Below are 72,089 nucleotides of genomic sequence, written 5' to 3'. Positions count from 1 at the left end.
GCTTCCCCCAGGCATGGGGTGAGCTAGATGGTAATTATGAGCTAGACTCTATGGTTAGAATGCCTGCATTTGAATGCCAACTTGGGCTGACTTTGGGGAAGTTACTTAACTTCTCCTCATATCATTTATATGTACAATAGGTACAACAATTGCACTTCTTGGAGTTCCCGTTGTGGCTCAGTGGTTAACGAATCTGACTAGGAACCATGAGGTTGCGGGTTCGATCCCTGGCCTTGCTCAGTGGGTGAAGGATCTGGTGTTGCCATGAGCTATGGTGTAGGTTGCAGACGCGGCTGGGATCCCACGCTGCTGTGGCTCTGGTGTAGGCTGGAGGCTACAGCTCCAATTAAACCCCTAGCCTAGGAACTTCCATATGCTGCAGTAGCAGCCCTAGAAAAGGCAAAAAGACAAAAAATAAAAACAAAACAAACAGCAACAACAACAACAAAAAATTGCACTTCTCTCTTCAGCTTGTTGTGAGGAACAAAAGAAGTTATGTATATAAAATTAAACATTTAAAACAGTGCCTGGCTATAATAGTCAATAAGTAATGGTAGTAGTAGTATTAGTAGGTATTATTTTATTACTATAATCATCACATTTAAACAAGCAATTTATGTTTCATTTCACTGATCAGACTGAATGGAAAGATTTCTTTCAGAGTTAAATGGATACAACCCAAGAATACCTTAACCCTTTTCATTAAGCATAGGTTGATTTATACATAAATACTGATGGTAATGTTATTGACCTTAGTTCATTTAAACATTGGTAATATTAAGTTAAAGAATAGAAAGAGTAGTTATCTCAGATCTATTGAAAATTCCCATGACACATTCACATCAGAAATGATTGCTCCTGTTCAATGCACATCATTTTGATGTGAGGTGTAATTGTGCTTCCCAGTACCTATATGTTAGCTATTTGGAGAACAGTGGAGTGAAGTTAAAAATAATGTCACATTTTAACTTCTCGAGACCTCTGCAACTTAGCTGACTAGTGAGGATGAAATCTGATGACAAATGGTGATAAATGATTTGAAATGATTAGAAAAGTTAAAAGGAGGAGAATAAAAGCATGCATGTGTGTGTACAGATGTACCCAACCATAGCACTTGACCATTGTGGATTCCAGAACAGGTCTGTGCTTTGAAACTCTCTGCTAACACTGGGGGCTTGAGCTGTGCTTTCAAAGACAGCTCTAGAGAGTGCAGAGAGAGAACATTTTATTAACACAGAATGCAATTGGACTGTGCTTTTAGAAGGTGAGATTGAAAGAGAGTTTGAGGACAGGAAACTTTGGTACAGGGAAAATGATAGGCTGAACAAACACTATGGTTGTTCTTTAAATGCTGGAGATGAAGGAATAATTAATAACATGTTAAGTATCATTTCTATTGTGAACAAAGACACTATATACACAAGATAATCAGTTGCTACGATAATGTGATTCTTCGCCTCCGTAATGAGTCTGCCTTAAAGGGCCCGGTGTAAATGAGGCAAAACCACCTGGCATGGTTATGATTAGAGAGAAGTGCATTTCAGCAGGAAGCTGGGCATCCAAAATGCCAAGATTAAAAAAAAAGAAGAAGAAGAAAGAAACATACACAAAAAGGCTCCCACAGTTTAGGCCAGCAGACCTCATCACAAATTCTTTTAGAATGTGCTTTTCTGAAAGAGATCTCTGTTAGCAGTAAGCTGCCATCACTCCCCCTACTCCCACCCGTCTGTCAAGCCACAGATGAATATTCATACAAGGTTATTTTAATCATGTTTTTCTTGATGTGACATAATTCTACATAATTTATTTTCCCTTCTCCGAGTTAAAAAAAAAAGGCTTTTTATTTTTTTCCCCCACTGTCAAGTCTAAAACTTTTTCTTTTTCTTTTCTGGCCCTCAGACAGTACGGGACACAGGATGACACAGAGAGGTGACCACACTGGCATGTTATCATTGGAAATCAATGCCTGTGTCCTTGGCCTGCTCTGGGGAATGTAATGGTTTGCAACACTGAGCTTGGCAACAAGACATGATCTACCTGAGGGAATCTAGAGGGCCAGAATGTCAGGTTACATTGGTCTATGTGGGTCTAATATGCCAGCAGGAGGGAGTCTTCAGAGCAGACAGACTCCAAGCCAGGCTCAAGGCAGTGTTCCCAGCAGTGAATCTGGAATGCAATGTAAATCTACCATTCTACCTTCGCTGTGGGGGAAGAAGGGGAAGGGGGTGTTTCTGAAGGAAAAAAAAAAAAAGGGACGGAGAGGAACAGAGAGAGGCAAAGAGAGATACACTCAATTACACAGACAGTCACACAGACAAATTGAGAGAGGCAGAGACAGAGAGAAAGAAAAATGATTCCTAATGTATTTCCTATTTATTTTTTTCCTGAACCTTCAGTAAATCCCATCCAATAGAGATTCTGAGTTCGACATTATGTTTACTCTAAGTAAGAACAAGGAAATTCTGTGTTGTGGATAAAATTCAAAACCAAGAAAAAAGGATGATATTACAAGAAAGGTGTCCTTTTAGCTTTAATTAAGAATGAATACAGTTGGAAAGATAGTAATAAACACCAGCAGAGAAATCACTAGTCTGTGTCTGAATGCTGCTTTTCTCTCTCTCCAGAAATACTAGCTCTCCATTTTCGTTATGCTCTGACAGGCTGTTTGTAACAAAGAAACGCTCCCTAGAACCTCAACCCAGAGCAATTTCAAGACCCAGCACTTGCCTTGCTAAACTGTCATTATGAAGTGAATAAAAATCAAATGAAGCAAAGCAACGTTTGTGGGTCTTTCTAAGCGTGAATTAATTATTCCCAGATGAAAGTGCTTACCTTCCTCTTTATCAGTTGTTAGTTTCCGCTTGTATTGGTTTTCTGTTTTTGTTTGTTTGTTTGTTTTTCCCTGAAGGTGCAAGTAGAGAACTCTAGAGCTTTATGGCAAAAGTCAGGCTCAGTCAGGGTTATGTTAATTTCTACTGTTTGCCTGGGGGCATTACAATACCTGGACAGCATAGGACCTAGAAGAAGCTATGGTGCTGGGTTAAGCATCAGCAATATTCCATTTTGGACCAAAGCACTCTTTGTTCCATACCTGTAGTGCCAGGCTCTATTTGGCGATTCTAGCATCCATGGAATTGGCTTTGATGGTCCAGCTCCTTCAACCTTTAGTGTCTCTTTCTTCTTAAACTTATCTGAAGATTATTGCCTGCCTACCATTAACTATACATTGTAATCTTTGGATTCCACTGGGAATAACACATAACATTTGCATCAAAACAAAGATTCAAATAAAATCTCTCTAAAATGTCCAACTTCACAGTGCTGCAATATTTGCATTTTATAGAAAACATTGTGAAATCATTTTAGTAAATGGAATCCATTTTCCTCCATGAACTGTTAATACTGAATTCTTAATAGCTTCCCCAGGGTTTTGGGTCTTGCTATGAAGCCTTCAGTGATTTCATCATTGTTAAGGCACAGTAAACAATCACAGTTTATGCTCATAAGCATAAAACTCTCAATCTATTACTTGCCCTAGTTTTTATATTCTCAGAGATGGAAAACTTATTTTCCATGCAATCTGAATACAAGACAATGCTAAATTGGTTTATAGGCCTGGAGAATATTGGTATAAACATTCCTAAATTGCTTTAATGTGTAATATCAGCATTTGAACTCTTATAGAGACAATTATGCTTTCAAATTTTTCAGGTTTTTAAATATGACACTGACTATTATTTTCCTTTGTTAAAGTTAGTTTTCATTTGTGTTTGTGGTTCTTATTCTTTGTTGATAAAGCGACCTTGTCAGTGTGTCCCTCTTACAAGTGACACCTCTAAACTCATATTCAAAACCTTAGTTTCCAGTGTTACTTCCAAACATCTCATATCACAGATCTCTTAGCCAGGTACACACAAAAAAGATCACATGACAAAGGTTTGAAATAAATGATACTAAGATATATGAATCCATTGTTTTCTCCCAGATATAAAATATATATTCACTGTCAAAAAAAGGAAACCAAGAATATATACAGAAAGCAACATTATTATTTAACTTTTTAGATATACATCTTTCATACATTAGTCAATCTTCCTCAGCTTATTTTTCTCACAATTATGTAAATGCTTAAAATCCAGTATCTTTTCAACACTTCTAAAATTAAAATGGAATATAAAGTTTGATACACTGCTTTTTATTTTAAATTGCTATTATATCTTAAGCACTTTCTCATTTTATTTTCTGTTCTTCATAAATGTGAGTCTGTGTTATATTTTGTGCTATTATTGTATCACAATTTATCTAACTATATTGCTATTGTTGGGAATTTGGTTGTTTGTAATTCATTAAAAATGAGTAAAAGATAACATTTCCCCTAAATCTTCTATTAAATTTCTGATTATTTTATTAGGATACATTTTTCAAAGAGAATTAGAAGTTTAAGGGTATCGCATTCAAATGTAACTACCTGTTTACTTGAAACTATATTAAACCTACAAAATAATATGGGAGGAAATACATATTCAGAAATTCCATTCATTTTTTCAGTCATGTCCTGTATCTTCCTTAATATAGATATTTCTTATTTTTCTTTTTCAATTAGATATTTTCTTTCTTATGATTTTTATAGGTTTATAGAAAACCTATTATTTTTTGTATATTCATTTTGTATCTAGTTACTTGACTTCTCTTTTTATCACTTTTGCATTACACAACAAAAGTACATACAGTCTTGTTATAACTTTACTGCAAATTATTGGTTTTTTATGGCCACATCTGCAGCATATGGAAGTTCCCAGGCCAGGGGTTGAATTGGAACTACAACTGTGATCTATGCCACAGCCATGGCAACACTGGATCCAAGCCACATCTGCAACCTATACCACAATTTTCATCAATGCCGGATCCTTAAGCCACTGAGCAAAGCCAGAGGTCATACCCACATCCTCATAAAGATGTCAGGTCCTTAACTTGTTGAGCCACACTGGGAACTCCTGTTGCAAACTTTTATTTTGACCTGATCTAGAATTATTTTATTTATAACTATACTTTTTATTAATTAATTAATTAGTTTAGTCTTTTTAGGGCTGCATCTGTGGCATATGGAAGTTCCCAGGCTAGGGGTTGAATTGGAGCTACAGCTACTGGCCTCCACCACAGCCACAGCAATGCTGGATCGGAGCTGCATTTTTGACCTACACCACAGCTCATCACAAGGCCAGATCCTTAACCCATTGAGCAAGGCCAGGGATTAAAACCACTTCTTCATGGATACTAGTCAGACTTGTTACTGCTGAGCCACCATGGGAACTTTCTAACCGTATTTTTAAATGTGTCTTGTTTCAGTTTTCCTTGTTTCCAAGTATATATAGACATCAACAGACAATTTATCTTCTTTTCAATAGATACAAATAAATAGCATTCTTGCCTTATTTTTGGTTTTGATTGTTATACTCCTAGTGTTTCTAGTATTATACTTCTTAAATATGAAATAGGCTGATGGTTTCAGATGCCTATTCTTTATCAGCTTAAGAGAACATCTTCCTTTTAGTAGTACTTAAAAAGTTATCATCAGTATGCATGTAAATTCTAATCAAATTACTCTTTTGGCATATATCAAGATGATTATTATTTTTTCATTTGATGTGCTGCTGTTTTCCTAAAATGGAAAATAATGAAAAGGAATAATGGAAAATAACTGACTAGATTCTTTTATATCAAACCATATCTTTATTCTTGAATTTAGAATACCTGCTATATTGTTATATATTTTTTATGCATCGTTGAATTTATTTTATAATATTTATGCCTGATATGTGTGTGCATACATATGCACACACATATACACATATGCATTTTGTACATCTATTGAATTTTCATAGCTGTTTTGCTCAGGCTTTGGTTTTTGAGTTCCATACTTTTGAATTTGAGAAATTTTACTTCTTGTGTTTGCTTTTTTTAACATACTATGAAAATGCTAAGAGTTTTTAGGCACTTAGAATTTGTTTGTTAGAATTCACCTGTAAAATTGTCTGGATCTAGACTTGCTTGAGGAGGTAATCTTTTTGACAAAATACTAACTTTTCCCAAGGTTACTGGTGAATTTAACTCAATCAATTAATCTATATGTAATCTTTTATACTGGGTGGAGAATCACAAAATAAGATAATTACGGTCCCTACTTTCTTAGAATATGAACTGCTGTGAGAAAGCCAGACTTCAAATAAGTAATCTCAAGAATAATCCCAGGTATTTTCCACTCTGTACATAATGTTTTAAAAAATATTCCATGGATTATTATTATTTTTTAAGTGTAGTCTCTTATTATAGGGTAAAATCTGGTGGGAGTCATGGATCTCTTCTAAGGATATGATGGGAGTATCATGTTGCCAGAAAAGTTCACAGTCATGTACACACGCAATTTACATAGAGCTCTAGGATTTCAAGAACTCGAGAAGCCTAGCCCTAAATTCCGTATTGAACAATATTTTATTCTGTCATTATTTTTTTGTCTTTTGATCCAGAAATAAAGATGTCGAATTCACACATAATTTTCCTCTGCATTTCTAATAATTTGATCAATTATTTAAATGTTATAGTACTCTTTTATAGAAAGACTAAAACTTATTAAATATTAATTATGGAATATCCCTTTTTTTGGCCACACTTGTGGGATGCAAAAGTTCCTGGCCTAGGGATTAAACTCGCACCACAGCAGCGGCAACACCAAGTCCTTATCCACAAGACCACCAGGGAACTCCAGAACCTCACTTTTTATAATGTAAAATTAATCTATATAGGAGTTAGTGATTTTTGTCTTTAATTATATTTTGTCTAATGTTAATATTTAATGATCTTCATTTTATTTTTCTTTTGGTTGGTAAAACATTGAGTATTTCTAACTTCTTTGTCATTTTAAAAAATGTATCTTTTGGTTTAATTATATTTTCAACTTAAGTGAGGATTTCAGATAATAATACTTGATTCACAAAGCTGTTGTAAGGATTAAGTGATATAAAACATTTAAAAGATCTAGGGTAACATAGTATAGTGACAGGCAGATATTGAGAAGTAATAAATACTGAGAATTATTATCATTATTACTAGTTATTTGATAAACAGTTTGAAATAATTTATAGAAATTCTCATAATGGTTTTAATTTCGTCATTTCTATTGACTGTTTTTCTGATTCTTTCCACATTGTCTATGTTTTCCTCTACTATACTTTCTTGCATAGTACATAGCTTGCTTTATCACTTTCAGTTGATATATGGGTAGAAGTTTTGCTTTTAATTTTACTTAGCAGTTATCTTTAAGTTTCCAAAAGTCAGAGTTCCCTTTGTGGCCCAACAGTTAACGAACCCAACCAGGATTCATGAGGATGTGGGTTCAATCCCTGGCCTTGCTCAGCGGGTTAAGGATCCAGTGTTGTGGTGAGCCGCGACGCGATATAGGTCACAGATGTGGCCTGAGCTGCTGTGGCATGGTGTAGGCTGGCAGCTGTAGCTCAGATTCAACCCGTAGCCTGGGAACTTCCATATGCCATGGGTGTAGCCCTAAAAATTTTTCCAAAAATTCATCTTTTAAACTGTAAAGTATTACAAACCTATGGAAAACACAGAAAATAATACAACCCACAAGAGACATCAATGTTGCAGTCAGATTTAACAAATGTTAACAGTTTGCTCAACTTGTTTCAGATCTTTCTCTTAAACAAACAAACCATTATGGATGTAGCCAAAGTCCTGTTCCACATTCCCTGGAAAGAACCACTATCCTGAAGTAGGTGAGTATTAGCTCCATGCATGTTTTATATTTTCATTATAGGAACCTATATTACTCTAATTGTAATATTCAATAATTAAATAATGTTCTTGAATTACCCTGCTGTCACATTAGGAATTGGGCATTGTTTGTATTATTCTACTCTATTTCTTGTTCTTGCTATAACTCTAAGTCTTAAATTATGCTGTATTAAATTATAATTTTTATTAACCTACCTTTTCATTCAACAATTATTTTTAGATATTTGACTTTAGTTTTGTGAAAATGCAATATGACTTTTAGCTGTTTTAAAATGTTTTGAATGTTCCCTACCAATATTTTACATGTGATTTCCTTGGGATGGACTTTTCAATTCTGTTTTATCTCCTGATCAGTTGCTATATATTTTAAATTCAATTAAAAATGATGTATAGATGTTACATTTTATGTCAGTCAAAGTTATTACTTTAAAAACTGCTTCACGGGAGTTCCCGTTGTGGCGCAGTGGTTAACGAATCCGACTAGGAACCATGAGGTTGCGGGTTTGGTCCCTGCCCTTGCTCAGTGGGTTAACGATCCTGCGTTGCCCTGAGCTGTGGTGTAGGTTGCAGACGAGGCTTGGATCCCGGGTTGCTGTGGCTCTGGCATAGGCCGGTGGCTACAGCTCCGATTGGACCCCTAGCCTGGCTACCTCCATATGCCTTAGGAGCGGCCCAAAAAATAGCAAAAAGACCAAAAAAAAAAAAAAAAAACCCCAAAACCAAACCAAAACAAAAAAACTGCTTCTCAAGAAGACGAAAAAAAAAAAAAAAAAAAAAAAAAAACACCTTTGAAAGGATAAACATATCCCAGAATGTTATTCCCCACTTAGATACCTTGTGGACACTGTTCCATTGTCCATTGGCCTGTGGTTGCCATGGAGCAGCCAATCAGTCATCACCTCCTCTACTATGGCAGAACAAAGACCTTTCTAAAGTTAACACTATTACCTATCATTAATGGTTATTATAGGTCTGCTCTCCTCCCCAAGTTTCTATTTTTTCCAAGTTTTTTCCCCCCTCTAATCTATATATTTCTTAGTCAACCTCAGAGAGAGGACAAATTGATTCAGATTTAGTATTTATTAACAGATAGAGTGTGTAGATTCCCTCTGTCTTTACTCTCTGTTCACTTGAATGCTGGTGAAATATTTTGAGATTCACTGACAGAAAGTTAATATGCACAACTCAGTCTAAATCCTGATGTCTTCAATCTTTTGTACTATGTAGCTCTCCTGGATTGAAACAGGATCATGTTTTGTCTCAAGTGCCTGATCATTTGACACAAAGAACAGATGAAGTACATGGCAAAACAAGAGTCCCTTGAGTCTGCTGACATGAATTTCTTTCTTGTTTCTGCACCATCCCCCCCATCAAAATCCATCTCTTCTCCTGTTGAAACTACATATCCCCAAATACAATACAATAGCTTGTTTTCCAGCATATTTCAACTATTTATTTTCTGGAAGATTTAGTCTCAAGCTGAATGCAGAAAGATGTAAAGTGGTAGGAGGAAAGGAGAGGAGTTGGTTGCCTGAAAGAGCACCTGTTTTAGGATCCATTTCTTAGTTGTCTGATACAGATTTTGTTTGTTTGTTTATTTTCTTGATCCAGGTGACAGTTAATGAGAATGGGATGACAATTCCCTATCCAGATTCAGGAAGGCAAGAGTCTTCTGTTTCTAGCTCATCAATGATTCAGTCTTTCGACCCACCTCTTTCCATCTTATAGTTTAGAAGAAATTTTTGAAGAAAAGATTGATAGCTTGGATTTTTGACAGTAGCCCGATGTTTCAGCAAGCATTCATCTTAGCTTTGAGTCAAAAGCTGTACACAGAATAGCAGCTTGTTCCCCTGTCATGTACGAGTCTGGAGGTACGTTAGGCTTGTAGGGCAGTTTTGATCCCCAAGTTCCCCCATCCAGGCTCCTTCTACCTGATTGCTGTTGTGTGTGGCCTAGATATTATCAAGGTCATATCACAGTTCAATATAGCCCCTCTCATTCTAGCCGGAAGGAAGGAGGAGGGCACTAAGAAGAAAGGACAGAGGGCAAATGACATGCATGAGCTGCATTTTAGGGGAGATTCCAAGAAGTTGACTCTCCTGCTTTCCTTTTACTGACCAGAACTTAGTAATAGGGTCACAGCAACCTAGAGGGGAGGGGATTGCTAGGAAATAGAGCCTCATTGAGAACAATCATGCCCCCACCTGAAAGTAAAGGGTTCTAATACTAAAGGAAGGGAGAACAGAGATGAAAGGTGGCTAACGACTTGCCACAGTTGTGGGTTTTCACCTTTTAGGGCATACTCTCAGACCAGACCTCATTTTAAACCAAAATAGAAACAAAATGATTTTAATCATTTAACATGTCATACAATTTTGCTTTAACTTTTAATTACCTAATGTTGGAATATGTTCATACAACCCCACAGTTAAATGTTTTAATTAGGAGAGTTTCTAATATCACATCTGTTTGGCGGCACTGAGATCTGATTTGGCCATGAGAAAAACACTTGTGTATCCTTAAGAGAACTATCCCCCACTCCTGCCTTCTGAGAGTGTTATTATGTCTGAAACAATTCTTCAAACCATAATATATGCATGTCCCATGCTTGTTGATATTTCAAGTGGTCTAGTCAGACACTGCTGTAAGAAACTCTAGGTGGAAAAAGAGATTACAGGTGAGATGTGATCCCAGGATGTTGAAAAAGCCCCCTTGCTCCTAATCTTTTCTCATCTCTGTACCCATAATTCCACATGATAGTCTCCATCCAGCAAGTTTGTCATGCAACTTTATATATCAAACTGTCTTCCTGCAAAAGAACACTTTTAATCACTATAAACTTTCTTTTGTTCATGTGGCCATTTATCTTTAATTAATCCCTTTATAATCTCCCTAGCAGATACCATCAACTCCACCTAGGAAAAAATTTCCATTGTCAGTACCTCAAGAATGATTTTTCTAACAGCTGGTCTCCACTGTTTAATCATTAAATGTGTCCCACCTAATATTATAATCATCTATTTTACACCCAAGCCACACACAATTGCTGGAATAAGCCTAGATCACTAGCAATTGATTTTTTTTTAAATGTCAGTTCTATCTTTTTGGTTACTTGACAGTGCTATTTATTCATCTTACTGATTCCACAGCTCACACCATACAGTGCCCATGTAAAAGTTCTTCAATTTATTATTTATCCTTATTATTATCCTTTATAATTTATCCTCAGTTATTGGTTATACATCCTCCATCAATTATGGAATTAGCTCCATACTTATTCTCTTAATAAATTTTCCCCACCCACCTTCCCAGTGACCTCATATTTCTACCAAATCCATCTTCATAAAACAAAGTAGGAGAACAGTATGTGAGAGGGATATTATTTTGGATTGAATATAGATAGATACATACATACATATATAGATAGATACATAGATACATAGATAAATAGAAGATAGAGATAGAGATACAGATAGAGATATAGATACAGATACAGATATAGATACATATACATCTCCTATTTGTTCTGTTTCTCTGGAGAACCTTAACTAACACACCAACTAAGAGACACTGGGGTGTTCTCTTTCTTTCTCTCTGTGCCTTTGCACCAAGAAAAGACTGTATGAGGACATAACAAGAAGGTATCTATCCACAAGCCAGGAAGAGAGCTCTCACCAGGAACCAAACTGGCTGTCACTTTAATCTGGACTTCTGTACTCCAGAAATGTGAGAAAATAGATTGCTCTTGTTTAAGCCACCCAGTCTATAATATTTTTTCTGCAACTTGAGCAGACTAATTCAGGACCATAGAGGTGCTATGGAGGGAGTTTAAACCAGACAATAATGAGAGGAAGATGGATGACTTGAAGACAGACATCAGCTTGATGGAGAGTGGGCCAACAGGGAATAAATACTAAGAAGGCTCAGGTGTTTTTCATTTATTCTTTGCCACCATCTAGGTGAGGCTGGGCAGCAGGTGATCCTTAGCCATACCTGTTTGGACTCAAGAGACTAATGTGATACACTGAGTACGGGTTTTAGATGGTTGTTTTCATTCCCCAGAAAGTGTTTTCCCCCTTGCCTTAATAGAGTTAAGTTTATGTTATTATTTATAAGTCACATTTTAAATTTTGATTTAGAGATGAAGATGAGGAAGGAGATAAGAGAATCATAGGACCTGGTGTCAGACTCCAGCTAAACAAGACTAAAGCCACAACTATCTTTCTTTCTTTCTAAGTATAATTGATTGGTACAATGCTGTTAAAATTTCCACTGTAGAACAAAGTGACCCAGCAATATATATATGTATGTATATATACATATGTATACATATACACACATTCCTTTTATTACCTTTCATCATGTTCTGTTCCAAGAGACTAGATAGAGTTCCCTGTGCTCCACAATAGGACCTCATTGCTTATCCATTCCAATGTAATAGTTTGTATCTACTAACCCCAAACTCCCAGTCCATCCCACTCCTACACCCCTCCTCTTTGGCAACCACAAGTCTGTTCTCTATGTCTATGGGTTTGTTTCTGTTTTGTAGATAGGTTCACTTGTGCATATTTTAGATTCTGAATATGTGATACCATATGATATCTGTCTTTCTCTGACTCACTTCACTTACTATGAAAATATCTAGTTGTATCCATGTTGCTATAAATGGCATTATTTGGTTCTTTTTTATGGCTGAGTAGTATTCCATTATATATATGTACCACACTGAAAGCTATAACAGTAATAAGAAGGTGGGGATAATGTGAGTCATGTCATTATAGAACAAGTGCTCAGTGAATGTCTAAAGTATTTAATGTGCTTATGAATGTAAAAATGCATAGAAAAAAGACTGAAAGAAATCTGGCTCCTTAAAAAGGGTAACCTATGGATGAAGAGTTGTTTTCTAGCTGCCTTATTCTAGAGTGTTTTTGAACTGTTTCATAACTAGATCAAAAGCAAAATGAAAACATGACGTTATATATACTTCAAATTTTAATATTAAAGATTAAGATCTGTAAATCCTAACTTCTCCCATTATATGAGTTTAGTTTCTAGCTGCATCTTTGCAGTTTTGTGAGACTGTAAAGCTTGTACATGTGGTAATCCTACAATATATACTTGTGTGATTACCAGTGAAGCAAAGTTTGCATAAGTTTTTACATTCTTTTCATTTAATAATACACTTTACCTCACACTCTCTCCTGCTTCTGCCACATTTCTGAGGAAATCTGTTAGAATGAAAGCACTGATTTCCTAAGAACACACATTGTCTTGAATCAAGGGTGATTGGCATTCTTAACACGGCAGGAGTTTGGGAGGAATTTCTGTGTATCAACATCTTAAAAAGATCTCCATTTCCATATGCAGAGGTAGAATGTTGAATATTTAGCATTTATCATTAAAGAGAGGATGCTACTTATATTTGAGATATAAGTAGTTGACTGCTTGCCAGAGTGCACTCAGTCATTGAACTGACTTAGTTATTTTCATTGTTGAACTCTCTTGGTAGTAACCTGGTTATCTTTTTAAAGATGAAATCCATGCATATCCAACTGGCTTGCAGATGTCACAGAGAGGCCCAGCAATGTATTCCTGCTCTAGCGTGAATAGCAGCATGAGCTCCTGGCCCCAGGAAGCAGAATGCAGAACAAACTTATGTGCTTTAGGCTCCTTCAAATGGTAAGCAGTTTAGCCTTTTCCAAATGGTGAGCTGGATGGACAGTCTGGGGGCCATCCTAATTGCCCCCACTCCCTTCAAAAACAAAACAAGACTGGCAACTACTGATAATGCAAGCTCTGCTGTCAAAAACACAAGTAAGCCACAGATTGAAGGCACAACCATGCAAAGAAGTATCTCAAGAGGGATCATTAAAACACACATGCACACCCACAGGAAAAAAAAAAGATGACTTCCTTGCCATCCTTCCCAACCCCCATCCTAATCCTTTTGCATTTTCAACAAGTAATAAGACAGGAGAAAGGGACTGTATGCTAGAGTGCCCCTAAAATTGGCAATTAATAAGGATGCTGTTTTGACTGTCTAGGATTTCCTTCCTGCTAAGTGTTTAAATATATCATTCCGTTTGCCTCCACCCACATTCTGTCTTTTCAGGGAAGAGTTCTTGGTCCTTTTGACTTCTCTGACTCCAGACATGCACAGGGGACGTTTTCCTAAATGAAAAGATTTGTCTCTGTATGTTCTCGTCTCCATAGGTATAGGAAGAAAGAGCTGTAACTATGTGAGTCAGAGTGAGCTTTCTCTGCAGATACGCCCTAGGCATCCACTGGGTTTCTTTTTAATCCTTCATTTTTGAGCTGTGTGTGTATGTGTGTGTGTGTGTGTGTGAAAGAGAGGGAAATTAAAAATCATAATCTACCCCCAATATCTTGCTCTGGTTACAATTTATTAGTATGTGGCTCTAAATAAAGGGTCTCACCATTTTGTCTACAAAAAGAAGCTTGTAGCTAGATCAGGAAAAATAAACCCAAAAAGGCAGTTTTTTTTTTCCTTCCCAGTTATGTTAAATCCAGCATCTGGGATTCTCATTGCTCACACTAGGGACACAGTCACCCAGGTGTCTATATTCTCTTCTGTGAGTAAAGGCTGAATGGGGATGCTGATAAAGTGACAATGGTGAGAGGGCAGAAGACTGGAGGAGAAATATGCACTTCCAAGTGGAGGGGGGCAAATTTTAAAGATTGCTGCCATGTGATGCTGTCCATTATCTGGATCACTCCAGAGAAGTCTGATACTGCATCAGTTTAAATATAAGCTTTTTTATAAATTGATTTATTCATTCAATACATATTTATTGGATACAATGTGCAAAGCATTCTGGAGGATGCAAAATGAATAACAGTCTTTTCTCTCAAATAGTTTATGACTGCCTAGAGGAGGATAATATATATATGCAAATAACTGTATTATTTTATTCAGGACTCTTTCAGTTGCAAATGACAGAATCCAAACACAGAGTCACTTAAAGAGAAAAGAAATTTAACTAAAAAGTAACTAAAAGGTTTTTGAACAATGAAATATTAGAAAAGGAACACTGAAATATATTACCTTTTAAAATCACACCCCCCAAAATTAAATACTTGGTAATGAACCTGACCAAATAGGTGAAAGACATACACTGAGAACTACAAAACATTAATCAAGGAAACTGAAGAGGATTCAAAGAAATGGAAAGATATTCCATGCTCCTGGGTTGGAAAAAATTAATATCATAAAAGTGGCCATACTACCCAAAGAAATCTACAGATTCAATGCAATCCCTATCAAATTACCCATGACATTTTTCACAGAACTAGAATAAACAACCCCAAAATTTATATGAAACCATGAAAGAACCAGAATTGCCAAAGCAATCCTGAGGAACAAAAGCCAAGCAAGAGGCATAGCTCTCCCAGACTTCAGGCAATATTACAAAGCCACAATAATCAAGGAAGCATGGTACTAGTACCAAAACAGACATACAGACCAATGGAACAGAACAGAGAACCAGAAATAAACCCAGACACCTATGGTCAATTATTTTTGACAAAGGAGGCAAAAACATAAAATGTGAAAAAAACAGTTTTTTCGGCAAGTGGTGCTGGGAAAACTGGACAGCCACATGTATGTAAATCAATGAAACTGGAACACATCCTCATGCCATGCACGTGCACACACACACACACACACACACCCAACCAAAAATAAACCTCAAAATGGTTAAAGACTTAAATGTAAGACAAGACACCATAAAACTCCTAGAAGAGAACATAGGCAAAACATTTTCTGACATCAACCACACAAATGTCTTCTTAGGTCAGTCTCCCAAAGCAACAGAAATGAAAGCAAAAATAAACCAATGGGACTTAATCAAACTGACAAGCTTTTTCACAACAAAGGAAATCATAAAAATAAAACACCCAAAAAGACAACTTACAGAATGGGAGAAAATAGTTTCAAACAATGCAGCTGACAAGGGCTTAATTTCTAAAATACACAAAGAACTTACATAACTCAACATTTAAAAAAATATAACCCAATGGAAAATAGGCAAAAGACCTGAATAGACATTCTTCAAAGAAGATATACAGATGGTCAACAAACACATGAAAAAAATGCTCAACATGACTGCTTATTAGAGAAATCTAAATCAAAACTACTATGAGGTACCACCTCACACCAGTCAGAATGGACATCATTAATAAGTCCACAAATAACAAATGCTGGAGAGGGTGTGGAGAAAAGGGAACCCTCCTATACTGTTGATGGGAGTATAAACTGGTACAACCACTATGGAAAACAGTACAGAGGTACATCAGAAAGCTAAATATAGAATGACCATATGACCCAACCCATTCTTGGGCATATATCCAGACAAAACTTTCCTTGAAAAAGACACATGCACCTGTATGTTCACTGCAGCACTATTCACAATAGCCAAGACATGGAAATAACCTAAATGTCCATCGACAGATGAATGGATTAAGGAGGTGTGGTAAATATACACAATGGAATACTACTCAGCCATAAAAAGAACAAAATAATGCCATTTATAGCAACATGGATGGAACTAGAGACTCATACTAAGTGAAGCAAGTCAGAAAGAGAAAGACAAATACCATATGATATCACTTATATATCTGGAATCTAATATATTGCAAAAATAAATCTTTCTACAGAAAAGAAACTCATGGACTTGGAAAACAGACTTGTGGTTGCCAAGGGGGAAAGGGTGGGGGTGGGATGGACTGGGAATCTGGGGTTAATAGATGCAAACTATTGCCTTTGGAATGGATAAACAATGAGATTCTGTTGTATAGCACTGGGAACTATATCGTCACTTATAATGGAACATGATGGAGGACAATGTGAGAAAAAGAATGTATATATGTATGTGTGACTGGGTCACTTTGCTGTACAGTAGAAAATTGACAGAATACTGTAAACCAACTATAATGGAAAAAATAAAAATCATTTATAAAAAATTAAATAAAACAAGATAAGTTTTTGAGTAGCTCTTCAGGCACAGCTGAATTCAGCACCTCACTTGGTATAAGTTTCTCTAATTCTTTTTAAAAGTTGTTTTATTTTAAAAATTTTTTATAATGATTCTTATTTTTTTTCCACTATAGCTGATTTACAGTGTCACCAGAAAAGAAAAATATAGACCAATATCTCTGAGGAATATAGATGCAAAAATTCTCAACAAAATTTTAGCCAACTGAGTAAGTCTCTAATTCTTACTCTCCTTCCCTCCCCAGTGCTTCAGTTTCTTGGGGGTTTGGTCTCTTTGGACAAATCATTGTGGACAGAGGTATCATGATTCCTCAGTACTGATTACATAAATTTTGCACCTACAGCTGTGCCTAGAGCTTGGCAAGATCTTATTAAACATTTGCTAAATAAATAGAATATTTTCAGTAGCTTGAGGAGATTCAATGGGATGAACCACAGATAGTAAAAGATTGATGAATGATAAGATGGAGAGGAAAGAAGATAGTGAGTCTAACAAATATTTTGAGGATGTCTTCCAGGAGAAAAAGACAGAGAAGAGTATTCTTTGGATAGAATCTGTTCATGTTTGTGCATAAAGGGAACACATATCATACTTCTAGGCTTATAAGAATAACGAAAACTAAGAGAGTTCTGTTCTTGAGGAAGTGAACTTATGTGTGTATTGGAAGTGGGGAGAGAAGGAGAACAAGAGCATAGGTGGAATTTCACTTTGGAAATGATTTTTCCTCCAAAGCAGGAGAAAAAGAGAGGGTAGAAGAGGAAAAAAAAGAGTTTTAAAGTGGAGTGGAAAGCAGTGGAATGGTTCAGAATCCAATGGCTTTTGTGTTCTCAGTCCAACAACATAGGAGAATGAAATATGAAGCAGAAAAGACTGCCCAGCCACTGTGATCAAAAGGATAGGGATGCTATAAGAATGGATTACAGTGATTTTTAGAGTTAGGTAACAGGAATTGCTGTCACACACAGACACACACAGTGTATAAAATAGAATCTGTGATCAGATTCTAAAAAAAGGTTTGTTTTTAGCTTTTTCTATTCAAATATATACATATGGTTCTTTCTTAAAATGATTCTCAGTTTTTTTTAATTGGGAAAATATAAATTACCTGAAGTTAAGATGAAGGCATATACCTGAATTTGGCCAGGGATAAGAAAAAAGTCAGGACACTCACATTGTTTTCTGACCTCCCAAATCAGCTTATTGGGGGATTACACATTTGCAAAAGCATCTGCATTCCTCAGCATTCCAAGTTAAACAAAGGAAGTGAGTTTTCTCCAATATCCATTCTCCAATATTCTTGGAGAAATGATAAGAATTTATGTCTTTAAAATTTTGCATAGAGTGGAATTATTTCATCTCCCACTAGAATCCCAACTTTAAAATTATGAGGATGCTAAACACACACAACAATCTGAAAAGATATGATCATATTTTCATTTTAAATAAAATAAAGCAATTTTACAATTTTTGAAATAAAATTAATACACTTAAAATAAAATTTTATTGTATATAAACCACCTAGTTTTTGTTATGTCGTTATAGCAGTCTGAACCAAGATGAAACTTTTGGCAGTCCTCAATCAGAGAAGAGAAGGATAAAGTATAGGATCTCAGAGGTATACAAATTGGAAAACATGGGAATACAAGTTTATGAAGAACTGAAATGCCTGACAATTGGGTCTGTGCTGGGGAAAGAAACAAATGAAGACAGAAGCCAGCTTATGAACCATGAGAGCGGGAAAACAGTTAAGGGACTAGGGGTTATAGGGAAACTCAGAGCAGACAGATTAGGAATGAGAAAGTAGGAGATATGAAAATAATTGTGAGTCTTCAGGGGAAATGAGTCTGAGGCTGTGTTGCTAGGTGACTGAAGTGGAGAAGGATTGAAGGCTGGGAGTTGAGGGGACTGAGGCACTAAGAGGTCAAGGTCATGGATGAGTCTTGAACTTGCATCTGTAAAGTATAAAGACATACAGATGGACTCAACCCTAGGGGTGAAAGATGGAGGGACGTGGAGTGAGGAGGAAAAGGGCAGAATCATTCCTGGAGGTGAGAGATCTCTGGGACTATGTCTACCACCACCTGTAAACTGTGCTAATGGGACCATCTGACCCAGCCCTGGCCAGAGACAGGTCACCAGGCTCTTAGCCAGACAGGAGGTTTGGAAAGGGGATCAAACCTTGCTTGGTGCACTAGGAAGCTGTGGATGAGTGGGTGGCTATATAGGTGTATTATTTTGTATTTTGAGCCTTAAATCCCTTTAAAATAACTGATAGCAGAGATAACTAGAGTTATCTAGAGTCAGTCCTTGCTGGATACCTTAAACTGGGGAAATTTCTCTAATTATGATAGCCTAAGAGTCAGTCCTTGCTGGATACCTTAAACTGGGGAAATTTCTCTAATTATGATAGCCTAAGAAAAGTTAACCCCTAAGAAAAGTTTACTCTAAGAAAATTTCTCTAATTATGATATCCTAAGAAAAGTAGGTAACATCATGACCTACATGATGATGTCTTGTCTTAGCTCCGCCACTTTCTAAACATATTAATTAAACCTTAATTATGTCATAGTTTTATTGATTCATTTATTCACTCGCTCACATAGCTGTTTTATGTCTCACCTCTCCCTTTAGAATATGAGCTTCCCCAGGGCATGAACCTTTGTTCTATTTTGTGATCCCAATTCCCTTCCTGGATCTGTGCCTTTCTAATACAAGCTGAATACTCATATCATATATATATGGGTTTCTTTCCAATTATCTGAGCAAAGTTTTCAGATCATATTTCATTGCAAAAGTATAAAAATGGGAGTTCCCACTGTAGCTCAGTGGGTTAGGAATCTGACTGCAATGCCTTAGGTTGCTGCAGAGGCACAGGTTCAATCCTGGGGCTGGCACAGTCGTTTACAGGATATGGTGTTGCTGCAGCTGCAGCAGAGCTCACAGCTACAGCTCAGATTCAATCCCTGGCTGGGGAACTTCCCTATGCCATGGGTGTGGCATTTTTAATTATTATTTTTTATTTTTTTTTGTCTTTTTGCCCTTTCTAGGGCCGCTTCCCGCAGCATATGGAGGTTCCCAGGCTAGGGGTCTAATCGGAGCTGTAGCCACTGGCCTATGCCAGAGCCACAGCAACACGGGATCCGAGCTGCGTCTGCAACCTACACCACAGCTCATGGCAACGCCGGGTCCTTAACCCACTGAGCAAGGCCAGGGACCAAACCCGCAACCTCATGGTTCCTAGTCAGATTCGTTAACCACTGCTCCACGACGGGAACTCTCTGGGTGTGGCATTTTTTTAAAAAAAGGTCAAAAATAAAATTAGCACAATAATGAATAGATTAAATATTTCTTTTTCTCTTGTCAAGGTGTTTAGTGGTATTTAAAGGATAGAAAATAATTTGCCTTAGTGGTATTTAAAGGGTAGAAAAATGTAAAAGAGTAAGGAAGTGAATTATGTGGTTTATCTCTTTGTCTTTTCACACCTATAATTATCTGTTTTAATACATCTTACTTTTTGCCTAAAGAAAGCATAGTTTGTTCTCTCTATTTCTCCTTTTCTCCCCCCTCGCCATACCACACACACACACTCATTTACTACATATTCATCCTTAAACCTGTGATTGTCAGATCTGAGATTTCCATGTAAGTACTCCAATTCACCCCCTCTTATGCATGCTTCCCCTGATTTGCATCACTAATGGAAATAATGAAATTTCTAGATTCGGTACTGCTCTTGCTGTATCTTGACAATCATGGTTGCATTATTAAAATAATGAAAGCGAAATGTTCCGCTGCTTGGAGTGCAGTGCTAATGAGGTCAAGGTAGTCAGTTCAGTCTCTGGGCAGGGTAGTTAGTATTTCACACAGGAGAAAAAAAAAGTTTTCATAGCTATGGATTGCACCCTTAACCTTAACTAGCCATCTTACCAAGATGTATCATTTGTTACAGGCAGACTGTGGTGAGAGAAAGGGAAAAAATTGAGGTAAGTCCCCAATTTAGGTAAGACTAGGGCCACTCTCATAATCAGTCCAGTTATCTTGGACCCACAATTAAGGAGTCAAGCTCAGCAAGCAAGTAGAATTAACCTTAACAAATGGCGAGTGAATACATTTCAAGAATATAAGAACAAATCAGATAGAAATAGTCAAAGATGAGGATAAATTTTAAATAATACCTACCATTTTAGGATGGCAATGCCAGGAACTGTGCTAAACTCTTTAAAATATTAATTTATTACAAGTTCCCTTTATTTGGCTGCACAGGTTGTGTACTGCACAATTTTAGAGGGAGCCTTTCGCTTTTACAATGATGTGAACACAGGGCATTGAATCTTTAATCTTTACATCAGCTCGGTAACATAAGCACTGTCACCTGACATATGAAGAAATGGAAATTATTAGATGGCAAATAATTGGCCAAGTCACACAGATAATGAATGTTGGGGATAGGATACAAAGGTATTTTGCTCAAGTTAAAGATATCTTTACAATGGGGAAATTATCTAATTTGGGCAGGATAATATATTGAAACTTAGGAGACACCCTCTAGGACCAGAGAAAGAAGGGCCTTAATTACCTTCAGGAAAGCCTACCTAAATGAGGAATAGTCCAGAATCACAGGGTGGGGAGGGAACCTAAATGTTCTAGGACTAGATAGAGGCTGAAAATACTAATTCATATCTTTACCATAACATGTCCTTGTGTAGGGCACACTTGAGCAAGTAAAAGGTCTAATGACTCACCTGTGGTTTATTTCCTAGACCTGTAAAATACAGAAAACTACCCTTTACTCAGGAAAGAGATGATAGACTGGATATTCTTGTGTTTTCCATAATGTTTCTCTATTGAGGCAAGTAGGATGCTTGTAAAAATGCAGATTGTTGGGTCCTACCTTAGGTTATTCAGTCTTCGGTTTCCCAGAGATACTTACACACAGTAACATTTGGTAAACATTGCCTTAGAAGATAGGTGAAGTAATAAAATAAACTCAACTCCTACCTAAAGCCCAGAGATGGGCAGAGGTTTTGAAAACAAATGAAAATAGAAACCTCAAAAGAGCAACAGGAACATCAGATTCATTGACACCAGATCTTCTTCTTGGACATTCTCCTTTAAGATGGATATGCAGTTGGATCCCATTAGGTGTTTTAGGATCCAACCCATGTTAGGAGAAAAGCTCCAGCATAGGACATGGTAGAAGACTTGGTGCTGGGAGTCAGAATAACCCAAATTTCAAAACCCATATAACTCTGAGCAAACAGCCTACTTTCTCTAGGCTCAGTTTCCTTACTTGTAGTATTAGGACAAAAACACTTTCATGCAGTATTAAGAGAATGAAATGAGAAGATATATGAGAAGCACCTGGTGTAAAAGTTTACATTGATGATAAGCATTGTTGCAGGTATTACTACTATTGGATGATAAGCACTGCTGTAGGTATTGCTATTGTTGGAAAAGCACTAGATCTAGAAAAAGCCACAGTTGTTTTCAGACTGGGTGAAGGAATCAGTCAAAATGGGCTGTTCCTTGTTAAACACAGTGCTAAATAACGAAACTTCAGGTCTGAAAACAAACTCGGCTTTGAATGTATCTTCATAGTACTATTTAAAGTAGAGTTATTGTCGTGGTCAGACTGGCCGTCATTAACAAGTCAACAAATAACAAATGCTGGAGAGGGTATAGAGAAAAAGGAACATTCCTTCACTGTTGGTGGGAAAGTAAATTGGTGCAATCACTATGGAAAACAGTATGGAGTTTCTTCAGAAAACTAAATATAGAACTACCATATGATTCAGTAATCCTACTCCTAGGCATATATCTGGACAAAACTTTCATTCAGAAAGATACATGCACCTGTATGTTCACTGCAGCACTATTCACAATAGCCAGGGCATGGAATCAACCTAAATGTCCATTGACAGATGACTGGATTAGCAGATGTGGTACATATATACAATGGAATACTATTTAGCCATAAAAAAGAATGAAATAATGCCATCTGCAGCAACATGGATGCAACTAGAGATTCTCATATTGAGTGAAATAAATCAGAAAGAGAAAGAAAATTCCATATGATATCACTTATAGGTGGAATCTAAAATATGGCACAAATGATCCTATCTACAAAACAGAAAAATCACAGATAGGGAGAGAAGACTTGTGGTTGCCAAGGGGGAGGGGGAGGAAGTGGGATGGGTGGGGAGTTTGGAGTTGGTAGATGAAAACTATAACAATTTGAATGGATAAGGAATGAGGTCCTAATTCATAGCACACAGAACTATGTCCAGTCTCTTAGTAGACCATGATGGAAGGTAGTATGAGAAAAAGAATGTATGCATATGTGTGGCTGGGTTACTATGCAGTACAGTAGAAATTGACACAAAACTGTAAATCAACTATACTCCAATAAAAAAATTAAGTACAGTTATTGTCAACAAAAAGAAATATTTACATGATGCAATGACAGGAAGGGAAAGACCAAAGAAGACTTTGACACCTATGCACTACTTGGGTCTTTCCCGTGTGTGGTGGGGGCGGGGGTAGAGAACAGAGAGAAGAAGCCTTTAAAGACAAGGGAGGGGCATCTCCAAGGAGAGGACAAGGCAGTAGACCATCTTGAGTTTGCTTCATTTTCAGGCCAACCGTTAAAGGAGAAAGAATCAGCAAATGCTTGCATAAGGATATTATTGTGGAAACACTGCTGATAGAGTCAATGACTCTGATTCCAAGAGACATTTTCTTCCTGATTTTTATGACAGGGAGGAAAGCATCCAGCAGAAGCTTCAGGAAAGGTATAATCTTTTAGTTAGCTTAGAGGAAAAAATAAACAGCAACAAGTCAAAAGGACTGCTGGTTAGGCTAGGCAAAAATTGCCACTTAGAGGAGTGTGATTGAGAGCAGCGTCTCACATGCAGGACTATACACTGCCACTAATTCAGGATGTCTGGGAAACGATGGTGCACTGGTTAATTGGACATTATGCTTTCCCAAGTGTTTCCATCACTATGCGGCACATATGGATTACCAATTTTCAGATAAACCAAATGCATGTGGAATCTTAAAATAGTCAGAGATTGTCTGCTCTACTGCTTCCATTTTATAGATGAGGAAATTTAGGCTCAGTTAGGAATAATGTGTGTGAAGTCACAGCTAATTAACAAGGTAGCCATGATCAGAACCCAGATCTCTTCATTTTTAGGTCAATATTTATTTTCACTCCCCCAGGTGGATATAGAGCTCTTAACATCCTTGACTATTTTTGGTGATTGAGAATTTTAAGTGCCTGGGAGGTCGTCATCTCTGATACTTGTTTTCTCTGGGCCAGGCTAAAAGACAGGTGTTAGAGACATAGGACATTGGGTTGGATCTCTTCCCACCCAGTCCAGTCCCTCCAAACTTCCTATTTTAAACAAACTAACAATAGTCACTTGTTCATTTATCATTGCTTTTCTCTCACAAACTCTTTTATAAGATATGCAAAGTAAAGTGATTAGGCTTTGTGGGTATTTCAGAAACAGTAGTTTTTGAAGGAAATCTAGAAATGAAACAGGCGTGTAGAAAAACAGTTTAAAATAGGATGATTAAAAAAAACCTCATTAAGTACATTAGAAGCAACTGCCCACTGGCTTAAATTTTGGTTTTGCAAGTCTATCAATGTGCCGGCTGACCTGACACTTGGTTGAGATACTGGAAGGCACAAGGGGAAAACATGTTAGAGGTAACTGTAGGGAAAATCCTCTTGTGTTGAGGCCCCCATCTTTACAGCCCACAAAACCTGTAATCAGTCCACCCTGAGATCCTGACTGCTGTGGAAATATCATTTGGGGGCATTACTTACATTTGAAGATATGAAATGGAAAGTTTTTAAAAAAATGTTTATTCCCAGGCCTATATTTAATCTCACTAATAAATTTATATTAGTCTTTAAGACAGAGAGATAGAATTAGGGGTTGGGAGTCTAAGCTGGGTTTCTAGAATAGGCTTCTCAGACTCATGTGTGCAAAAGCATTGACTCAGGAATGTGCATATACAGATTCACATTCAGGAGTTCTGGACCACACTTTGACTAGGGAGTGAGAAGAAGGGGGAGAGGTAAGAGAGCTTGCCTCCTCAGAGAAATCAAGTCTCTGTGGCTGATCTGTTCCTCACTAAAAACACAGAGAATCCTGACTACAGATTAAAGTGAAGAGAATTTTGTTAAGGACTTGTAACTCAACGCCAATAAAAGAATGTGTGTGTGTGTGTGACCCTCTGTATGTGCCTGCAGTCCTCACTGCCTATCCTCCCACATTGGAGTCAGAGTAATCTTCATAAAACTCTAAAGCACTATGGCACTGTCTTTTTTTAAAAAAAATTATTATGATTGATTTACAAGCACTGTCTTTTTACAAAATCTTCTAGTAGTCCCTTCTGTTGTACAGACCATTTGCAAACTCTTGAAATAGTTTATACCATTGCCTTGGATTCAGATACTGCCTCAGGTTTTCTCATTCTAAACATACCAACCATCTATCTATTCGTCCTCGAAATAACATGTTTTCCTCATAGGTCTCCAAAGTACTGTTCTTTCTTCCTGAAGCACTCTTTCTCTTCCCCTACCACATTTCTTTCCTTCACTTGCTATCCCTTTTTGTCCCTCAGGAGAAGTCTTCCTCCATGCCCAGTGTCAAGTTTAAGAACTTCTGCTCTGACTTTACGGCACCTTTGTTTTATCCTATCATAACCCATCATATTGCCAAAGTCAGTTTACTTCAAAGTCTTTCCCATGTACTTAACATATCCTTGGGGAAAGAGATCGTGTCTCCTTTTGCCCATTATTTTATCCTCTTTTCTTGGCTTGACCTTCTTTAGGCAAATATATAATAACTACTGAATAAATACATGAACAAGAAACAACTTCAATCCTGGGTGGGAGTGTGGGAGAGGGATGTTGTAGGGTACCGTCCAAAGAGAGCAGACAGTAGTGGCTGGGTAACCTAATGGGCACCCAGAAAGTATTTTTCTAGAAGAGGAAGCCCAAGATAGTGAGCAAAGGGGACTGGGAATGGAAGGCAGAGATGAGGACGTTTTAAAAGGGTGGTGAAGAAGAGGAGAGAGATGCAACCCATAGATTTAATTGTGGTTTTCCTAGGGCTATTTAGAAGACATATAGCCTACTGCAATGGGGATAGAGAGAAGGTAGAGGTAAGCAGGAGCTGGAATAAAATATCTTCCCCAGATCCTGGTTAAAGCAAAGGTGAGTATCCTGGGAAGCCTGAGACGCTGACAGTGTGGATTTCGGAGGCAGTTAATTGCTTAAATACTTTAAGATGTGAGAATAGGCTTGTAATAGTTCAAAGAATGAAAATAACATCTTGTGCATCATGTGACAATAAAGGGCATATTTGTGAAATAGTCTATGTCCAGAATAGAATAGACAGGAAGAGAAGAGAGGAGAGGAAAAGGGCTCCTAAAATAAAACTTGCCTTGGGCCTCGTGCACACAGGATGATTATTCACATACACAAGTCAGGGAGATGCTTGTTAGTTTTCAGTGGTGACACTTCTGACACTTGGATTCGATTTCTCAGGATATCCCCTAAAACTGTCGGTTTCAAACTTCTCATATGCAATGATCCTTTTGTCAAATAAAATATCATTCCTTGGACAGGAAGGAATAATCGGGTTGAAAGGAAGCCTGTGGAGATGAACAAGTCCAGCCTCCCACACATCCCAACATCCCATCTTGGGTCCCTGGCAGAACCTCAAGGCTTTGGATACATTCTCATAGTTCAATTTCTTCTCTTTTAGCATAGGTATTGGTCCGCCTCCCCAAACATTTAGTGACTTACATTTGCACAGACCTCATGGACTGCTTATCTCAGTGATATTTTGGAAGTTTAAATTCAGTTTTGACTCCAAGTGATACCACAAATATATATATAAAATGCACATATGTATATGTATATATACATATGCATATGTTGGTATATATTATATATATTATAAATTTCATATATATATGCCAACATATGCATATGTATGTATCTATCTCTCTCCAATGGTAAATAGTTCAACCATGTATATATTTATCAACTATTTACCACTATATATAAACAAACACAAAGATTTATCACATATCAACATTTAAAGGAAACAAAAGGCAAATAGTAGTAGCACTTTTTTTTCAATTTTAATTTTTCTTGTTATCAATCATGTTCTAACAGAATTCTGTATTTCTAGTTTACTCTGGATCTTTTCAACTCAATGACCTTGCCAGTGAGTGATCAATACTGATCGATAATGCATCTGGCCTTCATGAAGAGATCCTCTGGAAGGACTTTTAATAAGCTGCTCAACCTTAACAGAGTACATAACAGTCACTCCCTAAATATTTGTGGAAAGATCAACTGAATGAATGAGTGTTGGCTTTTGTTTTTTCTTTTTTAAAATTGTTATTTCATCACACAAGCCATGATAAAATCTGAGTGACAGAGGATATTGCTGTGGACCTAGAATTAGGAAGTCTGGGTTGAGCGCCAATTCTAGATAATTTCTTGTTTGATGCTCAGCCCCTTTTTCACTTTTTTTTTTTTTTTGAAAAGTTTAGGTAGCAAGTAACTCCTTGGGACTAGAAACTGCTTTGGGTATGTCAGATCTGCACTGCTTTTGAGCCCTAAGGCGCATTTTCCCAGGAACCCCAAGAGGAAGAGTAGCCTTTTTCTGGATTTTTTTCTTTCTATTTAGTATTTCCGTTGTTCATAACTATTCTGTCTGAAGAAAATAGGTGTGATTTTATCCCCTGATATGCTCTCCAGCCAAGAATGTTTGTCTCCATTTAAGGCAGCCCTCTAACCCTACTTTCTAATGAGTATTTCATTAACATTGAAAGGATTTACTAATTCACTATCTCTGCTTTCTAACAAAAATTACACTTCCATCTGCCTTTGTAACTCCCAGTAAATTTTGACACAAGACTAACTTTTAAAAGGCCTGTCTGTGCTGTAGAATAAATGTTTGTGTCCACTTCAAATACATATATTAAATCCTAGCCTCCAGTGGGATGGTACTAGGAGATGGGACCCTTGGGAGGTGACCGGTCCTGAGGGTGGGGCCCTCATGAATGGGATTAGTGCCCTTACCAAAGAGACCCTAAAGAGTTCCCTTGCCTCTAGAACACGGTGACAAGCAGGCTGTCTATGAACCAGGAAATGGACTCATCAGACACCAAATCTGCCAGGGCCTAAATTTTAGATTTTGCACCCCCCTAGAAATATAGGAAATAGATTTTTGTTGCTTATAAGCCACCCAGTCTATAGTATTCTGTTACGGCAGCTGGAATAAACTGACAGTCTCTAATTGACTGTTTGATTTAGGATTATTAGTGGGCCTCCTTTATGATAGGTTGTATGCCTGCCTTTTTGCACTCAGAACAATAAGAGCTAATTTCTCTCAAAGCACTGTAAAGATGAACAGCATCATATAGTGCATATACTATATTATCGAGAGACACTTCATAAATTGCAGCTGCAACACAGGATTTAGGAACTAACTAGAGAATATAGCATAGCAGGATTTAAATTAAATGTTAATTGAAATGAACATCTTTTGCTCTTCTAAAAGTAAAATTTATTTAAAGTAAAATAAAAATTATTCTTTACTATGTACCTATGCCCAGAAGGCTGATAACCTAAGATTTTCTGATTCATTTAGAGAGAAGCATCATGTATTGAGTTGGCGTATGGTAGTATATGCCATATGAGTTTAAATCTTTAAACTTTATTACAGCCTCTAGAAGCAGGTATTATTCTTTCCATTTGATAGACCTAGATTCTAAAGCTGTCCACAGTTATGCAACACAAAAGCAGCATAGTGGGATATGAATCCAGGTGTGAAAGCCTTAAATCACAACTTCTCTCTTTAACACCATTTCATTTCCCAAGAGACAAGAAGATCATTTTAAAAAGATAGGGAATTTTACATTTTGATACAGAACATATTTATGTATAGATTAGATATAATATGGAACACTAGAGGTTTTTTGGTTTTTTTTTTTTTTTGTCTTTTTGCCATTTCTTGGGCTGCTCCCATGGCATATGGAGGTTCCCAGGCTAGGGGTCTAATCGGAGCTGTAGCCACCGGCCTACGCCAGAGCCACAGCAATGCGGGATCCGAGCCACATTTGCGACCACAGCTCATGGCCATGCCGGATCCTTAACCCACTGAGCAAGTCCAGGGACGGAACCCGCAACCTCATGGTTCCTAGTCGGATTCATTAACCACTGAGCCACGACAGGAACTCCTGGAATACTAGATTTAGTATAAACTTCAGGTGTAATAGAATACAACATTTAAACCAAATCAGAAAATTATTATTATTATTATTTTGGCTGTGCCCATGGCATGTGGAAGTTCCCAGGCCAGGGATCAAACTTGAGCAGAAAATTATTAAATCATTAAATGCATATTTTGTAAGTGCCCTTTGCATGGCTGGTAAATGCTAGTTATTTGATTTACAACCACAGCTAAGACACAGTCTACCTATAATATCCCTAGCAGTGGTCACCCATTCTTAAATATTCCCAGCACCCACCTCCAAGCATCTGCCAGCAAAGCTAAGTAGATGAAAGTTGGACATTTTAATCTCTAAAATCTTGTTTAACTCTAAAGACCAATAAAAAATAATAAGTAAAGCTGAGGCATTGATTCTTTCTTATAGTTTACATCCTAAAAAATAGAACAGTATGCTCCTTAGTTCATTATAGTTTCAGAATCTGATGACCCAGGCTCCCTTTTTAGAAAATGGAAGCAGACATCAGAACAAGAGGTAAACCTCATGAGTATGTGACTCAGTCTCCTTCCCCATTTCATATTCCCATTCAAATTAGGCAACCTGGAGCTAACATTTGAGACAGAAAACAAGCAGAATAGCTAGTCACTCAGTGAATCACTGAATCACTCTAGGCTTTGATTTCTCCAGCTAAAAATGTGAATCATATATGCCATATCCCTCATTAAAACACTAATTCACCAATAGCATTAGAAGCATGCTTGAATTCCCCAGCCCGTGCCACACTCAGGGGAAAATGATGGATTTCTAAATTTTTTTTTGGCTGCACCCACGCCATATGGAAGTTCCTGGGCCAGGGATCAAACATATGCCTTGGCAGCAACCCAAGCCACTGCAGTGATGGTGCTGGATCCTTAACCTACGGAGCACATGGGAACTCCATTGATGGACTGATATTGGTACATACATCTTCTCACCCCAAACCAATGAATATAAAAAGCTGTGAAATGTAAGACAGATTGCTATTTCAGAATTGTTCCTATAAAGGTAGGCATAATTATACCTATGTTGAGACTAAAACAAAGATAGTGTCTAAACACTATTTTGGAGAAAACTTGGACTAGTTATATAGATGATAGATCTGTTGATGATAGCTTGATAGATAATCTGAAATTTTTAACAGAGCATATAACTATAATAACTATATTTTAATTACCTTGAGAGATTCCATGAATTTTGATTCATAACAATGATACACATGAGCATTTAGCCCAGAAAAGGATCTAGTGCCCTCTCCTGGAAAGTTGTTGTTGCCCATGGAAAGGATTCTCAGGATGGTAGGGATGCTGTAGGAATGCTGCCAGTAATAACCTAATGAAACATCAGATGCCTTTCAACAGTAATGAAGTAAGAAGGCATGTGGTGAGAATGTGATGCTTCTGATACAGCCGCATTAGCAAAACATAGTAATAATAATAATAACCACCAATATATTTTAGTGAGTACTTATCATGTGCCAGGAACTTTGCATGTATGTTTTTGTTCATAGAAAAATATTTGAAAGGTGGACTTATTTTCTCTCTTCCTCACATTAGGGGACTGAGGCTGCTAGAGGTTAGGAAATAGTATGTATGAATGAAAAGACTATTGGTGGAAGAATAAATGGCTGTTTTCTGGCTGCAGTCTGATGCACCTGCCCTGACTCAAAGAACACAGGATGCATATTTCCTCCAAGACAGGGCTGGCTGGTAGGACAGCAGCTTGTGTACTTGTGTTTAATTAGGATAGAGCTGGGAATCTGACTGGGCTGAACTTGAATTCAACTCACAAACTTTATGAGTTAGTTACTCCTTTGCTTTTATCTGTTTTATGCATTTATCTGTTCTTTACATATTATAGGCTGTCAATTTTATCCCTCATTTGCACTCTGATATTTCTCCACATTTGCTACTTTATCTTGTGGACCCTGTCATGGAGGAAATGTGCAATTTTTTTTTAAGTCAGGGCATATATATTAAACTTAAGCCAGAAAACAAACATATACATATCCACCAACATTCTTTTATCTGCATTTATGTACGTACTATCCCTTAATTTGCTACACACGGCATGAAAAACTTTATTTTATTGACAATAGATGGCACTGATTATGACACACTGTTATTTCATGAGTCACCAAGAAATATATATAGTCAATTAAATTAGAATATAATGCTTTCTTATCATCAACTCTAAGATGTAATTCAATTTCAGAAACATTAATTTGTGAATAAAACATATGTACCTTAGAATTGATGAAATATGGTATAGATCACACAGACCTAGTAGCATGCTCTATTGACTAATTATTCTTTGCATGGATGTAATTTACATACACAACTCACTCATCTACACACTTTTATACAATCCCAGCTCTAGTGGGCATGCCTCAGTAGGGTGGTCCTATATTTGATCATATGGACTCTGGAACTACCCTGTTTGGGTTCAAGATGTTTCTCCTCTTTTTAGTAGGTGTGTGACCTTGGGAAAGCTTCTTAACCTTCCAGTGGATCATATTCCTCATGTCTGTTACACAAGGAATAAAATCTGACTCATAGGGCTATTGTGAGGATTAAATGAGTAAAACTGCCTTGCACATATTAACTGCTTAAAATGTATTTAATGTTAATATGGCTGTTATTATGATTACAGAGTACATGAAGATGTGAGCTATACTGAACTTGCAATGCAAATCTTCACAATGCCCAGGGCACTTCATCTCAACTTCCAGATGTAAACCTTTCCAAGCATGCAGCTGTTCCAGACATCAAATGAATGCACAGGCCATTGTCACACCAGTTATGCAAACTGCCATGCAAGCCACATCCTTCTGAGTCATATATCCCCAGAGGACATACACAGATATGCACAGGGAACCTGCTGTTTCCTAAGTAGATCCACTTTCCATAAATTTACAATTAATATTAATCCCGATCTTGAAAATAAGCTGTGAACCAAAGCAAATCGCCTTAAAACCAGATTTTCATTAATGAGGAGATTTACTGTAAGTTTCTCCCCGCCTACCTTCCTTACTTGGCTTTTGTGAGAAACCCGAAAGCACCCATCCCTGGTGAGATCCACACCATGACTGTGAATACATGGTTGAGAGTGCTTTTGTACTTAATTAGTGGGGAAACACAAGTAAAGGCAGAACCTCATTCACCTCTCTCGTCCACTTCCCCTCTGAACATTTACTGTGACATCACACATCACACAGCACCTACACACCGCCCACCCATGGCTAACACATATATTGGCTCAAGGCCTTGGCAATCTTGAACCTTCCATTGCTCCTGGAACATATCCTGAACATCCACATGCATGTATGCTCACCTTGAGCATCCACATAAGGTCAAGAGCATTTAGAAGGCCTCCAACCTGCCCATTCCTCTATCTTATACCTCTCCTCCCCTCCTCATCTCCTTGGTCATTCCTTCTTGAGCTGTGTTTCTCAGAGAGCTGGATGTATTTACCCATGGCTCTAGCAAGAATCTCATTTTTCTTTCTCTATAGAGGCTGCAGTTCTTTTAGATGTCGGGCAATAATAAAGTATCTAGCACCCTGTTTCCCAGTACATCTGGGATGGGCCAATGGACTATGATCATGGAGGAAAAACCAAAGTTACCTATCAGGAACACATAAAGGCACACTCTCATTTGTTTGTCCTGTTCATCTCTTCTCTATTTATTATTCTCAAGTAAAAAAAGATGAGGGAAAGACATCATGGCATAGCTGAGTCAAGGTAATATATCCATCTTATGCAATCTGACCCCCTATTTTTTCATATAGAGATAGGTAATGAGTGTAAATCATGAATCATGGGACTGTCTAACTATGAGTTTTCTTTAACTTTGATCCTTAGTCATAAGAGCCCTAATCATCCTAGAAAACAAGGAAATAATCTCATTTATTTAGCAATTGCCATGTGCTTAAGAGAGGGTCAGTTAGTATTAGAATTAGTACTGGAGGTAGTGATGATACTTGTGGTCACAGACATTGGTATGTAAGATATTCCCAGGAGAGTCATCATAATAGTTTATTAGCCACAGTAAAATAGGGAATTAAAGCCTCTGCCATTGACTGATAACCACCAAGGGAGGCCGAGGTTTGTCAGTAGTGTTTTGAGCTGAATCCACTTTTAATTTTACTTCTGAAATTTAATTCACCTTTTCCTTTGTATTTAGGATTTTTCACATGAGTTTTCCTACCTATCAATCCAGACAAGTTCTGGATTCTACTAAATTATTTATGGTATCAGTTTTCAAATATCTTGTCACTTAACCAAGCAGCCATTAAACAAACACTAGGAGCAAAGTTATGATTTCTGTTCCCAACTAATACAAGACATGTTGAATGTTTTCTATTGGTCTTTGTTTTTCTCACTTATCTCTCATTTTGTTGCCCTTGAAAATTTTCTTACTCATGTCATGTTGAAAATATCAAATCCTAGCCCTTTAAACATGACCTTAGCAAGGAGCTTTGAGGACTGTGTCTATGGTTCTGGTTTATCCCACATAAGCCTCAGTCCTTGTATTTGGTGTAGGCCACTGAGGCAAGGCTCTCCTGGTCCTGAGTTCCCAGCATTATTCAATGTCTTGAATGTGGTCTTAGTGGGCTACCATGTTAGTGAAGCTCTGGAGCATGGGGCTCAAGAAGGTCTACCTAAAGAAGTGAGGGAAACACTGAGAACTTCCTGCCACTTTTATGGAATTTGCAGAGAATAAAACCATTCATTTAGTTGTGTGCAGCAATCCAACAACTATTTAACAAGCAGTTGCTATGTGCCACCTCTGAGCTAGATGCATGGGATACACGTCTTTGTCGTCCTTATCATACTTTTGAGTATTTACTACATGCAGACACTGTTTTAAGTTCTATACTTTTAATAAATACATAAATATATTATACTTCCCATACCCAAGGAATCATTATTTTCCTCTCTCTCATGCTCAATAAGTTCCCTCTCAGGGACTTTGAGACTGAGAACAAAAATAACTAGATTTTACCACTCATTTTCTCGGGTTGGAATGAGAGCAGAGTTCATTTGGGATTTCTCACCTCATAGCCAATCTCACTGGCAGCTCATTTTGGGTATTTAATCCCTTTCCTTTGAGTTTCCAAGTTTTCAAGGTGAGCTCTGTAGAGGCAGCAAGCCAAGGAGGACACCATGGCAGAATCCTGATACACCTACCAGCTGGCCTTCTGTTAGAGCTCACATGCCCCCTGCATTGGGCCAGGTGACTATAACCAAACAGAATGATACATCACACACAAGCCTGGGGGCAGAAATTTCCAGGAAGACTTTGACTGCTTTCTTTAAAAACAAGCAAACCAAACCAAAGCAAAACCAAAACCTGAATGGAGAGGATTATCCTGTCTTGGTTATTTTCAGAAAAAAAAAGGGGGGGTTAACTAAGGGACGTCATACATAACTCAATATCAGCCAAATGTAAAGTAGTTCAGAAGGGGACTGCCCTGGTCTTTACTACCCTTTCTCATAGCAAATCATTTCTTTCTGAAAATTAATGTCTGGAAAAAAACTAACAAACAAAACCCACAAGAGATGCAGTTCCACGGGCAGAGTGTGAAGATGGTGAGATGTAAACAAGGAATGCAAAACAGTTCAGTAGGGCCATTGTCTATTTGTTTATTAAGTTTTCCAGTACAGTAGATTGATCTGCAAATAACAGAACATTTATGAAGCATGAAGCGTTTCCTAAGCTTTCAATTAAAATGAAATAAAACAAAATGCTGGATATGTGTTCATTCTAGGAAATCTCATTAGGGCATTGGTCATCACAGCCAGGCTCAGCCTTGATACTCCAGCTTGCTCACTGTCTCCATGCAGGCACCAGGGTAAGGGATGCAGCCCTATGCTAACATAGGCTTTATTCTCCAGGATGCAACATCTCACAGTGATCTTTTAAGAGAAAGATCTTAAAAGATCTTATCCATTCTATAGATGAGAAAAATGAAGTACATTAACTGACTTTCCATAGGATCCACTGTAAAAATTAGAAATAGAATCTAAAGGTCAGGAAACAGTGTTAACTCCCTGAATTGCTAAGCCATGCCATGCTTGTCCTTTGGCCAGGGGCTTGAACTCAGAGAGGGTAGTGGAGGAAAGAAGAGAGCATTAAATGAAGAGGAGGGAGAGCAAATCAGAGGATGGAACAGACCAGTGACACATGTTGATAGCTGGATGTCAGGGAGCCTTGGGCAGAATGCGGTGGAGCGTGGGCAGTGGGAAATGGTAGGGGAGCTGTGATACTGTGATTTATAATAAGAACTATGTATCTGGCTTTCTTTTTTTACTTTTTTAATATAATGATTTTTATTTTTTTCCACTATAGCTGGTTTACAGTGTTCTGTCAATTTTCTACTGTATAGCATGGTGACCCAGTCACACATACATATATACATTTTTTTTCTCACATTATCATGTTCCATCATAAGTGACTAGATATAGTTCCTAGTGCTATACAGCAGGAACATTTGGCCTTTATCCCTGTTGCTGGAATAGAGCTCCTAAAGTCTTGGAATTTTGTAAGTGATAAGCACAATAAAGGTGTCTTGATAGTCACAGTAAGCCCTTTCAACCATTCTGAGTTTATGTTAAAGAGGGGAATCCCCTAAATGTAGAAGCTGGTTGCCAGAGCAACCAACCAGGTAAGCAGAGGTTTGGAACTGTCAGCCCCAGTCCTGATTTCCCAGGAAGGGAGATGACTGGAGATTGAGTTCACTCATCAATGACCAATGATTTAATCAGAAAGCCTATGTGATAAAGCCTCCATAAAAACACCAAAAGATGGGGTTCAGAGAACTCCCAGGCTGGTGAAGATGTGGAGATTTGGGGAGAGGGCACAGAAGCTCCACATCCTTTCTCACCTACCTTGCCCTATTCTCTTCCATCTGGCTGTTGCTGTGTTATATCTTTTTTAATAATGGATAACCTATTCAGAAATATCTTTTCCTGAGTTATGTGAACTGCTCTAACAAATTAATTGAACTTGAGGGGTCAAGATCTAGAGTTGGTGAGGTCAGAAACCCAGATAACAGGATCCCTGTGGTGTAGCGGGTTAAGAATCCAATGTTACCACTGCTGTGGCTTGGGTAGCACCTGTGGTGCAGGTTTTGATCCCCAGCCCAGGAGATCCTGCATGCCAAACTCGTGACCAAAGAAAGAAAGGAACACAGGTAACAACTGGACTTGTGATTGGCACCTAAAGTTGGGGGGAGGGGTAGTCTTTCAGGATTGAGCCCTTAACCTGTGGGATCTGATGCTGTCTCTGAGAACACAGAGTCTGGATGGAGATGAACTGTAGGACACCCAGCTCATGGGGCAGAGTTGCTTGATGTGTGGAAAACCTACAGGCCTGGTGCCAGAGGTGAAGCTGTGTTGTAGAAAAGTGTGAGAGGAAAACACAGCAGGATGATGTTTCCCTTTATAGGAGCTTGGACTCTCCTCTGAAGAGCCAGGCAAAGGGAAGATCTGCAGGGTCAGTTTAATGTTCAAGGTCCAGGAGGAGTTAAAAGAGAAATGAATAAATGAATGCATGACTGGGTCTAAGTGAGCATAGTCCACCCGCAGGCAGAACCAAAAACAGAAACCAAAGCCAGGATTATGATGATTTTCTGGTGTCAGTATTGATGGTGTTTGTATGATTGTCAGTTTATTTTTGAACTAGTAAAATCTCACTAAGCTATGTATCAGGGCTCCTCAACTTTGGGGTCTCTTCACTACTGTTTATCTTAAGAGCACTCCTCCTTTTCCCTGTCCTCTGGAAACATGAACTGCTTGGAAATCCTTTGTAGGCTGAATACTCATTACACTTGGAGAAATTCCAATCATAGACAGTTTTTACTACACCTTCAAAGGCCTTTGGACATCCACTTCCAGGGGAAAAATTACATATGAATAGTGTATATTTATAACCTGAAATTGCTCAAGAAGAAGCAGAGCCAGGTACAGAATAAAGCCTCATATTTCCATTTTCTATTTTTCCTAGTGTTAGGGCAAGATTTCTCCTATCTTCTAAAGAAAGCAATGGCTCAACAGTGAAGTTTTAAAAATAATGAACTATTTATCCAGGAAGCCAAATAGAACTGCTTCTCCTTCTCCTGAACTTCAGTCTTATCATCTTCTTCATGAACCACAGTGGAGTTTAGTTGGAATAGCACTGGGTCAGTTAGGAGCCAATCAGAAGAGAAGCATGTGTTTCAGACCCGGCTTAGCCAGTGAGGAGCTGTGTGATCTTGGGCAAGTCGGTCAGCTTGGGGTAGAACTCTCTGCTGTATAAATAATTTCCCATCTCCATAAGAGCATGCTATGCATGAGCAGGCAGCCCTGGTACGTGGTTTAGGCGTTCCTTCTTCCTAATGATTGCACTTGGGCACTTAATCATCTCTGCTTCTGTTTCTTTGAGGGTAAAAGTTCACAGACTTCACAGGTGTTGGTGAGGACTCAATGAGACAAGGCTTTTAAAGAGCTCACAGTGGCACTGGCATATAGTAAACACTCATAGACTTTTGGCTATTATTGCTATGATGATGCTTAATCATCTCCAATAATAGTAATTTCCTGTGTGCCTGGTGTGTGTCTTTAGCCAGACACTTTACTAACAGGCGGATTGGGTAAGTAATGATTTGGAACAATCAGCACTGGAGGCAGGTTTGGGAAGGAGAGTCTGGCTGATTGCTGTTGTGCTATTTTTCTTCCTTTTATGAACCCATAACCAGTACTTACTGGAGCAATACATACTCACAAATTGCTGTCCCAGAGTGTTGGAAGGGAAGTTGCTATTTAAAGGCTGCTCAGAGTGTCTAGATTGGCATTTTGTGGTTGCTACACAGAAACAAACTGTTGGAGAAGTGTTGGTTTAACTAGTGTGGTCTGCTTTGGTTTGCCAGACCCATTCCAGGTATGGGGTAGGGGGCCAGAATCAATCAATCAATCAATCAATCAAAAGCTGAGAAAGATATTTTTATCCTAGAAGTACTTTTGCTTTAGTCAGGCATATTAAAGGCACCCGCAATGGAAATAACGAGGTCTACTAAAACAGTATATATTTATACGTGTGATATTATTGAGCTAAGTATAAAATGTGCTTGTGAAGGGATATTCCAGGAAAGGGAGTTTCAGTAAAATATGAATTTTCAGGGAATACTCTTGCTTAATATAGCTTGTGCACAGGTACTTGGAGGAAGCTTGGAATTTGTAGAGAATATAGAGAGATGGGGGATTGTAAGAAAAAAGAAAGGGATTTTTACTTTTTTTTTCTTTTCTTTTTAGGGAGACACTCACAGCATATGGCAGTTCCTAGGCTGGGGGTTGAATTGGAGCTGCAGCTGCTGGCCTATACCACAGCCACAGCAATGCTGGATCCAAGCCACGTCTGCGACCTACACCACAGCTCATGGCAATTCTGGATCCTTAACCAAATGAGTGGGGCCAGGGATTGAACCTGTGTCCTCATGGATACTAGTCGGGTTCGTTATCACTGAGCCGCAAATCAGGACTTTTTAAAATGAACATTCCAGAGGCAGAATTTGTGACATCTTTATATGAGGAGGTACTGTGGAGAAGGCCTTTACTGGCTAAAGGACAGGGAAGCACAATACCTGACAGGTAAGAGGTACACATGAGTTCTACATTTCAGATTTTTGGTTTTAGTCCATAAAGTATTAGTGAGACATTATGGAATTTTGTACGAGGAAGAAATCTACTGAAATAAGTGAAGGATCCAATTGAATCATATGAAATTGCTGATAATTAACCATTTTTGCCCTACTGAAACGGTAACATACTAAAAATCAATCTGTCAGTTGAATAAGGGGCAGGGAGATTAACTTGGAGGCTAAATATATTAAGTAGAGGAAAAATCCCATGGGTTTTGATAAAAGTGGATATTTTGGATAAGGAGAGAAGAATAAATTTTACTAACATGTTTTTCTGCTTGAGTTTTCTTAACCTCTATTTTCTATTTCTTTTTTTTTTCTTTTCTTTTTGCTTTACTCTTGGGAAAGCAAAGCATTGGCTTTATTCCATCCTTTTGGGTCCAATTATGATGATTCTGATCTCTTAGAAGCTTAACCTGTAGACCCTCTACGGAACAGTGTGAGGCCCCTTCCTAGCAGAGCAGCAGAGATGAGCTTAGTTTCCTAGGCCAGGACTGTTATGCTGGATTTGATAGGTGAACTGCAAAATGCCTGGATAAGCACAGCTATTGAGAACAAACTTCCAGTCTCATTATTGAAACTCTTTGTTGGATTTGGAAAAAATGCTATAGGTCTAAAGAAACCAAAACTTCTAGGGATATTCTTAGCTTTAAACATTTTAAAAAGAAAAAAAAAAAAAAACCCACAGGTTCTTATCTAGGCAAGCATGTGAGGCCTCACTCTCAGAATAGTCAAATTGAGGAATCATGTCAGGATGGATGCATAATTAATAAAATGGGGGATATATAGCCACTCAAACATTTTCAACTTCCAAAAAATAATTTGGGGTTCTATTTGGGGATTAGGGCAAGCTCAACTTCTTTGAACCATTTCAACCCACTTCTAATTCTGTGGTATAGATATACAATACACAGCATGACAAAATTAGGTCAGCAACTGAGATATATACAATCAAGCAAAATGCTTACAAAGTTATACCAAAAATTGTACCATCCAAGTTCGTACAGTTGGGATGGCAGAATATTTATGATTTGTGTTGTTTTTTTTCTTTGTAGTTATCTCCTTTGCACTTAATGCCGAAGATTTGTACCTGTGATAATCTGCTTGATATCTTTTCTCCTCTGGCCCAAGTGTAGAACTACTTCCCTGCCTCCTATGGAAAATATGGATTTCCTATCTTGGCTCTGGTCTGTAAGTCAGAAGACAAAACAACAAAACACATACCCTTGCTAACCTCCTTCTAAACATGGAGGTGGGGAAAAAAGGGGCATCCATGTCTATGTGTGTGTATTCATGCTTTATCTTTATCTACTCATTATAACATATCTCCTCCTTTGCTTTCTCTGTCTTGCTTCTTAATTTATAGAAAAGAGAGTTCCCCAGCTCTGTCTGGCCCTGATGATGTGTTTAGGAGGGTGTGTGTGAACCTCCCTCTTTTTTGCTGATACATTAAGCTCTGAATGGTCCTTCACAGGTTGAATGAGATGGACTCAAAAATTGGTCCAGAGCCGTTTAGCAGTTTGGAACCATGGACAGTGGCATTCATAGCCAGAAGCACAACTAACAATACAATGGTACATTTTTGTTTGCTGTTTCCCTCACCCATCTAAGCATCAGACTATTGTTTGCTGAATGGTTCATATTTGTTCGTTTTATGTCACCCACTTGACTCTGAGCACCTAGGAGTCAGGACCCCTCCAGCCACTTTGTGTCTTTCACAGTTTGTATCTTTCACAGATATTAAATAAATGTTGAAGTTCCTTCTCCAGGAATGGAATGATAGCGAAAGGAAGAAAACATAAGGGGGAGATACAAGAACCTGGAGGCAAAGCTGTGACATGAGATGGAGAAGGCAGTTTGGGGAATGCACTCAGAAAGAAGACACAATAATGCCACTGTGGTTGGTGGTCAGTGTGGAACAATATTTAGTTAGAGGCGTTTTCCTTGAGTACTTCCTCCTTTTGGTTACTTTTCACCTCCTTGTCGTCCTGCCTTTCTCTCTCTCTATATAGCCCCTAAAAGAGAGCTATGCAACAAGAGTGGACAAGAGCTTAACAGGGCAGCCACACTGAAGGTTACAGGTGTGGAAAAGCCTGGGTAGCACTAGCCTCTTTTAACAACCAGCAGGGATGGTGTCTGCAAACTTGATGGAGACTAGAGGGCAGCAGCGCTGCACAGCATTCAGACCCAACAAAGGCCAAGGCCACTGATCTCCACCTGTAGCTTGCTTAATACACATCTAGTATTACACATCTCAGTATTTTGCGCTTCTCTGTGGGACCCTTGAGGATGGGGGAAAGAGTTAAGAAGCATCCTGAGTGATTAAAGAGTCGTTTTGTAAGTTCATTTCCTCAACACCAGGAAAGGATGATATTTTTGTTTCCATCAATGCAACAATCATTATTCATTGAAAGAAAACAACTTTTCTCCCCTCAATCTTTTCCAAAGGAAAACATTGGGCCCAGGTCTATGCAGCATCCCCGTGTGACAGTCAGCTTTGTTGAGACCCAGATGACGCTGTGGTCTGTTTACAACACAAAGAGGAAATAAGAGAACAAGATGCTCAGTCAGTAAATGGTGAGTCTAACTCAGGCTCACTCAGCAGAAACATTTCAGATCAATTTGACTCTCCTTCCATTTCCTTAAATTCCCCTTTCTCTTCTTATTCCTCTCTTACCTGGCTATTGCCTTTTAGGTTTTCTTTCTTTTTATACATCCTCTCCTTTATTTTCTCAAATTAACCATTGCCCATTCTCTCTATTTTGTTGCAATTCCATCCGATCTCTCCATCTCTGCCTCTGCTGCATCTGCTTTCCTGGAGTTTTTCGTGGCCTGACTTCAAGAACTTGCTATTTCATCAAGGGAAACAGTACTGGGGGCCAGGGCAGGTGGGAGGGAGGGCTCTGTCTTACTTTGTAACCAGGTTAAGGGATTGCCCATTGTTGCGGGGATGATGTGTTCTGGTCTTTTCTTAGACTTGAATGGCGCCCTAACAGCTCCATTACCTCTGCAAGCAGGGAGATGCTGTTTACTTTCAAAGCAGCAGGGCCTGGCTAAAAGCCTACCAATCCAATAAAAGTCTCCATTGTGCTGGCCTCTCCACAGCCCCTCCCACCCCATGCTTGTGAGGCCTCTGACACTGAAGTTAATGCTATTCATCAGAATAATACTCCTTCCCATCAGCTTTGATTGTGGTGTCCTGCTGACAGAGGGGTTGAAGTGATCTCAGGGTTGGCTTTCTCCCATGGGATGCATTCTCCTGAGAGAAACCTGGGCTGGGGAAAGGGGTAAAGGATGGACAGAAAATGCAGTCTTGCCTTTGTAAGAGTCAGATTTACCTTTTCATGTTATTTTGAATGCTACTGCAACTCAGAAACAAAGAAGCACATTGCTGTTCCGATAACTCCAAACCAGTTAACTCTTTTTCCCTTTATCCTGATCTCCCGGGTCTGTCACTGCCATTCTGCCTTCCCCTTTGGTATCTTTCCAACTTTGCTTTTCTTTTCTCTCTCTCCTAATACCATCATGAATTCAAGCCTCTGAAGTGGTTTTTCTCATCAATTGTGAAAGAGCTTAGATACATGCACTCAAGTTGACCCAATCCTTAACCTTTTCATGACAAGCCTGTTGTATAGTCTTTATTAGCAGAGAGAGAGTCATTTCTTACAGATTTGACTGGGAATACCATCCTCCTGATGCTCTAGGGTCTTTTTCAGTGGCCTGAGGACAGTCCTATAAAATATGCCTGATTGTCTTAGCTCTGCTGCTATAACAAAATACCACAGACTTGGTGGTTTATAAGCCATAGAAATTTATTTCTCACAGTTTTGGATGGTGGAAGTCCAAGATCAGGATGCCATCATGGTCAGATGAGGGCACTTTTCTTTTTTCTTCTTTTGCTTTTTAGGGCTGCACCTGCAGCACATGGACGTTCCCAGGCTAGGGGTTGAATCAGAGCTGCAACTGCCGTCCTACACCACACCACAGCCATGGCAATGTGGGATCTGAGTAGCATCTGAGACCTAGACCACAGCTCATGGCAATGCTGGATCCTTAACCCACTGAGTGAGGTCAGGGATCAAACCTGCATCCTCATAGATACTAGTCGGGTTTGTTACCGCTGAGCCACGGTGGGAACTTTGAGGGCCCTTTTCTGTGGTGCAGACTTTTTACTGGGTCCTTACACAATGGAAGGGGCTAGGGAACTCTGTAGGATTTATTTTATAAGAATATCAATCCCATTCATGAGGGCTTCACCCTCAATACCTAAGTTCTCCCACAAGATACCATCACACTGGGCATAAGGATTTCAACAAAGGAAAAAAAAAATTTTGGGGAGGGGGCACAAAAACATTCAGACCATAGCACTGATGATGCCAATTAGTGATGGAAAAGCCTTTATTCTCCAGAAAGGTGAGGCTGGCTTGAAATTAAGATTGGCCAGTAGATGGCTGGCAGCACAATGGAAAGTAATGAAGAGGTATGTGGAAGAAGACTGTTGCTGACATAAATGATTCTAGAGAGAGGAAAAAGAGAAGTAAATGAGCAGGTGAGGAGGGGAAGAACAGCTAAATCCTAAACAAGGGCAGGCTCCTAGTCATTCCAGAGGGGTCCTCAGATCTGGTATGCAAACCCTGCCCCCTCCTGCAGCCTATCCTTGGCGGTCTATTCTGGTCTCACGCAACTTCCTATAAACCAGTGTCCCGTTGCTGTGAGCGTTGTCACCATTGCACTCCGGTGCTGTGTTATTCCGAAGTCCTTCCTCATTGCTTTCTCTGCTTAGATCTAGAGGGTGACCCATTCTTATCAGGGAGCACGCATCTGTCCCTGGTTGTTCATCCTCATCAGCAAGCCCTCGGCTTAATCCCTGATCCAGGCTTTTTCGTGTCCTACCGGTAATGCTGAGATGCTCACTGACATCAGCTTCCCTTGCCAAGGACACATTCAGCATGCTGTGAAAAACGCACACAGAAAGCTGCTTAACAAATGCGATGGCAATGAAGTTTCATCCTCTTCGCACAGATCCCTGGGTCCTCATTGCCTGATAAACTTAAGGCTCCGACGGCCTCCATTTCTTCCCCATTCTCTCTCTTCCCAGGGCACAGGTTTCCCCATGAAGGATTTTCTCAGATCCTTCATTATCTCTCATCATTACCTCCTCCCTCACTCTCAGCGTCTTCCCTGTCCTCTCTATGCATGGTCAGCAGCCAAGGCGGAGAGCAGAGACCGCCTCAAGCCTCCTGGGGGGCAGATGGCCATGACACGCTAGAGATAGGACAGGAGGGGGAGCCTCTGCGCAGCCAATTAGGATTCACGGGAGGGGAGCCAGAGTATTAGTTCTGGAATTGCAGGTTCCTCCATCAGCGTGGGGAGGTGCAGACCACAGAGGAGGAGGGAATGAGGAAGAAACGAAATTTTTGTGGGTAGTTATTTTTCACTCAGATCTGGCCAACAGTCTTGATCCTGAACACTTCTCTTTCTTCTTTTCTTTCCTCCTTATTTTAAAATTTATTTGTTTTTAGAGCCACACTTGAGCCACATCTGCGACCTCTCCTACAGCTTGCAGCGTCACTGGAACCTTAACCCACTGAGTGAGGCCAGGGATCAAACCTGCATCTGCATGGATACTTGTCAGTTTCTTAACCTGTTGAGCCACAACGGAAACTCCTTTCCTCCTTATTTTTAAAAATTTCTTCCCTCACTTTCTCTCAGTGTCCATTTTACCAAGCTGATGGATGACTCTAAACTATCAAACCTAAGAACCCAAAGGGTGCTTCTCATGATCTCTTTTATCACTTTCCATTTTTTCCCTCCCCTCTCTAAATAAAACACTCAATGGTTTCATACTTGGTAGGAACTGATTGACTTGTTCTAAGTAAACACATGAAAACAATCATCAAAACTTTAGAATTGATTTGTATTTGGGAGTAAGTGAAGAGGTCCACACTTGTTGAGTACCAAAGCAGTCAGATACTGAAAACTGCAATAGTAACAATAGAAGGATAATTACATACTAAGACTGTGAGGAAACTAGAAATCATGAGCTAGTGCAAAAGATTCTTCACTCTTCTTGATCTTATCTCTAAATCTGTCTAGACAATGTGATTTTAAGGAGAGAGCAAAGAGTTTAGTCAGATTTTAGTACAAATCCTGACTCTATTACTTTGAGGTAGATCATGTTTAGATGCACAAAGAAATAGTTCTTAGAACTTGTTTTGTTTTAAAAATAAGGCTGGTCACAGTATCCTTATAAGGATGTTTACAGAAGCTAGTAAATTAAGGATTATATCTTTTTTTTTTTTTTTTTTTTTAGGGTCACACTTGCAGCATACAGAGTTTCCCAGGATAGGGATCAAATTAGAGATGTAGCTTCTGGCCTATGCCACAGCCACGCCAGATCTGAGCCATGTCTGAGACCTACACCACAGTTCATGGCAACCCAGATCTTTAACCCACAGAGCGAGGCCAGGGATTGAACCTATGTTCTCATGGATACTAGTCAGATTCGTTTCTACTGAGCCACGATAGGAACTCCAGGATTATTTCTTATGATTGCCTGCATTTCCCACTAAAATATTTCTAATGGGATATCAAAGTGAAATGGTGACATGTACATCCAAATGTGTTTTATACAAATCCATTCTTGAAGGAGAGTCTTTTTCTCCATATATTCTTTGGCCCACTTGAATTTACTCTTACTACTGGTAATAGGTGAGACCCCTTGTATCCAAGGAAATTTGTTTCAGGGCTTTGCACGGAAAATTTAAAAAAGTATTCTTATGACAAGAGCTTATCCTGAGATTCCTCCTTCTGGAAATTTCCTTAATAATTTTGTCATCATTTTCATTTAATTAAAATGGACTCAGCCAATCAGGAATTTCATTTGCTCTAAATATCTACCTTCATTCATTTCTGTTGGATGTTCCTAACCTGTGTCATCCAGCACAGCACTTGGAATCAGCAAATTCTGACACAGTTTGGACCTCGATCATGATAAAAACTGAGCCACATAAAGGAAATTCAGATTTTTTCTCTTTGGGGATGAGGGTTTGCAAGTGGCCAGATCCTAGTACACAGCTTTTGCAGAAAACTGGAGAAAACTCTGGGGCAGTTTCTCAGGACTGAGAGCAGCATAATTTGTGATGTTTGACACAGTATTGTAGGGACTGGGATATTTGGGAACATCAATATGAATTTGTTAAGTTAGTTGTTTATTGTTTTATTGACATTAAATAACTTCCCTGTTTTCTTCTGAAAGAAAAACGGCTTGGGTCATTACTTTCACTTTGGGTGTCCAACAAAGATAGCCCACATGATCCACCTAGGATTTGACTATATGGCAACTTGAAACTGCAGAAGAAACTAGTGAGAAATTTTTATTGATAAACATCAAATCCTGGATCAGTTTATGATCTTACCAATAAAGATGAAACCAGACTAACACTCCATAAATGTATATGTATAATTCTCATTAACCAAGAGGTAATTCTTCTATTAACATATGTTAAAAACATTGAATCTGTAAGGATAAAATAAAATTCCAAAATTTTAGGGAACATGTCTCACTTGAAAGATCTTCAGTGATCACTACTATTTGGGGACAGAAAAACAACTGAAGAAAACGATCGAACCTGAAATAGGTTATGGAAATTGTTTCTAGGAGGTAATTTCAAAGTTTCAGCACAACAAATGTAATCACAAAGAAGTCCAGCGTGTTTAGAGGCAGGAGCTGGAAAAGTGAAACATTTTCTGTATCAATAATGGTATTAATTTTTTTTCTAGCTGAAAGGGAGTTGGCAGAGTAAAATAGAAAGGTAGGGAAAAGAAGAGAAAAAATAGAAAGTATGAGACATAAATTGGGAGTCAATCTCATATTTGCATAAGTGGTAAATCAAATGTTTATGAACAAAGGTGCCTAATATCCTATTTAAATTTTTTTTATACATTAAGATGTAAAGACCACTGTTCTCAACAAGTTAGAAACACAAATATCTTGTGTGAGCTGTTTTTTACTTGCATGTGTATTTTTTAATTTGGGGGAGATTAAGAGTCAGTTCTAGTTCTGAACTCCACATGTGGGTTTACACCATGTGGAACAAAAGCAACTGATGCTCAAGGGTGAGCTGGACTATGAACTAAATTAATTCAATAGAGCCAGAAAGCTGGAAGTGATGTGATGGTAAAAATCACAGCTTCTCAGGAATTTACCGTTATTTCGGGAGGGCATTGGACAGTCCAATGAAATGAGGTTTCTAGACAATTATCTATATTTCAACAAACAGAACAACACTAGTTCATATCTGGGGGAACAAATTATCAAATGTACAAAAGAGAACTCTTGGTCAATAGGAAACATTCCATATGAAGATCCGTAGCTAAGAAGAAAATAATTATCCAAGTTGCTTGTTAACCTGTGCCATCTCCTTGGGATTTAAGTTTAGGCATTTTGTAGTATCCAGGATAATGTTTAAAATAGGACAAGATCTATGAGTATTGTTCTGTACTTTACAAACAGAATGACATTGATGTCTTGGTATTTCCTGCTCCTGTGTTTCTTTTGTGTTTAGTGAAATCTATTGGAAAATGACAAACTCTCTTGTGTCAAATGTAATCAAGGAAAAGGAATGACAACCACACTTGGGCTGGAGCTGTCAAGGTGAAAGTGCAAACCCAGATGAACCTTAAAGCAGAGGGAATGAGGAGGAATGAGAAAGAAGAAAGAGTGTGTGAGAGAGTAGAGAGGGGAGGGGGAAGAGAGATGAAGAAGTAGGAGGAGGAAGAGAGGGAACGTGAGGCTGATGATGGGGAGGAGAAGGAGGAAGAGGGAATGGGGGCTGGGAGAGGAGAAGGGGGAGGGGAAGGGAAGGAGAGGAAAGAAAGGGGACAGCAGTAAGAAAAGCATCAGCCATGTGGCTAAACAAACCAGCCTTCTCCCATTCTTGTTTAGTCTCTTTAAATTTTAGAGCACACCCTCGTTCTAACATTTGCACTGTAACTCTTAGAAATAGAGAAGTAACAAAGGGTCACATTCTAGATAGCGGATTGCTTAAATATCTTTTTTCTGCTTTTATTATTTATCCCTGGAATGAAGTAGAATTGTTTAGATCATCCCGAACTCCTATTCCAGATACAGAATTTATAATGACTTCATGTTCAAAAAATTGCAGTGCACTGTTTGGGGAAAATTCTTGTGGCATTTAATTTTTCAATTGTTATTTATTCCTGGCCAAATAATTAAGTTTTCACAAATTGTTGTGACTTATTGATCAACATTATACTTAAAATTTCGACTGCTTATAAAATAACTAGCTATTATTAATGTGGATCTAATAAGCAGTTAAAGATCAAGGTGGACTAAAACTTGAAATCAGTATAAATAACCCTTATGGTTAGAAATGTGTTGAAAGATAATATTTAAAAGTTTAAATTTAAAGTAATAATGTGGGTGGGAATAAAAGAAGCCAATTAGGGAAGACTGGTTAAGCCAGCTGTGAGGCTGGATTTCTCCCACACTTGCAGAGATTTTCTTTTTTAATTGATAGGAAAAGATGCAAAATAAAATGTATAATGTAATAGGCAAATCTTCTGTTGGATTAACTCAAAAGTATAATAAGCAACTGTTTAGAGTATCGGCAAAGCACAGGGACAGCAAATAATGAAGATGCTGATAATAATAATCGTTAATAATGGTTTAAGAATCTCTGAGATTTCAGTATAAATGTGCCAATGTAGACATCATAGGAAAAGAAGCTTTTTGTACTTCCCAGTATATTTATGGCATTTTGACATCTGTTAATATTTTGAGTTGAGGTGGGATGTGGGTACAATAATTTTTCAATATTTACAGTCCGCAAAGGTCTTAATCTGGCCTTGACCAAGCATCTATATACATTTAGTAATGACAAATAACACCCTTTTAGAGCCTATGAGAAGACTGTACAATTTCATAAAGTATATTAGAGGTCCCCATTACAGGTTTCGTTTAATCAGAATAAGGATGGCAACCACATTATAATGACAAAGACACACCATGCATTAAGATACATGTGTGGAATATGATTTGATCTGCCTGCAAATGAAATCTTTGATACATCAAAGTAGTTCATGAATTTCAAGCAGATTCACTATTCAGAGTTTAAAATATTCTTTCATATTCCGTGCTAGTAGAAAATTGTTAGTTTGTTTCTTTTCTCAGGACTTAGATAATGGCACTCTGGTACCCTGCTATCATTTTGGACTTAGTACATCTCCAAATACTTTTTCTCACCCCCAGGGACCGTGACTCTGAAGTTGGAATAACCAGCCACCAAGGAGCCTCAAATGAGCAAGCTGCTCACTCTGCAGCTTCACATATTTAGGATGCAAAGGCATCTATCTACCTTCCACACATCAAATCATTAGCATGTTCTTAAAATATATGCCATCTCAATAATCAAGATACACAACTCTCAACATCAAGAATAAAATTAATTGTCTTTTGGAGCAGTCATAGAAAAGGAAACAATTCTTATATGCAGAAGATGTTTGTACTTTCCTACAGACTGCTCTCTAGTCCTGAAGACTGGGGTTCCATCCATTAACTTAGAGTTCTCACTGAATCTTCTATCAAAATTGATGAGCTGAGGCTGTTACACTTATCTTTACTTTGAATTTCATACACTGCCTGCTGGACTTGGGAGAGGCAAGAGCATCTATATTGATGGCACTTAGGGAGTTTCTGCTAATTAAGACCTGTTCACCTGAACCAAGCATGTGGCTACACTCTATGTAAGAATAAATGTTCTTCCTGACCTCACCTGTCTTTCTATGCATTAATTAAGGTGAGTAGAAGATGATATCTGACTGGCAACTTCTTCTGGCATGATTTTATGCTCTCCCAAAAAAGAATCCATAAATAGAGAAGATATAATATTTAAGTGCTTTTTCTTTGCTACAGTCTGTTTAGCTTTTTTTCACATAAGAATGTGTAATAATTTAAAGATGCATTTAAGTTTTAAAATGATGACCTCCTTTTTCATAAAGATACCATAAACCACATCACATTTTTAATAGATCACTGATTTAGTGACTGCTTAAATCATTATATCCCCCACATTTTGAAAAGAATAGGCCTATGCTTAATGTTATAACATCATTTAAATATTTTTTCACTAAAAACTTTAATTCTTATTAAATTCAGGAGACACCTGCATGATACACATATACATAAGTGCTTTGACATCTACCACTGAGTTATTGAAATATCCATTTCAAAACCCGTCTCACCACAATCAATCAAGTCTTTCAACAGTGTACAGAGAAAATAAATATCTCAAACTGTCTATTCAAGTGCTCTTAAAGCTTAAAGAGCCTTAGATAGGATTATCATCAAAGAATGAAATGATATATTAAAATTTTAAGAATTGCATTACAGAAGAGTAATCCTTCCACTTAGAAAACAAATTATATGAATACAAATTCGCCACAGTTGTGTCAAGACACACGCTCACACATCCTCACAGTGCATCCAGGGAACATACTATAACAGTAGGAGAGTACTCTACAGGGATGGTTTGGGGAATGTTTTACATGGTCACTCATTCCCTATATGCAGCAGAACTCCAGGCTTGGGGTAAGTAGGTAAGTGATAGAGGGTGTGGCAGGACAAGAAAGGTAAAGGATAAAAGAGGCCAATGGCAGCTTCCAGTACTCCTGTAGCTCTCACACTCATGCAATCCTGCTGGTGGGCAGAAAACAGTGATCAATAGCTTGGACAAAAATGACATCTTCAATGGAGCCACTACCTGTAACACCTGGTCTTACTTTCAATGTATACTTCTATGACACAAGAGTCACTGAATGGATTCATGGGATGCTTTCATACCAATGTACTTCAAGGCAGAAATTCAGAAGACCAATGTCAGTCTTGAAGGTAATCACTTTTGACAATTCTGAGGAACTGAGAAGATGCTATGAACACATAGTGGTGACAATGGGGCCTTGAATAAGGAACAATTACCTTAATTTTTAGATCTCCATCTTGTTCTGACTGTGGTTTTTAAAAAACTCTATCAGTGGTTTAGCTCTATACTGCTTGTCCTAAAAGAAAGAGATCTCTTATCTGAGGTGTATCCCATTTAAGAGAATGCTTCATCTACATATACAAAGCTGAATTTATGATTTTGATTTTCCAAAGTTGTGTTTTCCCAAATATTCTCTATCTCAGGGAAAGGAAGCACTATACATCCAATTCAAGCTATAAATCTGGGAATCAGTTTCATCACTTCCCTTTTCCTAAGTCCCAATAACCAGTTTATCACAAAACCCAGCCAATTTTACTTCTAAGTCAACCTCCTAATTCCCATTTATACATACATCCATATTACCATTGTTTCAACTGCTTCAGCCTCCTGCCTAATTATTGTAGTTGTCTTGTGTTCCTTGCTCATCTTGCCGTCTCCAATCTGCTTTCAAATTCATCCAGTGTAATTATTTTAAAACACAACATTAAGCCTATTGTTGCTGAGAGGTAAGGGTTAATTTATCTCAGAGAGATCCCCTGAGCCTTTGGTAAAGGGCCATGTCAACTAAGGAAGGATCTAAGCTTAAGGCAATCAAGCCTGGTCACACACAAGCCTAGAACTCTAAGCCCTTCTCATGTCAAGGGAGGGCCAGTGCTTTCTCAAACAGAGATACTGCTGTGGGGAATTTTTCTACTTGCTACATCATATACCTGTGAACTTTAGATGATCAAGTCACAGGAGAAGCTGGCTCTACCCACAACCATAAATTCTTAATAGGGCTGGGGCCAAGTGTCTGTCTTCTAATATTGCTATTGTTTTTCTGTTCTTGGTCACATCTTGCTTCCCTAATTGTGCAGCTTCAAAGCCCCACAGGCCAAGGGTGGGGGTTCCTCCTTACGTTTGGTCTCTGGACTTGTTAGACCTCCGTGGCATTTTCTAGAATACAAATATATCCACTATTGAGTCTGTCTCCATGAGATAACTTGGGGGTTAAACTTTAACTCTCCCCCAGTGCTATTCTAGCAAGTTTGGTGTCCTTGTTTGCATGACAACTGCCAAGCTTAAAATCCTTCTGGGACACCAACATCATTCTTATGATAAATACCAAAGTACTGACTACTGGATGGAGAGCCCAGCATGACCTCACTCCTGCTTCCTCTCCCAGACTGGGCTTGTACCACTTGTTCACTTTGTTTCAACTAGCTTGCCTTTTTTATTTTCCATACATGTAGCATGCTTTTTTTCAGCCTTGGGGCCTTCTACCTGGTCTTCCCTATGCTGGAACATTCCTTCCCACTCAACCTTCTGATCTAAGATCACAAGTCACTTCTCCAGGGACATTTTCCCTGATCTTCCAGGCTAGCAGGGATGCCCTTTCATATATCTTACAGTGTTTAGCAAAAGGACAAAAACAAAAATAGGTGTCTTCAAAATTTTTTTGTAGTTGTTGTTTCTAATTTGAGGCTGACATATAAAAAGAAAGGTTCATGCTATTAATAGTTGCACAAAAATATGTTTCTGGTAATAGAAGTGTTTTCAACATGAACCTACATTCACTCCAAAAAGAGACCATTTTGTTTTCTTTGAGTTCTTGCTGCTTTCAATAGAATGCTCTACACTCTTCCCATTGCATTTGATACATGTCCCTCACAACACTTACCATAGGTGCAATTATATGACTAAATATGAGACTGATTTATCCCTAGCTTCTTCTCTAGACTACGTTTTCCACACGTGGGATGGAACTTTGCATGGCTTCTCATTGCACTGTGTTCTCACTGCACAGTACAGGACCTGGAACATCAAAGGCATTTCATAGCTATTTGTTGACTGACTTTTTTTTTCAGGGCCATGCCTGCAGCATTTGGAAATTCCTGGGATAGGTCTAATTAGAGCTGCTGCTGTAGGACTATGCCAAAGCCACAGCAATGCAGGATCCCAGCCACATCTGCAAACTATGCTGCAGCTCATGGCAACATCGGATCTTTAACCCACTGAGCAAAGGAATCAAACCAGCATCCTCATGGATATTAGTTACGTTCTTAAACTGCTGGGCCAAAGTGGGAACTCTGTGAATAATTTTTTTTAATCTGAATATCATTTCTAATAAGAAATAAAGACTATGAAATAAAAGGCATTAACATTTTAAAAATGCATGGTAACTAGAAAATTAGTAAAAAGAATAAAAAGGAGTATTTATAATGCCATCAGTCAAACATGCAGTTAGCCTTTTAGTTTACATTTAATAAAACTCAATTTCTTCATCAAAAAAATATATGTTACTTCTTCACTCAAAAGGACTGAGAGGGTCAGACTGGGAACCCAGCTGACAAACATGGGATAGAAGATGCTAGAGTGTGAAAAGAATGGACAGAACATACATTCCCTCCTTGGTCTTTATGAGGGAAGATCTTGGCTGAGACATTAAATGAATGATTCGCTTTCCTTTTTAAAAGGAATATGTTAGAGGGAGTCTCATTTGCCAAATGTCTTTGGAAACAGGCAAGAGAAACAGATGAAAATTATTAGATCAAATAATGGTTAACGTACAAGATGTTCTACACTTAATAGATAAACAAGATGTAGAAAAATCACCAGGACCAGATGGCAGTTCTTATGTCCTTTCATATGTAGGGTTTTCCTCTTCAAAACAGGGATGAAGTACAAAAATGTGTCTGGGTTTAGACTAACTGCAAGGATCTGGGGGAAGAAGATATGTCCATCAATTTCTAAGGCTGCCATCTTTCCCGAATACTGAATTTAGAAATAAAGAGCCAATAGAAGTGTCACCCCTATCCACACCTTCTATAACTTTCATGACCACACAATTCGGTCTGAAAACAGAGCAAAACATTTCCACATAGAACCTCTGTTTAATCATACAATAATCTAAATAAAGTTAATGTTTTGTGGTACATCTTCAAGGAGACGCAACAACACTCTACCTTATAAACACATACAGTGGACTCATATTCTTTTTCCTTTATCTTTTAACATGAGATTATTCAGTTCTGGTTCTGATATTTCCAGCCAGAAGGAATCGAGACAGCTGGTTGAGTGAGTCATTGCACATATTCTGAGAGACAGGCATGAGATTCATTTGCTTTTTGCTTATGGGGATATCTTAATGAATCTTCCATCTTGCTCACACCATCCCCTATGGCCATGATGCACTTGTAGAGAGAGCAGGTTTACACAGCAGAAAGGCTCCTGTCAATACTATTAAACCTGTTATTATTTATCTTCCTAGTCTTGGAATATAGAAAGGAGGGACAGGAAGGAAAAAAAAAAAACTAAAGAATGTTACATTTGTTTAACAATAAAATATGGGATTCTCTTTCAGTTTAGTTTTTTTTTTTCCCTTGTGGTTGTTATTCACAATTGTGAAGCTGAATCCTAATGGGGAAGCCTGTAATATTAGCCAACTGTTCCAGAAAGATGTCTTTATGGTAACTGAAGTAATTTGGACACACATATTCACTCAAAAATAGTCAAGCTTTGTTTTCCTTAAACTTTATTCTTCTCTTAAAAGACTTTAGGCTGCCTTCTCTCTTTGGTGGGGGCTGGGTTTTCCAACTCTATCTTATTACTAAGATTATTCTTTGATATAGTATTGGACCACAGGCATAGTGATCAAAACAAACAAATGAATAAATGACTGGGGAAGGAGACAGAAGCGGAGCCTGAAGAGCGGATTGTACTATGCCTAATGCCTAAGTAACAGCAGCTGATGTTTTTGTTTAGTCTGTGAGTGCTTTCATGTTTTGCCATGGTTTGTGATGTGGAAAAGGGAGAATAAGATGAACATTGAGGGAGAGAGGCAGGAATAGTGGGGTGAGTCTGGGTTGGTGAAAAGCTCAAGGATGGGAAAAAGCAAGAAACTGCAGGGGAAGCTCTTATGCTGTCTTCTACTTCATTGTTCTGTGAGCAGTGCCCCCTGGAGTTGTACAATATAGAAGCTCCAGAAATGAGGCTTCCCCAGTATGATCTTCACCATTCTACTTACAAGAGCCACCTTCCTACACTGTTGGTAGGAATGTAAAATGGTGTAACCACTATGGAGAACTTAAAAAACTAAAAATTGAGTTACTATATAATCCCAATCCTGGACCTATAACTGGAGAAAACTCTAATCTCAAAGGCACATGCACCTCAATGTTCATAGCAGCAATAGCCAAGATTTGAAGCAAATTAAATGTCCATCAACAGAGGAATGGATAAAGAAGATGTGGGGGACACACATACACATATACACACATGCAATGGAGTATTACCAATCCATAAAAAGACTGAAATAATGTGATTTGCAGCAACATAGATGGACATAGAGATTACCATATTAAGTGAAATAAATGAAACAGAGAAGACAAATATCATATACATGTAGAATCTAAAAAAAAATGATACAAATGAACTTACTTACAAAGGAGAAACAGATTCATAGACATAGAAAACAAATTTGTGGCTACCAAAGAGAGTGGAAGGTGAAGGGAAGGATAAATTAGGAGCTTGGGACTAACAGTTACACACTAATATATATAAAATAAACAGTAGGGTCCTACTCTATAGTTCTATAGGGAACTATATTCAATATCTTATAATAACTTATAGTGGAACAGAATCTGAAAAAGAACATATATGCATGTTTGTATGTATGTATGTATGTGGGTAACTGATTCACTTTGCTGTACACCTGAAACTAACACAACATTTTAAATGAACTGTACTTCAATTTAAAAAAAGGAGCCAAGGAAAGCATGCAGATGTGGCTGGGAATCCTGGAATGCTGCCCTTTCTTTTCCTTTTGTCTCTGACCTGAGGAAAAGATGTGCTGAACTTGGGGTACATGTACAATGGGATAAAGGAAAGAGGGAAAGAAACCCAAGCTAAAAAATAATCAAATCCCACCCTATTGAGAAAACCCCTGGTACACTCCCACCATTATAACCTCTTCCCTTGAGAAGAGTGTCCATTACAATTGTATCAAAGGATGTTACAGTGTTAGAGTACCCTCCTCTGGGGATTTTGAAAGTTCAGTTTGGCTGCCTAATGGCTACTGGGGGAGCGGGCTGTGAAAGAAAGAATGTGCTAGTATTGGGATAAGAGACAAATTGTAAAAAAATGTGGAAAACTAAATTTACCCACTTCACCTCTGATAGTGACCAGTCCTCTGAAGGCACAATGACCAGACCACATTCACATAAGTTTTAATTCTGTAAGTTCCATTCCGTCCCTTCCTTTTCATTCCCGTGGCTACTGTATACTTCTATTTTTTTTAGGCTGGCACAAAATCCTATCAATTTTCATTTCTCTCAATCCTCTTCCATAGAGGGATTCTTTCATATTCCTAAAATGAAGATTAGATAGTTACTACCAGCCTCAAACACACTCTATGCCTCATAGAAGCCAGTACAAACACCCCGCTATTACAGCCAAGACTCCCATGACTTGGACTCCATGACCAGACTCCCATGGTCTCTCTCTAGCCCGCCTTCCCCGACAAATCATCATGAGTGCCAGGCTTCAAGTCCATGTAGTCATTTTCTGTCTCCAAATATGTGCTATACACATTGAGGACACTCTGTCATGATCATGCCGATCCTTCTCCTTCATTTTGGAATTCTCTTCTCTTTGTTATCAAATAGCCCAACACTTCCCCCCATGCCTCCTATTCAGAAGTCTCTCTGATTTCAAGAGCTGGAATTCAATGCTCTTTAGCACAAGATCAGGATTACAACACTTACATCAGGATTGTAACACTTTTCCATTCTTCACTGGATTATTGTTTGTTATTGTACATGAATCAAGGTAGCCCATTTCTGGAATGAGGTTCTTATTCTTTAATCCACAATGTTTTCCTTCTAATATTCTCAATGGACAGCAGTTGAATTAATTAGCAAAAGTAAGTGTGAAAGTCATTACCAAAACTGACTGAAGTGGGAAATAAGAATGATACATTTTTATGGAGAAAAAACTTCTTCCAAACTGGGATTATATGCAGGTATATGGAATAAACAATTTAAGTTAGATAAAAGTCCCCATTAGGTGGAATTCAGGCTTTTAATAAAGATGATAAAAACAACAGGGCTGCAGGAGGCTATGCTAGTGTCCATATTATTATATCATGTTATCAATCTCCTGCAAATAAAGGTATAGAAAATGCAGAGGTTAAGAACATGGACTTTGGGGCCTGACAAAAATTTAAATCCTGAGGTCATCCCTTACTAGCTTTGTGACTTGGGAAAGCTGTTCAACTTCTCTCATCTCTTAGAATACACTAATACTTACCTTAAGGACTTATTATAAAATAATGTATAAATAAAGTGCTTTGTATAGAATAATAGCTGTCATTCATTGAATAGCTTTTTTTTTTTTTTTTTGTCTGAGAATGATCATGCTACTTTAAACCACTGGGACCTTTAAAATTTGAATACATCTTCTTTACAAAAGTATAATGACTGGAAGCATATGATTTTAGTTCATTTATGATTGGTTTGACCTAAACTTTTAAAAATAAAGCTAATTCATCAACTCTATATGCCGAGGTATAATAGAAATTCTAGGGCATAAGAAACAATGAATTCAGGTCTGAATAGTCAAGAGACAAAGAAAAGAAATAAATGAAAACACACACAACCATAAAAATAGACTTTTGAAGTAAAACCACTTTCTCTTTCTTATTCAGCTTGTTGGCCTTATGGAATTATTTGACATGCTTATCCCTGGTCCTTTGGTTGATTTTTTTTTTTTTTAATGAGGTGAAGATTCATGGACAGAAGCAGGTCCATCATGCATTACTCATGGGAAATGTTAGCTACTCATCTTTGGTGCATTTGGTGACAAAACTCAACAATGAGAAGAGAGGACACTACCCTTCCTCATGAAGAATTTTCCAAAGGCACCATCAAAAACAATAACAATAACAATGTCAAACCGTAAAGGCAGACATATTGGACCATCTTGGTTAGCTAGCCGTTTCCAGAGGTAGAAAACTAAATTCCTATTTATAACTAAATAGTGAAGTAAATGCATAGGCTTTCAAAATTTACTTCTTTTGATTAGTCTCTTTGACATAAATCTTTTTCCTTTGATATATGCCTTTTCTTTCAATATATAGAAAACCCAATAAATTAGTCATAAAAGGGAAGTTTCTTAGAATTATTTCAGAATATGGAATCTCTCAGAAAGCTGTAATACCCAGAAAAGTGACACAGAAATTTGGAAAAAAAATCATAGTTCTCTTATTTTCAGAAATAGGAAGATAATTTGACCTGTGAATCATGGCTGAGAACTGTGCTCGTTGGGCCCATGAGAACACTCCCTCCCCCCAATTCCACATCAACAAGCATTTTTTTGAGTAATATCTCTGCGTTTAGAGATGTGAGTACAAAAGAGAATAAGGAAGACATTCTTCCTGCCTAAACCCTACGATCTATTAGAAACACATCCTTGAGTAAATAAAGCACTTACTTTTCACTAGACTTACCTTTATACTCATAATGCTTCAAACAGCAAGCTTCCTCTCCACAAATATGAAATGAAGCTTTGATGCATAAATTCATTTTATATTTTTTGATGAAGAGGAAACGTAATTACACTTTCAAAGAAAGGATTTGTAAACATGTGACTTCAGTAATTAGGACTCAAATATAATGAGCCATTTAGAAATAATGCTGCATTATATTTTCAATGACACTTAATAGTTTACTCATTTACATAATGTTTTACATTCACTTTTTTCACTTAATCACTCTGACTTCTCTGGCAAGTAAACATTTTTTTATGCCCATTTTCTGAATGGGCAGCCTTCCTGCTTAGAGAAGTCATATTATTTTTATTTTATTTTATTTTTTTATTCAAGTACAGCTGATTTACAATGTTTCCTCAAGGTCTGTTGTACAAAAAAAGTGACCCAATCACACACATTTTCCTGTGCTATAGGATCTCATTGCCCACCCATTCCAAATATAACAGCTTGCATCTCCCAAAGCCCTCAAATGCCCAAATATCCCACTCCCTCCCCTTCCCTCTGCCCCCACCTCAGAAAACCCAAGTGTGTGCCTCTTGGCCATGATCTGTTTCTGTTTTTTGTTTGTTCATTTGTTTGCTATTTTTAATAGGATCATCTGTTTCATATTTTAGATTCTACAAATTAGTGATATCATATGGTATTTGTCTTTTTCTTTCTGGATTACTTCACTTAGTACAAGAGTCTCTAGTTCCATCCATGTTGCTGCAAATGGTATTAGTTTGTATTTTTTATGGATGTGTAATATTCCACTGTATATATGTACCACATCTTTTTATTTGCTCAACACAAATCACATACAGAACAGTCAGTTAAACAAGAGAGCCAGGATGAGTGTCATCTTTGAGTGTCAGGGATCAATCACTACACATGTTAAGAGAATTTCAGCTCTTAGAATTCTACCCCCAAATTTCATTGTGTAGGTTTTACATTTTGAAATCCCAAAGAAAAATAAAATTTTTACCTAGCAGGGGCAGATTATTCAAATGACTAGATGAACATCTATAACACTTCAAATACTCTTTTTATGAGTATTTCAAGAAAATGAATTGAAAACACCTACCATTACAAGGAACTGAAGCTATTTCAATATTTATTTGACTTAGAATATCTATTAGCACCTTGCAGATCTCAATATTATGTGAATAGGAGTAACAAATCAGGTTGAATCTGTTTTCTGTTACAGCCTAAAAGTCTCTTTTAATATGGTCAGTATTAGTATATTTATTCAGCACTTGTTTCTTCTATATGGAATTCAAAATATGCAACTAAGAGGTTTCTGCCACCATGCCAGTTAGTAGCACTGTCTGGCTGACAGAATGCTAAGTAAGCCATGTTTTGCCTTATTTGATTGACAATAATTTCTAGAAATATTAAGCAGAAATCATTACTTAAGCAAACTGCCTGGCCATACTGCCTTCAGGTTACTCCTATGTGACCTCATTTTTCTCCTCAGCTAGAATATAAGAACAGAAAAGGAATTTAGAGGCCATGTGGTCTACCAGCTTCTTTTTGTATCTGAGGCAAGTTTAATGCAAAGAGAAGAAGCAACTTATTAGAGACCTAATAATAAGTTGTTTCTACTCCAAATTTTCTTGAATTATTTGGAGTTTGGGATGATTTCTAGTCATGTACTCATGTTTTATGTCACACATGGTTGAGAATGTCTATAGAAACAAGGAATGCTATTTTAAAATAGAGGGGTTAGGAAAGCTCTCTCTGAATGTTTAATTTGACATCCTCAAATTAAATACAATAACTTTTCACTTGGCAAAGATTTGATCTTATGAATGTGTCTGCTTTCAATGTTAAGTTCTTCATAGGCAGTTTCCAAACACACCATGAACAATTTGGTACCTTTATAATGATTTATGCTCATTCCTGTCCTATATAGAGACAGACAACTTTAAGTCATGATGAGACTGGTTTCAGTATATTATTGTGGCCATTTGATTTCCTGGCTCATGTCTCTAATTTTTGATTCAAATATATTTTACTATTTATTAAAATCTTCACAGAGTTGAATAGAAGATTTAAAAGAAAAATAATCCAAATTAACCTTTTTATTATTGTTGTTGCTGAAAGGGCAGAATACCATTGGCCAAGGTGATATTTTCATTTAATTTACAGCTTTTTGTAAATTAAATTGACTCAATCTGTCCCCATTCACTATGACAATATGGAAATGAAATTGTTTTAAGGAGAAATGACAAATTTTGTTTTAAGTCCTCTCTATGCGACTAGGGAAAGGAAGTGTATGCCTATAGCCAATGTCGATATGGATGTAGATGTAGAATGTGATTTGTTAAGATAAGAATATGAGGAATCAGGTCTCTGAATACTTTTAGACAAAACTAAACTGAGGTGAACTGGTTCAGTCAAATCACACATGGACCAATAAGCTTGGCTTTAAATACTATCACTTACTGTGTGAGAGCCAACACACCAAGACATTTGAAAAGAAAATCATGGACTTGGAGAATGGAGTTGTGGTTGCCAAGGGGTGGGGGAAGGGAGTAGGATGGACTGGGAATTTGCAGTTAGTAGATGCAAACTACTGCCCCTGGAATGGATAAGCAATGAGATCCTGTTGTGTAGCACTGGGAACTATGCCTAGTCACTTATGAAGGAGCATGATAATGTGAGAAAAAAGAATGTATACATGTATGTGTAACTGGGTTGCCATGCTGTATAGTAGAAAAAAAAAATAAACTGGGGAAGTAAAAAAAAAGAAGAAGAAAAAAAAGAATGAAAGCAAAAAAAAAAAAAAAGACATCTGAATTCTTAAACAGCCTTAATTTTTTTCATGTGGCAAACATTTACAGACCTTTAAAAGAACTGAAGTCAAAGGAAATGTTATTGTTATTCCAAATTAATATCTTTATAGCATTGTAGTTAGGGAAATATGGTCATGGACTATTTTGATCAAAGTTTTAAATTTAATTTGTTTCTATGTGGCATCTTTCAAATATTGTTTTCCAACAAAAGATAATAAAATGAGATAAAGCTTTTATGAGATTCAGTACTGAAACATTTATAAGCAGCAGGGCAAAACAGAGCCAGTTCATTGAGTTCTGAGTTACAACCAATGATATTGCTATTTAAAAGTGGTAAATTATAAACAACAATTACTTACGTACTACTCTAGGGGCAGGATAAGTGAAAATGCATATAGGAACTGGGCAAATAGTGACAAAACTAACAGTTCATATATTTATAATTTGTAATTTTGTGAGTAAACCAAACCCATTCATAATCTAATTGTCTTAATTAAAAAAAACTGACTTGAAAAGGTTTGAGATGAAAATAAACTGGGAGTTGTGAATGAACACTACACCTGCATATTTTAAAGAATATTATGCAAATTGTCACTTTTCTTTATTAGGAAAATCTAACTATATACTAATTGATAACATTATTGTGTTAAGTATATATTAATTTTATAATAACTATATCATAATATTATTATTACTGCTATAATTAATCAATGGATCCACTCATTCTTCTATCATAAAGTGCCTATAGGTGCCAGTACTCTTGTGGAAGAGTGTAGGAGTGGTATATAGAACAGTGACAAAGTTTCATGCCCTTGTGAAGCTTGGATGCTATCAGGAAACACTAATAATTCAAGGAAAAAAGATAACTTCAAAATGTTTTTGGTATTATCAAAGAAACAAAACAGGGCAGATATAGTAGTGATCAGCTGAGGGTATAGGTGTGAAGAGAGAGTATACTTTACATTATGATAATAAATGATTTGTGCAGGATGAATTACAAAATAAAAACAAAATCATAAATCAAGCATTACCTCTGTGAATGTAGGATAAGGAATAAATATTGTAACTGAAGTATTGAGTTTAGGAGGCAGATGAAAACAACACAAACATTCTAACAGTGGAGAGAAGAAATGCTTGCCCTGTTTTCACTACACTCCAGGGTTTAGATGCACTCAGCATAGAAGTGGACACTACCACTGAAATGCAGGAAGAATCCATACGAGCCCTAATGAATACTTGCATATTCTCCCTGGGTAGACTGCCCAACTTTTGTTACCATTTCTCTTTATCTTTTACACAAACCTTTGGTTTATTTTTTTAACACTATTTTATTTGCTGTTTTATGGGGTCTAGCATTCTTGCAAACATTATTTCTCATTTCTCCATTTTAAAGTAACTGTCACCTCAAGCCAATTATGACCAGATTAGGGCATAGGAGGGAAAAGATAAGTGGTTAGAGAAAATAATGACTGTGATTTTCCTAAGGATGTCTTCGGTCTTGTTCTCAGGGTTAAAATTGTACAGGAGCGAATAAATGCAAGAAGAGATGCAGTGGATAAAACAAAAGCTTTCCACAAAGGAGCCAGCTCTCTGCTTTTCCCTTCAAAACAAACATGAGCCTGGAACATGAACAATAATCAAGAAAAGTCATAATGCTCTATGTCTGTGAGTTTTTCTCTATTTCGCAGATAGATTTGTGCCATTTTTTAGATTCCACATATAAGTGACATCACTGCCAAGGGGGAGGGGGGAGGGAGTGGTATGGACAGGGAGTTTGAGGTTAGTAGATGCAAGCTATTACATTTAGAATGGATAAACAATGAAGTCCTGCTCTATAGCACAGTGAGCTATATCCACTCTTTTGGGATAAAACATGATGGAAGATAGCATGAGAAAAAGAATGTATATATATATATATATATATATATATATATATATATATATATATTCATATATATACATTTGACTGGATCACTTTGCTGTACAGCAGAAATTGACACAATACTATTAATCAATTATACTTTAATAAAAAAAAGAAAAGTTATAGGTCTTTGCTTTCTCATGGGGTGATGTAAAGAATTGAAAAAGGAATAGGATTTCCCAACTTTATTGACTCTCAGGATTTTTCTGTGATATCTGTCCCCTAGATTTCTGGCATTTTTACAATTTCATCTTTTTGTCTCCAGGATCAAATATTGCCTGGAAGCAAGGGAAACTCATGAGAGGAATTTTTTAGTTCCATTCTCATATACAGAATTAAATAGTTATTATTATTATTATTATTATTATTATTATTATTATTATTATTTGCCATTTCTTGGGCTGCTCCCGCGGCATATGGAGATTCCCAGGCTAGGGGTCTAATCGGAGCTGTAGCTGTCAGCCTACGCCAGAGCCACAGCAACGCGGGATCCGAGCCTTGTCTGCAACCCACACCACAGTTCACGGCAACGCCAGATCCTTAACCCACTGAGCAAGGCCAGGGATCAAACCCGCAACCTCATGGTTCCTAGCCGGGATTCGTTAACCACTGTGCCACGACGGGAACTCCTAAATAGTTATTTTTAATAAGGGTAAATATTAGTATTAATAATCTAGGAAGGCAACAGCAACTTCTGCTAAATCAAAAACAAGAGTCTGGCCTTTTCTTTGTCAGTTAAAAGGTTAAGAACTCAGTCCTTCAACTATACAACTGATGGCAGTGACCCAAAGAACTTATTGGGGATGAAGAGTGACAGTTGACTCAACTGGAGGTGAACTGAAGGAAAAGAGCCGAAGGTAAGAAAACAAGTTCTTAATTGAAGGATAAAGGTGAAGCAAGAAGGCAAATTAGTTTTGTTTAGTCAAGAAGATTAATGAGATAAAGTCAGGAAGATGCTATAGTTTTATTATGTACAGTAAGTAGTTTCCTATGTTAGGGATCAAAAAAGCAGTACAGCAGGACAAGCAAATGAGCCTGGCCAGCAGTTCTCAGGAGTGAAATGTGAGCTGTGTGAATTGCAATGATGAAAAAGGAATAAGAAAAAAAGCACACTGAGTTTCCCAATATTTAATTAAGTTCACCAGGTGGAATTTGTACTGGCACTCTGTTATTTGCCAGTATCTTTTAATGACATTCTAGAGAAGACCCACAATTTTTTTTCTAGGACATTTTCCTCGTGAGAAAAGGAGTTTGGACTTTTAGAGACTGTTCTTTTGGAGCTCACTGGTGGCCTCAAGGTTAAGAATTCGGCATTCACTCTGGTGGCTTGGGTCACTGCTGTGGCATAGGTTCGAATCCTGGTCTGGGAAATTCCACATACCTCAATTGTGGCAAAAAAAAAAGACTATACTCCCCCCCCCTTGCCATTTGCTTGTGCTCACAGCATGTGGCAGTTCCCTGGCCAGGGAGTGAACCCTTGCCAAAGCCGCAACCCTAGTTGCTACAGTGACAATGCTGGATTCTTAACCCACTTTGCCACATGAGAACTTCAGGACTCTACTTCTGAAGCCATTGTTGCAAAGACTACGCAGTTGGCCTCAAAACACTGTTTTGGGCATCTATGAAGTGGTGTGTAGAGCCTGTGGGATCAGTTCAGGAGAACTAATTTGTTCTCATTTATTTCTAATGAGGTAGTTTTAATACAACCATTTAGCTTTCACTGATTCCTTAATATATGCCAAATTCTTAATTAAAAAATAGTAAGCTTGTCCTAAATGTAAGTTGGACATAAATTTCATACCCTAAGACACCAATGGTGCCCATTCTTTGGTGAATTTTTGAAATACATGTAAACTATGGAAAGGGATCTGGCAAGACTTCGCTCTTTCCAGTGACTTTATTTTGATTTTCTATTAGATCTACATCCAAACCATCCCTCTAAAACCAGAATCTAAGAAAAATAATGTATGTCCCATGCATCTTTCAGCTTCAAGGCTAGTTCCTTAGCATCCAACTTTTTTTCCCCTTGAAAAACTATCACCATAGATGCCTCTTAGGTAGAAGTTTCTAAGATGCCATTTGGCCAGGTAATATTCAAAATAACAACTTAACATTCTCTTCAGAGCCTTATGTTCTAGGAAAACATTTTATGGTCATAAAAATAAGCACAAATATCAAAATAAGTTCTATTTACAACAAGGACATCATTTATGCTAAAGAAAAGTTACCTTCTTGGTGTCTAACCTTCTCTCAAGTATTCTTTCCTTTATATAAACAGATTTGTGTAATAGGATCATTTGAAAAAATTTTAAGAAACTAAATATACCTTAGTAGTCAAGAAAAAAAAAAGAGAGAGAGAGAACAAGAGAAAAGTAAAACAACCAAAGTGAAGGGCTGAAGGAAAAGGAGGTATTCCTGCCTGTCTGTAATCTTGCTTGCTTCTTTCCCACTGAGGCAGCTGAAGGGACCTGCCAGGGATTTCACTGCAAAGGGAAAGTTTCAGAGATGAGAAGCCACTTCAAATTGACACAAGACTGTTTTATCTGTCAGTCAAGTCTTGAGGTGAACAGTGGAATAGCAACAATGTCACTAAAATTACATTCCTTTTCTTCAAGTACCTACATATTTTATTTCTCCTTTTTTCAAATTTATTTTCTTATATTGATACGTCCACAGATGTAAAAGAGTGTATTTTTGAGTCGCCCCTAGTTGACAATAAATATTCAAATCTTCCCGTGGTTCATGGTTCACATAAATCTCGGCATCCAAGACTACTGAAGTTAAAGGAGACATTGCGTTATATTGCAGTGGGCAAATGCAACAACCTTGATCCCCTGAGGTTGTAGCTGGAACTGTTTTTGATGGCTGTCTGGCTTTGCTAAGTATGACTGGGGAGCATCCTCTATCTCTTTCATATTGCAAAAAGGAGCAGGCACTGGAATGCTCCTGCTGCAAAAGGACACATGCCAATAAAACAAGGAACTGGCCTGATCAGGGTTTTCTATGCCCTTCACCTCACAGCCTTGTGTTATTGCATTTTCCAAGTGCCCAGGAGGCACACACCACCTCTCTATACTGACATGTAAAAGTGACATTGCTTCTTGTGAGGGGTAGCAAGATTTTCACCTAATCTCTGGAGATATGGCCAAAGAAATGTTTGAAGGGGAAGAAAGGGGAAAACCTTCCATTTTACACCTGATGAACTTCCAAGTGTAGAAAGCTAGTCTGTGGCCACTGGGGTTCCTGACAGCTGAGATACAAGCTGGGTTTCTTTACCCCTAGACGAAGAGATGAGGAAGAGTAGATATAAATGTTTGTGGAATCCATAGCAATACCATGACTCAGGAAAAGGAAAAACCTTTCTATGTCAAGAGGAATTTGAAGCTAGGGAAAAATGAAATATTTATCATAACAATATTGAAGGAGGCACAAGGTAACTTCACATGTGTCCATGCACAGGCTGCTTCAAAGGGTGTATCTAAACAACAGATCAGAAGATGACGGAGGGACTGAAAGGAGGAAAATCTATAAAAGCATTAAGCGTAATCAACCATTGCTTTCTTGCTTTGATTTTTTTTTTCTTGTGATAGGAAGAGATCATTATCATCTTTCCTGCCCTTTGCTGGAGACCCCTGTATGCAAAACACGGTGCGGGTAAACAGTTTCTGTTGTTCTACAAAGGAACAAAGATGGCCTCCCCAGACTAGTTTTATTTATTTTTTTTATTTTAATTATTTTTGTCTTTTTAGGGTGGCACCCACAACGTATGGAAGTTCCCAGGCTATGGCTCAAATTGGAGTTGTAGTCACCAGCCTACCCCACAGCCACAAAAACATGGCATCTGAGATGAGTCTGACCTACATCACAGCTCATGGCAACGCTGGATCTTTAACCCACAAAGCGAGGCCAGTGATGGAACCCGTGTCCTCATACTGGTCAGGTTCGTTATTGCTGAGCCATGACAGGAACTCCCAGACCAGTTTTAATAGCTTTGTCAGGGCACAGTCAAGGCCATCAGAGGAAAACTTTAAATGAAATAGATCAATAAATACATGGTAGTATCAACCAGGCATTTGTGAAATGATGACACCCACCCTACCCAGATTACCTCGAGAGGTGAGAATTTCACCCTCCTCCAACAACAACAAAAGTGAAAAAAAAAAAAAGAGAAACAAATTATGGTCCTATAAATCCATTAAATTCAACCTGATTTTAGCATCTACAATTTAGTGTTATGTCAGCCCTACTCCGGTCCTTAAAACATTCAATCCCATTGAGAAGAAAAACTAAAACATCATTTTAATTGTAATACCAGACAAGTGGGTACATAGATCAACATTGAAAGGATTTTAGTGCTACTGACATTGAGATGGAGGCTCTAATCCTTGAGGGTTAGAGGAAGAGTTAAAATAAGATATTGATACTCTATCCAATCCACCAAATGCTCCTGACATGTCCATTTGGTGGATTTTGAACTTTGGATGTGCAGATTGGCTTCAGTTATAGTGGAATCATTTCCTAAGGAGTAAATTTTTCTCCACTAACAAGCTAGGGGTGGTAAGGCATGGCAAGGGAGTTGATGAGAATATTCGTTGTCAAAAAATATATGACCTATTCAGTGAAGAATACATAACAATGAAGTTCTGCCACATAGTTCAAAGATATGATATTGTTCCCCAAGATGGCCCTTCTCTATGGCCACCACTGGCTCTTAACTGTCCCCAGGTGTTTGTCACCATCATGTCTGTATTCCTGCTTTCCCACCTGAAATCATGGCAATTAGCAATCCCCCTGCCCCCTGGGGACTTTCAGCAAGAAACTGGAATGTTTCTTAATACTATAACTTTCAATAGCAATTTCTGCTGCAATATAGTACCCCCAAATTTTTTCTCTATTGTTCTAATTTTTTCTCCAAATATATTGTAATTGATGAAAGACAGAGAACAAGTCTACCTGGTGGTACCCCCATGGCCCTTGAGCCAGTGCTGAGTATACAAGAGAAATTTATAAATAGATGAACAGATAATTGAAGAGAGATGAAACTAATATTAGCTAAGAATTCCTTCAGGACTATTAACATTTTAATATATGATACATATATCTGTCTTTACCAGAAATTCAATTTAGGACCATAGATAGTAAATTCATAGGTCAGTGTAATTTCCATAGAGACCTAAAACAAAACTAAATACTGAGGCTTCGTGTCCCTTTTTTGATAATACTGAGCCTTCATGTCCCTCTTTTGATCAGTTTGACCACTCTGAGGCTTTGGTGGTGGAACCCTTTTTCTCTATCAGCTTCTTAATTTTCCTGTGGAAGTTAGTAATATTAATATACACAGACAGTATGTTTCAGCAAAGGGCAATGAAAAGCAAGGGGAAAGATGGCAATTTGATTATATCCTCAGAAGAGGAAACAAAGCAATGAAATATTTTTATTCTGTCAGTTCTCTGATAAGATTGAGAGCTTGTTGAATTGGATAGTTTAAAGAAAGGCGCAAGGGAGCTTTCTCTAGAACACAAGATATTGTTTCTCTGTGGTCTATGACTGTCAAAGACAGGTGTGTAAAGGGGTCTAAGAGCACTGTTGTCCTTCCCAGGTAACAGTGATGAGGACTTCATCACCAAAACCAGCCCCGGCCTCTCCTAGTTCCCTGTTCTTTTGTTCACCATTTTATTTCTTCCTTCACCTATGCCTGTAGGCCATTTGCCTCCCTTGAAGATACTTCTCTTAGAGGTCTCAATATTGTGAGACAGGTCCCCAAAATATAAGCCACCTAAGAGGACAATCTAATGAAAGAAATACAGTGCTGTGCCCCAGGTTCATGATTAAGAAACACATGCAAAGTTTCTCTGCAAAGAATCTGTACAATAACTGTCCATGCATTTATTATACTTTTCATTCTAGTCTTGCAACATTAGTAACTTCTCAGCCAGTGTTGTTTTGGATGCATTAAATATTCAAGTTATTTTCACAACCATTTAAACAACAGTGAGCATTTTTGCACATGTTTAGGAATATCTGTGTGGGAAAGAGTTTTATAACCACTTTAGTTTTCCCTGAAATGTATTCAAAAGTGGGGGAAAAGCAAGGTATTTTCAATACATCTATGATTAAAGCAGTTTAAAGGTGAGTTTAATGTAATACCTGCTTATGGTACATGCAGCCACAGCATGAAATGTAGGTGATTTGAGATGGCAAGAGTCTAACTTGACATACAATCCTTGCACCACTTGCCTTGCCTCTCATCGCTCTTGTGAATGTGTTTGGAAGATAGGTTTAAGCTTTTTACTGCAGGTCACCCACCACTTCCAAATCAATGTCACCTCCAAATTACTCTACCCACAGAGTAGATGTCATTAACCACCACCCAATTTCCACCCAATATGTCCGCTAGGATCTCTTTTCAAAACCCATTTCACTGTACCATTCTACCTGCATCCTTTTTTATCAAAGTAAATTATTTCTTCCTCCATTAAGTGTTTATGGTTTTCAAACACGTACAAGCATACCTTCCTTAGCCAAGCCGTGTAAACATAATTCTTTCAAACTTTTCCCATAAGTCAGCGTCTTTCCCCTAATCAATTGTGAAACTCTTCTTTGGATTCCTTCCAGTCTGTCTACTTATTTTTGGTAGTCAGACAAACCAAACTGAATGAGGCATTCTAGAATAGGTCTCATGAATGTCATTGGGAGTGGAACTGTCACCCTCTATTCCATGATGAAATGCTCTAAATAGAGTGCATCCAAAAATAACATTAGCTTTTTGGGTGTCACATCACACTAAAAATGTGTTGTCTTTTTCTTTTCTTAAGCTTTGTATCTCTAGGTATCCCCCCAGCATCTCTGGGATACATCCTCATTGGTTCAATTAAGAAAGATTCTTCTGTTTCTTCTTCTTCTTCTTTTTTTTTTTTTTTTTTTGGCCACACCTGTGCAGCATGTGGGAGTTTCCAGGCCATGGATCAAAATCACGTTACAGCAACGACTGGAGCTACAGCAGTGACAATGCCAGGTCTTTAACTGGCTGTGCCAAAAGGGAACTCCCGGATTCTTAAAGATTATGCTTTTTAAGGACCTCCTAAACTTTCCCAAGGTAACCTTTAAAATTTTAAGTCATTTTCTTTTATGCAATTTCTTAATTTTCCTGTATACATGTGTGCATCTACCCCAGAACCCCAGGGGGCTTTTTTTTTTACATCTCTTTCTTAGTATTTCCATTGCTTAAGTCTTTTGTTAAGTATACAATTGTTTTCTCGGGCTTTTTTCAGTTTAATCCAATAGACATCTATCAAATTCCTCTGATGTCATTCACTGTCATAAACACTAGGAGTATAGCAATGGAGAAAAAGTAATTTCTACAGGAGAGATAAGCACACATAAATTATAAGTTGAGTATCACTTACTGCTTTTGTGGGCATTCTGAATACAAGTCCTCTTTTAGTTGGCTCATACCCTAAACACACCATACATTTCTACCTGCCTTGCTTTCACACTAGATTAATCAATATCTCTGAATGAGCAGTTAATATTTCCTTGCTTATGAGGCTGAAAAAAAGCAACTGAGTCCCAAGAACAAGGATTAGGAACACTGCATCAGGGATAGGGGGACAGCTTACATCGTGGTCAGCGTTGTGACCTTAGGCTGCCCTATGCACTTGGCATGATTGGTAAACAACCTGGTTTCCAAAGTGCCCTGGAGAACCAGCACGTTCTTCCAGGAATCCTTCACGGCATTGTATGCAAGGCCTATTACTGATCTCTTTGCCTGTTTCAGTTTGCCCAGTATGTTTTAGCTTGGTTTGTTTTGGATTTAAATTTAAATTTTCACTCTCATTGAATAAAAATAGTTTCAATCTGGAGAGACAGCTTGATAGGAAAAAAGAAAAATACTATAAGAAGACCTTGATTCTCATCCAGGTCCTTGCATATCTTTACAGTAGAGCACAGTGTGTTGGAGTCTTGTCTTTGCCCTAAATCCACCAGGAGATTTAAATACAACACAAAAGAAAGAATTACTCAACATCTCTAGGTCTCAGGTTGTTTTTTTTTTTTTTTTTCATGTGCAAAGTGGCACCAATGATCCTGCCTCTGATTGTTGCGAGATTAAAGGTGTGGTAGAGCTTGCCCCTCAGTGCCTGGCCCACATTAAATGTTCTATAAATTGCATCTGTTAGTCCTGTGCTAGGCTGACTCTTTTCGGTGATTGTCTCAGGTTGATTTGCTAGCATCAGAGCAGCACCTCTGAAAGGTAAGCAAACCTTCTTTCATTTTCATTCTAATAAAGTTTATTAATGTGTACCTCTCATTCATCATAGCAAGCAAACTCCGTGTGATTGCTTTCAGGGCATCCATCACCCTGTTTACTGAGGGTGAATCTTCTAGCATCTTCTTTCCAGAACCAGGAAAACCACTGAACAAGAGGTAGAGAGGTGATGCTTTGGCTGAACTCGTTTGCACCATTCACAGTTCTTGCTGCACCTTATCTGACCTCCTCTCTCTCATCACTGTGCCTTTTTGACCCCATTGCCCAATGGCTTCTCTTCTGCACCCATTTTTCACTTCTATCCTCGAAACCCAGAGGCATAAATGCCAATGAGCTTTGCATTTCAGAGTTGACATCTTATCAGCTGATAAATTTTATGCTGCAGTTGTTTTTCTCTAACCTAGATTGCAAACCTCTAAATCAGGCACTGCGCTGTCTTGCATCGCTTGTCCTATACCACGTAAATCATGAGCAGATAAATCATGATAACGACACTGTCAACTAACCCTGTGTCAAGCTGCCGGGCTCTCCTTCGTTCAAACGATGACCATTTTGCCTTAATCGGCTTCTAATTCCATCTTAATATTTAAATGACAATGAACTAATTTAAAAATCAGAAACCTTGTGACATAGCCTACTTAATTCTAAAATGAGAGGCATAATACTTCTAATACCTGTTGCTACAAGACCTTCTTTCCAAAAGGAATTATCCAGCATGTGGACACAAGTTTGATAAAATTGTTTTCTTTTATTGTCATTCATATTTGTATCACATACAGAACAAGTTTATA

Source organism: Phacochoerus africanus, chromosome 1 (genome assembly GCF_016906955.1).
Source record: "Phacochoerus africanus isolate WHEZ1 chromosome 1, ROS_Pafr_v1, whole genome shotgun sequence".
NCBI lineage: Eukaryota > Metazoa > Chordata > Mammalia > Artiodactyla > Suidae > Phacochoerus > Phacochoerus africanus.
Note: the sequence above shows the minus strand (reverse complement) of the source record.